The sequence below is a fragment of the Canis lupus genome, chromosome 31 (genome assembly GCF_003254725.2).
Source record: "Canis lupus dingo isolate Sandy chromosome 31, ASM325472v2, whole genome shotgun sequence".
In the NCBI taxonomy this organism is placed as follows: Eukaryota; Metazoa; Chordata; class Mammalia; order Carnivora; family Canidae; genus Canis; species Canis lupus.
The window spans coordinates 19,344,170-19,416,258 of NC_064273.1; positions in this window are offsets into that span (position 1 = coordinate 19,344,170).

Here is a 72,089-nt window from a genome sequence, read left to right on the forward strand (position 1 = left end):
CCCAGATCTGTGTAGGGAAGAAGATTCTGTGGAATATCTTTTGACTTATATAAGGTGATGCCACCTGAGAAGCAAATTTAAATATATATATATATATATATATATATATATATATATATATATAAATAAAAAAGAAGCAAATTAATTGACTTCATATCATTCTCAAAAAAAACTGTGCCTTAAATTTTTTAATTCTAATGTAGCTTGTTAAATTTAATGTAGGAGTGCACTTTTTGTGATGTCAATAATATTTAATATTTAACTAGAAATATGCCAATATTTATCAATTTAAAACATCTTTAACAAATACCCTGTGCACTTTGAAGTGATTTATATTAATAGTATAGGCACTATTAGCTTTATTCTTCTATATTCTATGGCTCTCAATAATTATCTCAATCATCCTCAAGTAGAGTGTGAATAAACACTATGTATCAAACACAATAATCGGCTAATTATATCATTTCAAATGAATAAAATGTTACTTGATATCATTAGTAATTAGGAAAATGCAAATTAAACCACAAAATACTACCTCATATCTAGAAGGATGGCTATAATAAAAAAGACAAACAATAGCACATGTTGGTAAGTATGTGGAGAAACCAGAATCCTTATATGTTGTAATAGGAATGTAAAATGGTGTGACCATTATGAAAAATAGTTTATTGATTTCTCTAAAAGCAAAAAGCACCATATGATCTAGTAATTCCATTCCTAGGTGTCTATCAAAGATAAATGAAAACATTCCTACAAAAAGACCTAAGTGCAGCATTATTCATAACAGTGAAAAAATTATAAACATAATAGAGGAAAATTGTAAATAATTAAATGTCTATCAACTGGTTGATAGTTAGATAATACATAGTATATCCATAGCGTGAAACACTATTCAAAATAAAAAGGAAAAACTACTGACAATGTTGCCTTATGGATGAACTTCAAAACACACACGCTAAGTGAAAGAAGCAAGACACAAGATGGTATACCCTATAAATGCATTTGTAGGAACTATTCACAAAAGTTAGTAGATTAGTGGTTGCCGAAGTCCAGTGTGAGAGTGAGGATTAACTGGAAAACGGACAAGATAGGATGTTCTGAGATGGATTTATGGTGATGATATAATCATTACTCAGTAAAGTTACTATAATTTCTTGAATTCTTCACAAGAAATGGTTAATTGTATAATTTTTAAAATACATCTTAGTAAAGTTGTTCAAGAAAAGAATTAAAAAATTAATGCTTGGAATATTTTCATGTCATATTTCCTTTTCCTCTCTGATACCAGCTTACTCAAGGAGGACTCTCTGACACCAGCTTACTCAAGGAGGAAATGTTAAAATTTCAAGGAAACCTACAACCTTAGTGCTCTAGTTAACACTCATTGTTACACCTGGTAATTGTTACACCGTTTCACACCACTGTACATGCACCTAAATGGAAAAAAAAAAAAAAAAAACAAGCCCCCAAGAATACCACAATATTGCTATTGAAAATTGGTGAATTGTGTTGTATATAAATTGTATCTCTATAAAGATGGTAAAAATGCTCCCCAGAAACATCTTGACATTCATTGCCAGCTAGAATTTACAAGAAACTTTTAAAACTCAACAAGGGAGAAAAAACAAACAAAAAAAAAAACAAAAAACAAAAAACATGTAACTCAAAGGCAAATAAGCAAAAAATATGAACAGACTGGTCACAGATGGAAAAAAATTAGAACAGTTAACAAGTATATGAAGACATACTTAGCATGGCTAAAAATCAAAGAAATGCATTTAAAACAAAAATGAGATTAAAGTTTATAATTTTCAGATTGTCAAAATTAAATAAAATATATTATGGGATCATGTAGATTGTTAACAAAACTATGAGAAAGGGAGCCTTGATTATTTTAGGATGGTATACCATAACCATTATATATAAAGTAATTAAAAAGAACTTCGATAAATTATGAGGTAATATGGTAGGTATATCATTAGTCCTGAGCATGGATGTTAATCACAGTATTGTCTGTGGTTTGTGAAGAAGTGAAGCTACCGTGATAGTCTTTGAGGTAGCTTGACATGGGGCTCTATCCTTGGATCCCCGGATCACGACCTGACCCCAAGGCAGACACTCAACACAGAGCCACCCAGGTGTCCCTGTTTCTTTACTTTTAAGGGAGGCAGACAGGCAACGTATGTACAGAGGGACGGAAATAGAGCCCGCGTGCTGAGGTTTTTCCCAGCCCTTTGGACCTGGGTCAGTGCGAAAGCCAGGGGAGCAGGGCCCAGAAATGTTCAAGGCTGAGAATTCCCTTTCACGATATCCATTTCACAGATGCTTGATTGAAAGTGGTATTGTATGGCAAACGTCTTTGTCTGTTTGGGATACTAGCAAGACCCAGAGAGCTGAAGCTCCCAAACTCAGGGACTTAAAGTTGCAAATTGGATGCAGAGATAGGTAGGTAGGCAGGCAGGCAGGGCCAGAAAACTGGCTCACCTGTAAGTCCAGATGTGAGGAATATGGGATCACAGGGCGGCTGGGTCACAGCCTGCTCCAGGTCCATCTGGGTTAGTAGCGTTTCCCAACTCAGGATGGGCGTCCGAGTTTTCACAGTTTTAAAAGGGTACCTATTCCCCACAATATAAAAACGTAGTAACTGTCTCAAAATGCATACAGATTCCTTGTTAGTTTTATATTTTATTCTTTGGATATATTATAATATATAAATTTACTATTTTATAGTCAAATAAAAAATATGAGATAAGTAGTATTTAAAAACCATCTGCTTCATAAACAAATTTAATATATAATCCATAATGTTTTAATACTTCAATGGAACAGCAATCAGAGATAAAGTATTGGAATAATAAGACATGTATTGGAAACTATCAGATCTGAGCCAGATTGCTCATGTATCATTTACTCCTAGAAACAAATTATCATCTGTAGGACTTATTACCTTATCTAACAAAGAAATGGTATTAGATTTTTCAATTTAAATGAGTTACAATTATGTAAGTGGATAGTATATATTGGAAATGAAATAGTTTTCACATACATATATTATATATAAATTAATGTATATATATAAATACAAATATATATTACACACAACATATATATACACACACACACACATATGGACGTATGTATCATATATATTGTCTAACTGCATTTAAATCTATTTTATTCAAAGGATATCTAGAGCAAAAACATTGGTATGGGACCATATAAGACTGTCAAGGCAACAGACAATGGTATTAGCATACCCTACATTGGATTGCAGTGCTCTCCAAAATATTTGAAAAATGCATTAGAGACAACCTGACTAACATTTATTTATTTTTAATTTTTTTTTCTGACTAACTTTTAAATGAGCATAAAAGATCCTTTAATCTATGTTGCCTTCCTCTTTACACATATAGAAAATGATAGTGTTGGGAAACCCGGCTGGGCCAGTGGTTGAGCGTCTGCCTTTGGCTCAGGATGTGATCCCTGTTTGCAGATGGAGTCCTGTATCAGGCTTCCTGTGAGGAAACTGCTTCTCCCTCTGCCTATGTCTCTATATCTGTCTGTGTCTCTCATGAATAAATAAGTAAAATCTTAAAAAAAAAAAAAGAAGAAGAAGAAAGAAAATGCTAGTGTATTTTTTATCACTTCATATATAGCATGTGCTCTTATGCTGTGCTGTATTCTGTGCTTTTTCTGTGGACCATTCCATTCAGGAGAAAAGAATATCATGGTTCCAAACTGTGTATTTACGAACCCTTCCCTGAGGTTTGAGTATGTTGGATATTTTTTTTTCTTTTTTAATTTTTTATTTATTTATGATAGTCACACAGAGAGAAAGAGAGAGAGGCAGAGACACAGGCAGAGGGAGAAGCAGGCTCCATGCAGGGAGCCCGACGTGGGATTTGATCCCGGGTCTCCAGGATCGCGCCCTGGGCCAAAGGCAGGCACTAAACCGCTGCGCCACTCAAGGATCCCGAGTATGTTGGATATTGTGGGGTTTTAGATCACTCTCAGTGTACAGAAGAAAGAATTCAAAGTATTGATATTCTACAGTTTTGTTTGTGGAACCAGAAATTACTCCAATACAAAATAAATTACTTGACTGGGGGGACTATAACTGAAAAAAAATGTAACTGAATAAAATAAAATATAAGTACACATTTGTCCTGAACCTGGAGTCATGGTTTTGTATGTAATACAGTTAAATTCATAGTTTTTAAATTAAATTTTGTCTAATTCTGTTAGTTTTGGAAATATGTTTAAAAAATAAAATGTGGTGGTGCACCTGGGTGGCTCAGTTGGTTAAGTGTCTGCCTTCAGCTCAGGTCATAATCCCAGGGACCTGGGATAGAGTACTGCATTGGGCTCCCTGCTTAGCAGGGAGTCTGCTTCTCCCTCTCCCTCTGTTGGCTGCTCCCCCGCTTATGTTCTCTCTCTCTGTCAAATGAATAAATAAAATAATGTGTGTACTTTAAAAAAATAATGTGTGTACTTTTTCAAGAATATTTACCATTTGTCTTGATTCCCTATAACATTTCTCTAATATTTGTATAGAGCTTTTATTGTTTTTAAAACACTATGTATTATACCATTAGTAAGTTGATATGCTATTGCTTACACATACATTATGGAATCATTATAATGATAAATTGCCAAAAATGCATTTATATCACTGTATCCTTTGTTTACATATTGGAAACTCTTTTAGTATAAATATTTTTCAACATGAATTTTCTTATAAGACTCTTCCTGGAACAAGATATTTTAATCTTATGAAATTGGTATTTTACATAAAGGTATCCTTCTGATATAACCATAATTCTAGATTTATAACTTTTCATCTTTGATGTAACTTTAAAGAAGAGATCATGCTGTGACAAAAATAAAATCCTTGAAAATGCTTCATTAATTTGTTCCTTTGAGGTCATTTATATTTGCAGTTTATACAATGGGGGTTATCTTTTGAGCAGAAAGTCTGATAACACCTCCTGCAAGATTGACCTAATTCAAATCTGGAAGAAAGTTTTCTTTTAAAATGCCAAATAAGCCTTTAACCTTGATCCAGGACTGTTGCCCATTATTTTAAGTCTGACTGTTAGAGCTCAAACACAGTATTAACTTCATGTTGTGACAAGGTTTTTATGCTTCATTGAGAATGGATAAAATATTAATATGAATCCTAAGTAAAAACCAAAACCACAAACTTGGTAGTACATATCTTACTTCATAAATTATGTCATGAAACCTCTATTTCAAATAAATATCAATCACCTCTGAACTGATCAATCACCTCTGAATATTATATTACCTATCTTAGAGGGTAATTGGTGAGATTAATGAACAAATATCTATAAAGTATATAGAATAATGAGTACTCCCAAAACAACTTACTTGTATAAATATTAACTTTTATATTTATGTCAATGAATTATGGGAATAAAGCAAAATAATTGCTGTGAATCCCTCTTATATCATAGGGTCCTAATCTATGTATTTTTCATGTGATATATTAATTACAATAACCCTATAGAATATTTGTCTTATTTTACAAATTAATAAACAACAGGGATTTAACCGTGATATGCTAATAATAGCAAGTGATAATGATGTTGGTCCCCTGTCCTAGAATGTTGATTTTAGTACTCCTGCTGTGTTTCCCCAGTATTGAAAGCTATGCATAATAATATTGAAAAGTTCTTTATTTTAGGGTCTTATGAAAACAAACAAAAATTAATTGGCAATAAAGGATTTCAAAGGCAGAATGAGAACTCTACAATTGTAACTTTGAGTTTACTTAGTCAAACCAATTGCAAATCATACACAGTGACTTCCAGATCAAAGCGTTAGGCAATCAATAAATTATAATGAGATACTTATAATTAATTTAGTTTTACTTGGATATACCAATTGTATAATATATACATGTATATCATTCCCAATGGCTTTTCAATCAGATCATATAATCAGATCAATAATATGTCATAAAAAGATGAAAAATTATCGCATAAATTTGATCATATTTATTGGAAAATGCATTCTAATTAGACTTTATGTTTGAATCTTAAATTTAATAATGGTGTTATATAAAAAGATAAACTGCCAGTACAAAGAATAATTTTCACCAAATTACAAAGTCATATGCAATAGTAGAATTTATTTGTATCTCATTATTTTTTATTGTTAGCTTTTTCTGCTTCTAACCCAAGATGGCTCTTTACCAGACTATCATAAGAAACAAAACAAACAAACCAAAACTTGACTACTCAAAAAAGGAAAAATAAATGTTAGATTGCTTATGATTTCAATAATAACTAAGAAAAATATTAATTAAGATTAGTAAAAAAAAAATTAAGATTAGTTTCGGTGAGCTGATTTTGTGGTGGTGAATTTTCTCATCTTTAGTAATTCCATTCCATGCTACTCAATTAATTTGGCTCTGAAATATTCTTAAAAGCATATTTATTAACACCCCACTTTGAATACTTCAGCTTGGAATAAGAGATTTAACCAAGTAACAGGCTAAGTATGGACATGACTTAGGGACTACAGACCATGAGTATCTAATAATAAAAAGTAGGAAAAGCAAAAAGAACATCTATCTAGATATTTGGGCATAGCACATATTGTTTTGAATATATGCATCAGGGGTAATATTTTGATAGCTATTGAGCTGTCGGCATTGTTTCCTTCTACAAAATATAGTTTCTATGCATGATAAAATACTTGCTTCAAAAGTAACTGAGCCATCTCCACCCTTTTCTTCATAGTTTTTCATAGATATAAAAGGGCCAAAAAGAAACAACACACAGTTCCAATCAATGAGATTGACAAGAGGGATCAAGGAAAAACTTTTTGTGATGGACAAGAATATGTGTTGTAGGGATAAAATGGTGGTGATGGAGATGGTACATAATGGTAAATACACGATCCAGGAGGACTACTTACTTGGCAGCATGTCATCAGTTATAATCTATCAAATCATGGAAATGTTCTGACATTGCATCAGAATGGAGATAAGTGATGACAGGCAGTTGGTATAACTTCCAACATTAATTATTAAAATAAATGGAATAAATGGATCTCTTTTCTCTACTGAATATCTGGTGAGTGAATAGTTAGAAGCACCTATATAGATGGTAATGCAGATATTTTGATAATCTTTCTCCTTCAATAAAAATATATATTTTTCTAACCATGATACATCTTCATATTGGAATCATTCTATGATGATATTCATGGGAGATATTGACTGTATACTCAATTTTGAATGCTTCCTTTCCTAAAAATATTTATTTATTTTAGAGAGAGAGAGAGAGAAGACAGAGAGGGACTGAAGGAGAGGGAGACAGAGAGAATCTCAAGCAGACTCCCCGCTGACTATGGAGTCTGAGGGGGCTCCATCTCAGGACCTTAAGATCATGACCTGAGCTGAAAGCCAAGAGTCAGTCACTTAACTGACTGAGCCACCTAGGTACCCTTAATACTTCCTTTTAATTTTTTTCTGGTGCTTTAATGTCATTAATGTGTGTGTTCATAAATATATTAATGCATGCATGCTTTCACAGGTATATGACTTGTTACTCTGTTTCATATTTGGTCTGAACTCACAATAACACAAAGTAGCTACCACCTACTTAAAACTCTTATCCACAATGTCATGTTACTATGCATTTGAAGTCATTACTTTCTATTGATAAGGCCCCTGAGCATATTCTTGCACTGAGAACACCCCAGAATAATAATGCTTTCCATGGACAAGCTATTGCATTTTTCCCCTAGATTTGCTAGCTTGATTTCTCTCCCTTCATTCTTTGATGTTTGCTGGAGAGTGGGCCTCCAGGAAATGGGTGAAAGTCAAAGGACTTTTGGAACTGACTCACATTGACATAAGTCCTCCCATAATGATGCCATCCAGATTAGTTCTGTATCATTAATGATGATATTTACATGCTCATTGTGATGGATTCTGACTACACATTATTTCATAATTTTCATTGAGAGATGAGGTCTAATTTCCTTACCCATTACTCTATGCTGGCCTGAGTAATTTGCTTGACCAATCATGTGGTAAAAGTGAATTCTGGGGCTTTCAAGGGTAAGTCACACAAAAACTTGAAGCTACTGCCTAGACCCCTAAAAAAAAAAAAAAGACTCAATTTACAAGCCATGAGCAATCATGTAAATTCAACTAATTTGATGGGGAGACTCCCTTGAGAATTCCTGAGTTATCACAGACAGAGAGTGGCCTCACTGAGCCCAGACTTCCAGGTTAAACTGTCAAGGGGCTAGATAGTTGAAGGAAGTGGTTTTAGATGTTGTGGGGCATCTTTAGTTGAAGAATTTCCTAGCAATGTCCTGCCTGAATTATATGCCCAGGAACACATGAGATACAATAAAATGTTTTTAAGTTTTGCAACAGCTGCTTATACAACTATCTATGAACTAAATGGCCATAATATCCATTCTATACTTGCAGAAGTTTAACTCTTCTCCAATATTCAAATCTCTATGCCCTCTCAAATATTTGAATATTTTATCTTTTTACTGTCTTCATCCCTTAAAATTAAATATTTGACTTATTTTTCTAGTTTCATAGAGCCCACACCCTTTCTTCTCAGCCGTACACATTCTGTCAAAGAACTTGAACAAATCATCTGGGAACTGAACCAGACTCAAATATACATGTGTTCTTGGAATTAACCTAATATTTTGTATTTCTTTCTGCCTCAAAGAATTTCATTCTAAATGACAAGCTCTACTGAAAGAGCGGTGAAAGGCTTGATACTTTTTGGGGATATAGTTGTCCACTTATATATTCACTTAATGTTTTTTTCAGTGTACTTATTGAATATTATTGATCACAAATAGGGAACTCTTAGGCAAGAGTACTCCCCTGTTACTTCAGACCTCTGTTTACTTTCACCTTGTAATATTCTCATGTATGTGTGTGTATGTATTCATATACTTACACTTATGTACAATTTTTACACACTCTTCAAGGATACAAGTGATACAAATTGTATATTTAAAATTGCATGGAGAATAGGAGACATGAGAAATAACATAATGGTTAATTTCATGTGTCAGTTTGCTTAGCCATGGATGCCTGATTAAACATTATTCCTGAGTGTGTCCGTGAAGATATTGCCAAATGGGATTAGCATCTGAATCAGTGTATTCAGTACAGTAGCTGACTCTCCTCAGTGTGGTTGTAAATTATCCAATCCACTGAGGGCCTGAATAGAACAAAAGACAGGGGAAGGAGGAATCTACCCTCTTTGTTTCTTGCCTTCCTCTTGCTCTGGAACATCAATTTCCTGCTCTTGTACTAGGAATTACATCTTCCGCTCCCCTGGTTCTCAGGCCTTTGAACTCAGACTAGAATTACATCACTGTTTTCCTGGGTCTCCAACTTGGAGAAATTAGATATGAGACTAAAGTCTCCATAATCATGTGAGCCAACTCCTTATAATAAATCTTCACATATATTCTATTGATTCTCTTTCTCTAGAGAACCCTGACTGAAGCAAGTACCTCCAAATTTAAATGTACTGAGTGATACTTACATATCAGGGCTATAAAGACCAAACTTCAGAGATGAGATCAGGAAAGATAATGTATGTATTTGAGAATAAAATGGGAATAGATGGCCAGCCTGATGGCTCAGCGGTTTAGCGCTGCCTTCAGCCCAGGGTGTGATCCTGGAGACCCAGGGTCAAGTCCCCCATCGGACTCCCTGCATGGAGCCTGCTTCTCCCTCTGCCTGTGTCTCTGCCTCTCTTTCTGTGTCTCTCATGAATAAATAAATAAAATCTTAAAAAAATAAATAAAAATAAAATGGAAATAGAAACACAAATATGAAGATATTAATTTGAGATCACCACACAGAAAAGGGAATATCAGAAATTTCTATAATTTATCACGAATCACGAGCACATCTGTACACACACACACACAGTTTTATAAAAGACCAAAAAGAGAAACAAGTGAACACTGCTAGACTTGTTAAGCTATAACAGGAAGAGTAGAAGCTAAGGAGTCAGAAAAAATTCACTAGGCTCCAGGCTGTGTCCTTTAGTTGATATATAATATAGCACTTTTAATGTTACCTTTTTATATGTCTTTTTCCTTCTTTTGGAAATATAATATTTATAGCAAGTTTATTGAGGTATGAAAAGGATTAAGTATTTGTAAAATTGTCTCTTTGATTTATATTAACTAAATGTGAATTGATTAGTAATTCTTTCCATTACCTGGCTGGAGAAACAGACAGCAGGGGACCCGAAAAGCATGGTTCCTGCCTCAAAAAAAGTATAATCCATGCTTATGAGTCAAATTAATGTTGCTTTATTTTCAGTCCTAAATCCTTTTAAGTTTTTTAAAAAGATTTTATTTATTTATTCATGAGAGACACAGATTGAGAGGCAGAGACACAGGCAGAGGGAGAAGCAGGGTCCCTGGAGGGAGCCCGATGTGGAACTTGATTCTGGGACTCCACGATCATGCCCTGAGCTGAAGGCAGGTGCTTAACTGCTGAGCCACCCAAGTGTCCCATTTTAAGTGTTGTATTCAGAAAAAAATGAGGTATGCAATTAAATATCATTTATCCCTTAAAATATAAAGGATAGGATTTTATCTATTTTACAAAGTTGTTTTAAGTCAGCTAATACCTGCTATTTTACTCTTTGTAAGGTCAGATCTAGTGTATTTTCCTTACTTATGAGTCAAAGTAATTTTCAAAAGTCAAAGATATTCAAAAAGTATGTTTTGTATATATTCCTATTTAAATTTCAAAATAGGCTCTCATGACAAAGGATATCTCCTGGTATCTGAAATTTTTCCCTGCCAGATTTGATTTAGTTTATGTGACTCGATTTTATGGCTTCCCAATGTGGACTAGAAATCATTTTCAAAGTCAGAGTAACTTATTCTAACTAATTCTGTCATTCATCATAATTTTAAGTCTCTCTTGAGTAAACTGCAATTTGTAACAAATTGTACAATATGGTTTGGGGATGTCCTATAGTCTAGAGGAGGGTAAAACACAGACTGTCAAACTCTTTTCAATTAGAATTTTGTGTGGGCTATGAGTTACAATAAAACCATAAAATAAAATTCTGCAACTGACTTGAGATAGCAATAAGAATTATTGGTGCAGGAAGTTTGCCTAACATGCTGATGCTTGCATAGTTTCATACAAAAATATAAACTTCACTTGGAAATTTAATATTTTAAGTTTGTTTAATACTATAGATTTTTATGTAGGGTAAAAAGAAGAAATAATTTGATACTAGATTTAATCACTCAATTCAACGAGTTCAAAGTGCTTCGTGTATATTTTAAATTATTTTTTCTTATAGGATATATTAGAGTTAGTAGGGCATTTTAATTTTTCCTCATTTAAAAAAATTACAAATATTACATACATTAAGACTGATGCTTATAATTTTAATGAAGTAAGATTGCCTTTTCTGATTAAAATGGATTAGTTTGAGACTAAAATGTCATTACCTCCAATAACTATGACTTAGTAAATAATACAAAAAAAATCATCTGTTTTCAAACAAGAAAGTAAGCAGGACCTAGAAATGTGATGAACATAGAGACAAGGTACTCTAAAAGGTTGAATTGAGGTCCGCACATTTCCCCAGGGGCATTGCCAAATCTTTCCTTATGTTAGAGCTTGAGAATGCACCCTGGGTCTCGATGTGCTTATTGAGGGACAGAAAAACTTTAGGCAGTCTCATTAAAAAGGAGTGTCAAAACTGAACCCTACATGTGTCTAAATAATTGACCAAATACCTGCTCTATCCCTGTCTCAAGGATTGGTCAAATTCTGAAACTGCAAGGTAGGACTCTAAAAATTTCAGCACTAAAATAAGTACTAAAGGAAATTTTTCAGGCTAGAGATAAAAAGAGTCATTTTATAATGTCAAAATGAACAACCCAACAGTAACATATGACACTTCAACATCTGTATATACACAATAATAAAGTTTCAAAATACCTTTAGCCAAATTTGACACAATTCAAAAGGGATACAGGCAAATCCATAATCAGATAGGAAATCATTAACACACCTTTCTCACTAGCTAAGAAAACAAGGAGACAGAAGTATCTGTAAGTATATAGTAAATCTGACCTGATTATCAAATTGAGCACACTGATCTGTATGTATGCACATGCATATACACACATGTACACATGCTCTTGTAGATCTATATACAATAACAAAAGAATTCGATTTCTTAAAAAACATAATGGGAACACTTATCAAAACAAGTACCAAAATCTATTACATAGTGGGTCATAAACCTATAATAAATATTCTTAGTGTTTTCTCTGACCTTATTGAAATTAAGCTAGTAAACAAGACATAAAATATGCAAAATAAACAGGCTTCTATAAGCATGGTGGGCTAAATTGTGTCCTACCAAAATTCATATATTTAAGTCCAGGCCCAGAACGTGAGAATGTAACTACATTTGGATATAAAGTCTTCAAAGGAATAGTTAAGTTTAAGTGAGGTCACATGGGTAGCTCATAGGAGGATGACTGTATTTGAAAACTGGGCATTGAAAGAGGTAAGTCAGTTAAAATAAGCCTTATTGAATGGGCCCCTAATCTATTGGGCCTATATCTAAATTGACTGGGTCTTCAGAAAAAAACAACCAGCTGGCACCTTAATTTTAGACTTCTAACCTCCAGAAGTTATGAGAAAATATTTTTTGTTCATTTGACCCACCTAGACTGTGGTAATTTGTTAAGGTAGCCCTGGCAAAAGAAGACAATAAGATTCTTAATCAAAGAAGAAATAATAACAAAATTAAAACAAATAGTAACAGCACTGAAATAAGGAAATTAAAAGTAAATAATAATAATGAAGATATGATATTAAAGATAATAAGATGAAGTGGGTCTTTGAAGAAAATTCCTAACAAAATTCATTACATTTCATAAAAATATAAATTCATTTTTTAAAATATTTTTTTACATACTAATCTTAGAGAGTGAGGGGAAGGGCAGAAGGCATGACAGAGGGAAACTAACTCATAACTGAATGTGAATCCAAAAGCAGGGCTTGATCCAGCACCCCAAGATCATGACCTGACAGGAAACCTAGTCAGAGGCTTACCTGACCTCTGACCCAGGTGCCCCAGAAGTGGTATCAATAATAAAAGGCTTTTATCCAAAAACCTAGAATAAATACAGAAAATCATATGTAATAATCATAGAAAATAAGAAGCCACCAAGATAGCAGAACAAATGAGATATCTCTACATCTCTACCTATCTACCACTTATATTAAAGATTAAATAAGGTAAAAATCAGGTCTTTGGCAAACAATTGATGTATATCAGCATCAATAAGCCTTTATCATGACTGATTATGAGAAAGAAAAGAAATGAAAAAAATTACTGGTTTCAGGAACTAGAAAGTGACTTCTCAGCAGATCTGCAGACTTAAATAGCATAGTAGTGGCTTTTATGAACAATTTTAGGCCAAAAACTAGGACTCTAGACAAAGTAGATAAATTATCAAAAACAGTATTTAAAACTAAAGTCAAAAAGTAAATTGTAATAATCCAGTATCTGTTTAAGAAATGAAATCCATTTTATAAAAACCTACAAAAAGACAGCACTAGTAACAAACGACTTCCTATATACAGAAAAAAAGTAACTCTGAGATTATGCAAACATTTCAGAAGAAACAAAAATAAAGGTACTTCTTAACTATTTTTATGAGCCCAACATTATCTTAATATACAACACAGACACACAGATATGGACCTTACAAGAAAGTGGAAATCACAAACTTTTTTGTCTCTCATTAGAGTAGATTTAAATCTCAAATATTTGAAAATTGAATTTAGTGAAAAAAAAAAAAACATTTGATATGTTATGACCAAAAATAAAGATGATAGCATAAATGTTGGATTAAAATACTATATAGTACAGATGTCAATTAATGATCTCCCATTGTTTTAATGAGCTCAATAAAATTTCAGTTAAAATATAACTGAGTATAGGGGACGCCTGGGTGGCTCAGTGGTTGAGTGACTGCCTTCGGCTCATGGCGTGATCCTGGGGTCCCTGGATGGAGCCTGCTTCTCCCTCTGCCTATGTCTCTGTCTCTCTCTTTGTGTTTCTCATTAATAAATAAATAAAATCTTTAAAAAATAAAATTGAGTACAGAAATTTTCAAGCTGATTTCAAAATAGAGAAATGCAAAGCGCTGATAATAACAATGAGTTTTGAAAAAACATATAGAAGCAGAGAACTTCCATTACCAGATATAAAGTTATACTAAATGAGACTTTCTATCGATGACAATATAGACAAACTATGGGGCAGAATGTAGACCCACTATTGTTAGCTCTGCTAGTATGTCACTTGAATTAAAACCAGGATGACATTACAATATCATGAGAAAATCATTTTCTTTTTATGAGTGCCAATGTCTCAACTCGATATCCATAGAAAAAAGAGGAATTCTTGAATTTCAGCCCACACTATAGACAAAATAAAATTGTATGGAATGCAAACCTAATTATGAGATGTAAATGTTAGGACTTCAGAAAAAATATAATGGTAGGGTATCTTCACAATCCTGGGGTAGGTTATTTTTTAATGAAACTAGAAGAAATAATGTACATAGATATTTTAAATATGTTTCTCAAAGTATATAAAATAGGAATAAAATATCAAGGTATAGAATTGGGGAAAACAAGGTCTAGTTCTCAGAGAAAACAAACAAAAATTTACAAAGTGAAAAAGGAAACAGGAAAGTATAATCCTTAAACAAAATGAGCCAGTCACAAAGAGCAAATGTCATCCTGTTCCACCCTTTGAGGTACATATAGTATATAGAGGGCTCAAGTTCATAGAGATAGAAAGTAGAATGATAAATTTTAGGGGCTAGGGAGGAAGGCGATAGTGATAGTGTTCAATGGATACCCAGTTTCAGTTGCAGAAAATAAGACCATTTCAGAGCTGGAGGGTGGTGATCGTTGCACAACAATGTGAAAATACTTAATATCACTGAACTGTCCACTTGGAAAGGGTTAAAATGATACATTTTTAATTTATATATTGTAACCACAGTAAAAAAAAAATAATCAGAGCAAACAAACATTAAACACGCACAGCACACACACACACACACACACACACACACACACTCACACAAAATGACTCTCATTTGTTCTCTAATTGCAATCCAAACTCCTTTTGACATTCAAAGAAATAATATAGCTCTCTCAGATAACTTTATAATTCTGGCTTTCTCTTTCTTTTCTTTTTTTTTTTTTTTTTTTTAAGATTCCATTCATTTATTCATGAGAGACACAAAGAGTGAGGCAGAGACACAGGCAGAGAGAGACGCAGGCTCCATGCAGGAAGTCCAATGTAGGACTCCATACCAGGACCCGGGGATCACACCGTGGGCCAAAGGCAGATGCTCAGCCGCTGAGCCACCCATAAGTCTCTGGCTTTCCCTTCCTATTCTCTGTTTCTACTACTTGGGGATTTCTTTCGGTCTCAAGGCCTTGGATCATTGTTTTCTCTTTCTCAAACGTGTTTTTTTCTGGATTTTCTTTTATTTGCCTTATTCTCAATCTCTAGTGCAAGCTAAAAATACCATTTATACAGGGAGACCACCCTGATCGATGCCTTCTCCTACTTCCACAAATGCACACTATTCTCACACTTCATATAAAACAAACAAACAAACAAAAAACAAAAACAAAAGCAAAAAAAGTCCAGGAAGTTCGGTATTGCCTAGTGTGTTTTCTCTATAGTGTTTAGCATAATGCAAACTGGTGTTCGTTCATTTCCTTCTTACTGATTTTTTTCTTCTCTAATCTAAATAATATCACTGAGCCCTGGAATCTTGTTGATCTCCTTTAATACAATACCCTTATACTTAAAATTAGTCTGTCACCTAATTTCAGAAAATATGTGTTGCATAAATGACATTATTTGCTATGAGTTTTTATTATGTATTGAACTTACATGTGTTTTAGTTATTTATGTATTTATTTATTCATGATAGACATAGAGAGAGGCAGAGACACAGGAGGAGGGAGAAGCAGGCTCCATGCCAAGAGCCCAACATGGGACTCGATCCCAGGACTCCAGGATCACGCCCTTGGCCAAAGGCAGACGCTAAACCACTGAGCCACCCAGGGATCCCCTTACATTTGTTCTAGAACAAGCATATTCATTTCTTTGTTCTTGACACTGAAAAGCAATCCAATTAATTTGTGTTTCTGTGTGTCAGCAATTATTTTTAGCTGACAAAATTTCAGTCATATATTTAAACAAAACTTTGATCTAACTAGCATTAATCTATTAATAACAATAGTGAAGCCTTAAAATTAATGCTAGATTATATTTTAGAGAAATTTTGATTTAATGCACATATCTCTTCATAATAATCTACAAAGGTATTGAATGCTCAGAATATACATACATATTTAATTTTACTTAGTGTATGCTTTTAAAATCATGCAAAAATTGTTGTTTTCTGTTTTTGTATATATACAATGTTCATAAGACTACTTTTTCAGGAAAAAAAGGTAAAAGAATGTCTTTGCAGAAAGGAAAGATACTATGCAACCACATTCCATGTTTGGCATTTTGAAATGTAACCAATTTGGCAACTCTGATATCAAGATTGTGGTTACAAACTCATGTCCCTTTAGGAATCATGTATATTTCTTAAATCTATGCATGTATAGTTGACCAAATCAAGGCAAGTAGTGATTTAATTGTGGAGAACTGAGGAGTATATAATTTACCTAAAGTTATTTGTTTATTACAAATATTTTGCTGAGTAAAACATGTCTATAATACATTCTATTACATCTGTAAACATATATGTATATAGATTACCAGAAAAATTAACAGATCTTGCTATATAGCTGCCACATGGTGAATGTACTGCATAGCCTGTCATATGGTAAATTGTAGGTATCAGTTATTATTATAAATTGTAAAACTCCCATCAGAAGGGTAAATACACTTCAAATTTGTTTTAAGCATATATTTAACTCATAATACATAAATGTAGAACTAAATAAAACATGAAGTTTTATTAGACCTGACATTCTTTTTTTTTTAAAGATTTTATTTATTTATTCATGAGAGACACAGAGAGAGAGGCAGAGACAAGGCAGAGGGAGAAGCAGGCTCCATGCAGGGAGCCTGATGCGGGACATGATCTTGGGACTCCATGATCACGCTCTAGGCCAAAGACAGGTGCTAAACCACTAAGCCATCCAGGGATCCCCTAGACCTGACATTATAATAAGAAGTTGCCCAAATTGATACTAATTATTCCAACATAATAACTACTTAGATAGCAAATATAAGAATAAAAATGGTGACAGTAACTTATTTTACTATCTCCAGACAGCACTTGGATACTACAGTATGTTGTCATTCTTAAGACATGCTTTTATATGAAGGCTATCTTATGAGAATTTTATGAATCAATTTTACAAATTTAAGATGATTGTTAACTTATTTAATTGACACATAGCCCATTTGTTTATCTCAGAAAGTAGTTCACTTTTCTTTAATGATTCTTGATTCATTTTTCTAAAAATATTTCAAGAAAAATCGAATCTTCCCTCTTTATTCTGTCAAATTACTGAAGTTTATCCAAGTTCCAACTGCTTGTAATCAATCAAACTTCATTAAATGCTAAAAATGAGATTTTAACTCTGCTTATTTTCTCACAAAGATATTTGCTATAATAACATCACTTTAAGAAAATACCTTCTAATTTTCCTTTGTATATAAAAAGACTGTGCATAATTCTTTTTTATTGATCTATGTAAGATTTATAAAGCAATTGTCTATCATATGTGGCAGAAGAAAGTTTAAATATCTCATACTGATATATTAGAGGTTCAAGACATAATAAAGATTCATTAAGATTCTAACAAATAATCTGATTTAAAAGAAAATAATTCAAAACCATAACTAACAAGACTTGTGAATGTCTTGAGTTCTAAAAACTTATTTAATATTTAGCAAATAGCATAGAACAACAATAATTCCTATCAACTGTATCACTTTAAGTTACATTTAAAATTAAGAATAAAACATGGAAATATTAAGTAAAAGAAATTGTAATATATTCTATTATTTTATTAATATTTATGTGCCCATATATCAAGATTAACAGAAAAAATAAAGGATGCACACACATATAAAGTAAAATAGGTTTATAATATATTCTTTCTATATATAGATATAACTAGAGATATTTAGATTAGCAGAAAAATTAAAGTTACATTATGAGAAGTCATAGTGAATTGATAATTTAGATATTTAGTCTATTAAATCTGCTAAAAATAGTTATATCCTCCATGAGGATGTCATTACCCACTTTGTTCCATATCCATTGAAATGGATTTTATGAAATTACCAAGACCTTGAAATATATGCACCTTGCCATTTGGAGGACACCATGGAGTAATGCTTGTCTCATGCTTAACACAATAATAGGAGAAGTTGCTTTGGGTGGGTCTGCACACTCAGAGGATGTGAGGCAGAGTCAATAGACCATGAAAGGTAGAGAGTCAGCTCACCCATTTAAAGAGGAGTCTAAGAGAATCACAAGGAAATGGAAGGAGACTTCAAAAAGTGAGGGTTTATGTGGAGAGGAAAATGGTGATACTGAGGATGGGTGAAGTGTTCATTGATTTCATTACAATTTCTGATGGAAATCTCTGAAGAACATCTCCATGAGTCCATGAGACACTGTAGCTTTTGGGCATCTGCCAGTGCAAAGTATGAACTAGATTACACAATCACCCATCATATACAGGGAAAGAATGTTCCTACTCCCCTTTTCAAACCTTATTCAACCTTTAACACTGGCTTTGTACCAAAAAACAGGATATTTTACCCACCTTAAGTGATAAATCCTAATCTCAATTTAAGAAATAAAAATTCCAGTAAAAATTAGTAACTCAGATTTCTTTTTTTTAAAGATTTATTTATTTATTTATTTATTTATTTATTTATTTATTTATTTATTTATGATAGACATAGAGAGAGAGAGAGAGGCAGAGACACAGGAGGAGGGAGAAGCAGGCTCCATGCCGGGAGCCTGACGTGGGATTCGATCCCGGGACTCCAGGATCACCGCCTGGGCCAAAGGCAGGCGCTAAACCGCTGAGCCACCCAGGGATCCCCAGTAACTCAGATTTCAATCACTGTTCAAAAATAAGAATTCTTTCCCTCTAGATAGCCTATTAACCCCACTGCCAAAATTTGTGCTGGAATCACAATAATTTCATTGTCTGTACTTGGCTGCTTAATCCATTGTGTGGAAGACATCTTCACATCACTGCTATGACAGACAGGATAATGACCCTCCAAAGATGTCCACAGCCTAGTCGTCAGGAACCTGCTAATTTGTTACCTTATGTGGACAAAGACCTTTGGAGATGTGATGGTAAGGTTTTCCTGGATTATCTGTGTGGATCCACTGTACTCACAAGGGTCCTTATAAGAAGGAGGTGAGGGTTAGAGTCAGAAAGGAGATGTTACAATGAAAGCAGAAGTGACAGATAGATACAGATCTTGTCATATATGCATAGATAGAAAGAATGAGTAGAGAGAAGTCAGGCTTCAAAGATGCTATGCTGTTGTCTTTGAAGGTGAAGTAAGGGGATGGACATTATAAGAAATCAGGTGGCCTCTAGATGTTGACAACGCAAGGAAATGGATTCTCTCCTAGGACCTCCAGAAGGAATGCAGCCCTGTTGACCCACTCCACACTTTGGACCTCCAGAACTGTAATATAATAATTTTGCTGTTTTAAGCCACTAAGAACTGCTACAGCAGCAGTACACAACTCAGCCCCACTCACCAAATTTTAGAGTTTCAGTGGTTAGTAAGTGATGGGAGTAGAAATGAAACCTGGAGCTAAGAGGGACACTGTCTGCTACAGTCAGCTCTAAATAGCTCTTGCCTGGCTTTCTAAATGTTAGTGTCCTTGGATCAGCGTCCTGAGAAACAAAAACTCTAATTTTAGTATAGATTCCAGCACATTTCATCCATCTTCCAGTATAAATTCAAGAAACGTATCCTGAATATTTAGAGACTCCCAATGATGCCAAAAACTTGTTTCAAAAGACACAGAAAATTCAGCCAGAATCACAGAAGCCTTGCTGGTTTTTGAGTCCAAATGGCCTTGGAGGTTATTTTCCTTAGATTGTTCATTTGGCAATTCCACTTCTGGTAATCAAGTGCCTGCCATTGCTGTAACATTTTCTGAAATAATCAGAGACGTGTTGGCCTGGCTAAGATACAAATGTCTCTTCCTCTTGGGAGAGAATCGCATCTTTAAAAATAACCTTTCATCTTTTGCTTATGGCAGGTCAGCACTTTTATGTGAATCTTCCTTGCTCAGATGGATGACATGCTACCACCCTGACAGGCATGTCCAAGGCTGTGGTTCTATTTGGGACTATCCGGACTCTCATCTCCTGAAATACATTAAGTTTTTCTGGGCAGTCAACTTTGTTTTTTCTTGCCTGAGGCTTTACTGAGTGTGATACAAGCACTTAAAATTCTCATCCTTGTCTGTCTCTTCTAAGGATTCTTTTAGCACTCATAGAGGATTATAATATTGTCCCCAGAACATAACTGGCTACATTCATAAACTCTTAACTTCCTTTTGCTGGACATGCAGTGTTTGCAAACATTCTGAAGTTCCCTTTTAAAAGTGACCTCTTCACCATTCATTGAAATTCAGCAAATGAGCCGTGCTTTGGAATTTCACTCTCATGTCTGCCAACCATTTCCAGCAGTGCCATAACCATCTGTCAAAATAAACTGACTACAATTCCAGGAGTTTTAATTGGCTCATTATGCAGACCCTCCCTCGCCTGAAATTTTAGCAGACCCAGATGCAGGCTATATATTAAATGGGTAGAAATTATAGTTTACAAACTGTGGGATATGAGATGTAATGCTTGCTTGCTTGCTTGCTTTTCTTTCTTCCTTTCTTTCTTTTTCCTTCCTTCCTTCTTTCTTTCCTTCCTTCCTTTCTTATTTTCTGTTACTTGATTTAATCTTGGCTCTAAAGCAAACATGGCTTCAAATGACAGTGAACTTCAACTCTGTCATTTGAAGGGCTGTCTCTGGACTGAGTTTGGTTAATAAATTAAAATATCATATGGACACAATTATTTCTCTAAACAGAGTTTTCTATCTGTCTAAAAGTTGTTGTTTCACAGTACATTAAACTGGTCTTGCAAAAGGCTAATATCTGAACCCTGTAATAGTTCTAAACAGCTATTACTAAACCTTTCAGCTTTAGTTTAGTAATTTGTTCCAGATAAGGAAAAGCCATATATATAAACTGTGGTATTACATGCTTTGTACATTTTGGCACTTAAGATTTTATTTGAATTTAACAATTTTAAATGACAAGATTAATTTTTTCACTAATGAAATTAGGTTTTAATATTAGCATTTTGTGTGTATATTGAATCAACAGAATCCCCTTTCATTCCCATAGGGATCATACGAACTAAAATCTACCCACTATAGCATGCAATGCTACCCTGTGGTTATTGCTCTCCCCCTCATAGAAATTATCTCCCAGACTTCTACTTCTCTATTTCTACCTGTGACACCTGTGCACATTTTCTAGGCTAATGAACAAAATTTAAAAACACAATTGAGGGACACCTGGGTGGCTCAGCAGTTGAGCGTCTGCCTTCGTCTCAGGGTGTGATCCCAGGATCCTGGGATCGTGTCCTGCATCGGGCTCCCTGCATGGAGCCTGCCTCTCCCTCTGCCTATGCCTCTGCCTATCTCTCTCTGTACATCTCTCATGAATAAATAAATAAAATCTTAACACACACACACACACACACACACACACACACACAATTGTTTAAAGTATATGGAAAGCCAGTACTTCTGGCTTTCCCTTTTCCCTTGCTCTTACTTTCCAGTGATTCTATTCCCCTAACTCAGTTCTTGTCTCTGGTCTGCTTTCTAGAAACAGACTAAACTACAAGCATTTGAGAGGCTCCTGGGTGGCTCAGTTGGTTAAGCATCAGATTCTTGATTTTGGCTCAGGTCATGATCTCAGGGTCTTGGGATTGAGCCCCATGTTGGGCTCCTCACTCAGCAAGGAGTCTGCTGGAGATTTTCCCTTTCTTTCTGCCCCTCCTCACATCTGTCTCTCTTTCAAATGAATATTTAAAAAAATATATTAAAGGCAAAATTTCTTTTTTTTTAAGATTTATTTATATATTTGAGAGAGAGAGAGAGAGAAAGAGAGAGAGATTGGCAGAGACACAGGCAGAGGGAGAAGCAGGCTCCATGCAGGGAGCCTGATGTGGGACTCTATCGGGGTCTCCAGGATCAGGCCCTGTGCTGAAGGCGGCGCCAAACCGCTGAGCCACACAGGCTGCCCATTAATGGCAAAATTTCATTAGCTTAATAGTTCCTGCTATAAAAACTACCAGATATCAAAGTGTTTCCATCCTAAAAAAAATATCTCCCAGTGAGCACGTTCTAATACAATATCCCCCATATATATCCCCCCATATATTGCTATGGGGGATATTGTATTAGAACGTGCTCACTGGGCTGCTCACTCAGCGTTACACAAACACTGTGCTTTTCTATCACTGCTATGTAGCTAGGCCATTAACACTCTGTTAACATCAGATGCTACTACTTTGATCTATGCATATATGGAAAAGTGTCCTACTTCAAAAATGGCCTAGTTTCTGCCTCTAACCGGCCTTCTAAACTATTTTATGAATTACCATTAGTATATTCAATAAAAATTCCAAATAATATGGCTTTAACAAGATTAAAATGCACTTCTGTTTTACATTTACAAAGGAAATCTAGTCCAGGGTTGTAAGGAAAACTGGGAGAAGTCATCTGAAAGCCAGGACCCTTCAATCTCAATGTTCTAACATCCTCATTCTCAGCAATAAATCTTCTGTCTCATGTTCCAGAATAGCTACTTGAGTTCCAGCCATCAGAGAATATTCTAGCCAAACGGAAAGAAATGAAGAACGATACAATCGGTTTAATTCTACAATAATATTCACTGGACTTCAACTCTCTATGTGACTCTGCATGTTTTATGAGAAGTCTATTGTCTAAAATTTTGGACCTGATCTGAGAAGAGAATAGCAAACCCAGGCACTCATATCTGAATCTAAACCCACGATTCTCTCTTTTACTGGAATTGGATTCCTCATACCTGATGTAGAACAGAAATAGAGTAAGAGGTGGGTTTTAGGAGGGAGAGATATAAATAAAAGAAATAAAAAACTCTATCTCAGCAAGTACTGCTTAAGATAATTATTTTATACTGAAGCCACATATTTTTGGAAAGTTGAGATATTAATATAACATTTTTATGGCTCACATTTAATGTCAGTATGTTCAGGATGTTCAGATAAGGATCTCCCAGAATTGTCAAGGATGGGGCAAATAGGCAGTTTAGATGAAACATATTAATTTATTTTCTACCGCATGGGTTTCCTCATATATGTAACTTTATTGGGATGCTGTTGAGTTAGTATAACTGAAGTCAGGCCAAGTGTATAAGCTTTCTAAAATCTGAAGATAAAAATTCATCCAGCTCTAAATGTAATTTGTAATGTAAAAGTAAAATGTAATTTATTGGTATTTAACAAGCATTTATTTTTTATTGCTCTTGTGCATGCCTGAGCTCCACCTCCCAGAAAATTCTTTTTGATGGGAAAGTGATAGCCCTTAGGCATTCTCCATTTTGAGAAACTAAGGGAAATTCAAAGCCGTTGAAGTTAAAAACAGTACAAAACTTATGAGAACTTTTCCTGACCAGAGCTATCAAGTGAAGCTAAAGAATAAAAAGAGCAGAGATATCTGTGGGGTAAGTACTCTGATGGTCCTGAGAAAGAAGTGCAGGATTACTGGGAACTCCAGTATTGAAAAATATATTTGATCAGGAAGGCTGAGTGTGTTAACTTTTGTGTACTCATTTTGCCATTACCTCTTCAGTGTCCAACTCATACATAAAAGAATTCTACTTTTCCATGAAAGCTATGAATTAAAGGACAAGAGCATTCCTAAATGATCTTCTAGGAATCAGACATCTTCTGGCCACCTGGGTTTTCCATAGTTATGATAAATTGTTCCAGAATCCTGACACTTTTATAGTTCTCTTACCTTTGTTGGGAAAAACAAAGCTTGTCTCAATATACATGCACGCATACAATAATATACAAGCAAATGATGCAGATGACCACCCTCAGAATATCTTCTCAGTTCTCATGTTAAGGTTAAAAACAAAAACAAAAACAAAACAAAAAACAAAAACAAAACAAGAAAACCTAAACGATCTTTCACATTTCTGGTCTGAAAGCAGAGAATCTGATTATGCAAATAAGCACTCATAGCAGGAAAGTATAAGATAAATTCAATTTAGCTGAAGTTCCTCTATCTTTCCAAAGTACAAACTATACTTCAACTGGAATTATAAAATAACCTTAACATCCTGCTTATATCAGATCTAATGATTGCACCAAAGGGCTTCTCTGTAATACTTACTTGCCATGCCTTTCTGCATTCTTGCTATGGACTATTACAGGATATTGAAAACAAACAAACAACAACAACAAAAAACGACAACAACAAAACAAAGAGGCTATATATATCAGAAACTGTGAAGCAAGGTCACATAATATTTAAAAAGTACTGTTTTGACAAATTCCATAAGGCTTCTGGTGGAGGATATTGGTCTTATCACATACTTGTAAGAGATAATTAAAGATCTGATACTGCAGTTAAACTGTATCATGAAGAACAGAGACTGGGACAGATTTGAAGTTAGGTTCTGTCATTTACTAGGTGGAAAACAATTGGCAAATTTTGTCATTGTTGAATCTTAAATTATTTTCATTTGTAAAATGAACATAAGAGAAATAATACATTTAGAGTCTACATTGTAGCATTTTTTACAAAATACTTCTTTAAGAAATTGTGAATATTATTATATTGTTGGCTATTATTATTCTATTAACTTTGAATATAAGCTTTTAATTATTTTTCAGTTGATAGAAATTAGAATAGAAGATTATCTATGAGGGGGCAACTGCATGGCACGATCTGTTGAGCCTCCAACTCTTATATTCAGCTCAGATTGTGATATCAGCATAGTGAGATGAAGCTCCACATGGAGTTCTGCACTCAGCTGACTCAATTTGAGATTCTCTCTCCTTCTCCCTCTGTCGCTCATGTTTGTGCTCCTGTGCACATACTCTTTCATAAATGAATGAATGAATGAATGAATGAGTGAATGAATGAATGAATTAGTATATTTTTAAAAGCATTATCTATTAGGATAGAAGTTGGAAAATTATCTATTGGGAGATTTCTTTAAAACAGCCCTAGTGAGAGGGGGACCTGGGTGGCTTACTTTTGGTTCAGGTAAGATTCTGAAGTCCCTGGATGGAGCCCCAAGCCGACCTCCCTGCTCAGACTGGAGTCTGCTTCTCCATATTCTACTGCTCCTCCCCCACAACCCTGTTCATGTGTGCACACTCTCTCGACTCTCCAATGCATGTGCACTCTCTCTCAAATAAAGTCTAAAAAACAAAACAAAATGAAAAAAAAAAAAGACTATGGGGTAACCTTAAATCTTTCACAAATTCCAAAATAATATCAACATGACACATATTAATTTTGCAGAATAGAAATATGGTCTTCTAACTCAGAGCTTAAACATGAGTTCTGCTCTTCAAGTACCACATAACAGAAAAGAGGCAAATAATGATGAGGAATACATCATCAATTCTGTCAAACAGTGTTGAGTAGATTTGTGTCCAATATTGTATTGCTTTGAAAATACAAAACTATATAATATGTGACACTTTTCCTTAATCAGTTCATACAATTATTAAAAGAAAATTCAGAAGTGCAACCCATATCCAATGCTCTATTGCTCTCATAATATTCTGTGAGGAAAATAATTATCTTAGTTGGTCTTTAATGAAGACAAACTGATTTTATTTTATTTTTTAAGATTTCATTTCTTTATTTATTCGAGAGAGAGAGAGAGACAGAGAGTGAGGCAGAGACACAGGCAGAGGGAGGAGCAGGTTCCATGCAGGAAGCCCGATGTGGGACTCAATCCCGGGACTCCAGGATGGCGCCCTGGGCCAAAGGCAGGCGCTACCACAAAGCCACCTAGGGATCCCCTACAAGCTTATTTTAATATCTAGTATATTTATAGTTGAGAAGTATTTTATTTATGAATTCCTATGAATGACCATTCTTATCTTTTTTCTCATGTGGAATAAAATAAAATATTTGCGTTTAGTTAGAAAATAGAATTATGTTGAAAACACTTGTTTACAGCATGGTAGAAGTGTGTCCTCTTTTAATAGAGGAAAAGAGTTTCAAAGTTACATTATTTATTAGCTATTGTTAATGAGTCAGTATGATTTCCAGGCTGACCATTTTGATTTTAATACATATCAACTTGACTGTCTTAATGGAATACAGTGTGTTTTCAGTATTGGTGTGAAAGGAGAAAAACAATATAGATTTAATCTTTAAAAAATCATTTCATTCAAATGTGACCTTTGTTATATACAACTTTATGTAGAATATAGGTAGAATTTTACAAATGCCACAAGTATCATTTAAAATAAATAAATGTTAGAAAATATAATAGGTTAACTTCAATAAAATTAAATAACTATGTATAAATAACAAGGTCTTTAAAAATACAAGACTTTAATTATAGGCAAAAGATAAATTCCAAATAGATGGGGGCATATTCGATGTCCCTTGAGGGAAGTAGTAAACATTTTAAATATGTCAGTTCTCTACAAATTGAATTATAAAAACAGTAAACTCACAATCAAATCATAAAATTATTTTTGTAAAATTTGAAGAAATTATTATAAATATTATTCACAAAATTCGTGATAGATAGTACATATTGGCAGCAGGTTGGTGGGAGAGGTATTGCATTTCCAGATATTAAAATTCTTTATAAAGCTAGAGTAATTTTAAAATGTTAGCCCATGTGGCACTTGATAGATAAATAGATAGAAATACAAACAAAAAAATTCAGAGTAGATATTCATCTCTAATTTATTATGTTATACTTGGAACATCTATTATTCATGAAGTCCCACCAATACAACTCCTATACTTTTCTCCAAATTGAATGGAAATGTATTATTTATGTATAGTTAAAAAATGGACTGTGTAGAAAAACTTTGTGAATAACATGCTGGCAATTTTTTCCTGTTTTAATAAAGATGGCACTAACATGTGCAAGTTACATTTGAAACACTTAAGTGGTGTTGGAATAATTGTGTTATACTCTAAAATAAATTTTGGATAGAATTTATAATAAGTAAAAATCAAACAGTCTAATTATTAATAAAAATTATATCAAAGAAAGGGCCATAAAAAAGAAATGATTCCTGAACAAAGAGTGATACAAGGTGGCAAGAGATTTGCTTTGGGTTTTTAAATCAAATATATGTATGTGTCTTTCTTAATATAAGCAACTGCTGAATCTGTAAGCAAGTTGATGACCCTAGTGGCATCTCTTGAATGCTGCCAATACACAGGTGTATTAGACAATGAGCCTCAGTCACAGTCACGACTATAGTTTATACATGCATAAGGTAGAACCAGATAGAAAGGACAATAGTACCTGCCCTGTTATAACAAGGAGATATATGGAGATGAGAGAAAAAGTGAGGATGTGAGTTGCCTTCCAACCTCCACAGCTATTGTGATCCTGCATGCTAATATAAAATTATATCTAGTGTCTGGCCAGATAAAGATCTGTTTGAAGGATCTCCACAGGATGCACACTTTGTGAGATCCAAAGGGAATCCATGAACCCTACTCCGGATCAAAAACTTGTTCTAGATAGACCTGCCTTTATTAACAGAAGCTGGATTAATTCCCTGACTCTCACAAAATCAATCAGAAACTTTTGAAATATTTTCAAGAAGAAGAAAATGTCATGAAGATAAAAAAAAGTCAGTAGTTTAGAAAGAAATATATTCACCTTCACCAGAATTCAGTGATTATAGGACTTCAATAATAATTCAAAGTCCATTATTTCTAGTAAACAAAAATGAGAAAAAAAATATTATGGCTTTGAAGTTGAGACTATAAGATTATAAATTAATAAGGAACAGTAGGTTATGATGTTAATACTGTGGAAAATTGAATATGTTAAGTCTGTATGAACTTTCAGAACGTAGAAGTAAAAGACAAAAAGGGAAAATAAAAGATAGGGAAGATGATAGATACAGAGAAAAGGTAATATAAAGATGTGTTAATTCTAAAAGATCCCAGGATAGAATGAACAAAAGAGAAAAAAAGAAAAAAAAAATTGGGCTGTGGAGGAGATCATCAGAAGATGTAAATCTGTATGTCAGAAGGGGTTATTGCAAGCCACATGAAATTAATAGAAATAAATGAAAAGTTAGATATTTGTAGATTCAATTCTGGTATCTGAAAGATAAAAAAAAAATCTTGCAAATATACATTTTGAATTAATTCCAGCCATTCCTTGTACATATACATTGACCCCTCTTTTTTCTGTCTACTTGTTTTTCCTTTTAATTATTTCCTTCACTATCCAATATACCTATCTAGGTATATATTAACTACTACATGTCTCCACTACTGCCAGGCTCTTACCTTGCCAAACTTCTCATCCTGAGAGCTGCCAAATATCATGGGTGAGCTTTTCATGAACTCTGTAAAAGAGTCTACGTATTATGACTAGATTCTACACTTAAAATACACCAGAACAACTCAGTATACAACTAGTCAGTGACTCTCCATGTTCCTTTAGGATGAAGCTCAGGATCCTTATCAGTGCCACTTCTGACCAACCTCTAATTCCTTTGCTTGGATTTGCCCTAATGTCTTAAATGCATTTTATTGTATTATATTCTTTCTTTTTCCAGGGTTTTCCATACTCTGATCCATCTACTTAGCAGCTTTCCCTACACCATTCTTCACACATACCAAGTCAAATTCTGCTGAAGTCCTTCCCAAACGGTAAATCCTGGAGTTGGTTTCCCCTGCATGCCCTGTCATAACTTGTAACTACTTTTCAGATGTTTTTCTTTCTTAAACTATTACAAATCCACTCCTTGGTTCACAGTAGATTACAATGTATAAAGAATGATTTATATTTGTGTTGTGTTTATCTCTTTATATGTGGTTGTGCTTTTGTGTCTGTGAGAGAGACAGAGGAAGAGAGGGAGAGAGAGAGATAGAGAGAGAGAGAGGGAGGGAGATTATTGAACTACCATTTTATCTATGTGTATTTCTGGATGTTGAAATTATGTTAGGGATGCTTTTTTTTAAACTCTTCTAAATTCTTCTGTATGTTCTTTATTTCCCATAATGCTGCGTATCACATTTTATTGAAAAAAATACTAAAAGCTTTGGGAATAAAAACCCAAATGGTTTGACTCTCTCTGTTTCTTGAAGTAAGATATTAGTTTTCTATTGCTGCTGTAATAAATTTCTGAAATTTAATGGCTTAAGAAACTTATTACTGTACAATTCTGAAGGTCAGAATTCTGTCTCATTGCACTAAAACCAAGGTGTCAGCAGGTTTGTTTTCCTTTCTCTACACTTTAGGAGATGGTCTATTTCCTTGGGGTTTTGGACAGAATTCAGTTAATGCAATTAAAGGGCTGACATCCTCATTCTCTTGCTAACTGTAAACTGAAAACTACCCCCAGCTTCTAGAGTTTGCCATATTCCTTAGCTCATAGCTACCTTCCTTCATCTCCAGACCAGCAATGGCAGGTCAAGTCCATTCATAATGTGTCTTTCTGATCTTTCCATTGCCATATCTCTCTATGAAAACAGCAAGGAATGCTTCCCTGCTTTTCAGGATTGATGTGATTAAATTGTGCCCACTTGTATAACCTAGGATGTCTGTCCATTTCAAGACCCTTAACCACATGCACATCTGTAAACTCTCTTTATGCCAAATAAGGTAACCTATTTAAAGAATCTGAGGATTAAGTTATAGACATTTTTGCAAAGTGGTTAGTCTGCCCATCAAAGATGACAGGTCGGTTACTTAAACTACATTACTTGCCTTCTAAGCCTTAGTTATTGCGACTCAAATACAGCTTTTACTAAGTCTGTCATTACATTTTAACTTTAACATTTATAGTAGGTGAAATATGTATGAGATGTGATTGGAAAAAATATTGATTCTAGTTTTTAGTACCATTAAATCTTCTGAAGGCAAATTGGATCACCCATTTAACAAAGTGTCATGTGAAAGTAAAAAATGAATCCATTTTATTTTTTTTGTAAATATATTAAGGAAATATTAATTTAATACATCAATGATTTACTATTTTTTGCTATTTCACTTCTCATTTCATTTTCCTGTGATATAATTTTCTTTATTTTTGTTGATTCTGGTGAAAAATAATTATAAATGATTAGAAGAATCTTAATCCAGAACAGCTTGAAACCTTTCTTTTTCATTGCTGTTGTCTTTCTAGATCAAATCATTATTTTTTTTCTAAATCTAACTAATGTGTTTATTCAATTTTTCTATAAGAATTAATTTCTCTAAATGTCTTATATTTCATATTATGTTCATTATTTTCTCTATTTTTCATAGCTCACATATGAAAATTTAGTATCAAAGTGAGTAATATATATAATAATAAAATCAGACATCTAATATGTATTTTGCAAAGAATAATGAGATTTTATTTTGTTAGTGTTAAAGCAATTCCAAACAAAATTGTGAGTTCAAGCCATATGCAGTATAATTAGCCTTTAATACTATCTTGTCACAAATGGCCAAAGAGTAGTTTGTTGTGGATTTTGTTGTTGTTGTTGTTGTTGTTATTTTTTGTGGTGGTATGTTGGGGAAATGATGAATTATCACATAAATCAATATCTAGCTAAAAGATACTCAATTATGTTGTTGTACAACTAATAGTATGATTTATAGAAGAGAAGCAAGATGAAAAAGGACCTCGGTTTAATATTTCTCAGGTCTGTCAATTCCTAGTCATTTTCCTGTTACAGTCTCAGCTTCTTTATTAGGTAAATATTGATATTAAGTGACAGTGTCTTTTATATATGGACAGTTTCATTTCTAATAGGTTTTATTTTCCTTTGCAGTTAGATGGTGGACAACCCACTTCTTTCTCTATGCTCTCTATACTTCATAGTCTTGCCCTCAGCAGTCTCATTTGAATCTCTAACTTCAATTATATTATGCCAATAATTCTCTAATTTGTACCTCTTTCAGACTTGTGATTGTCCTGATCCATATATCCAATTGCTACCTTGTTATTACTCTACTTAGAAGTCCCAGCCATACCTTAGACTCAACAATTATGAAATATAGCCCATCTATTGTCCTTTTCCCAAAATTGTTTTCATTTAGTGATGCTAGTACTAGCCAAGGGCACCACCAGCCAACAGTACAGCATGCAGAAATTTAAGTTATTCTTGGAAAACCCTTCTCCTCTGTTTTTCTAAAAATCCATAACACATTTTCAATTGTATTTCCTAAATTTATTTGAGTGTAACCATTTTTTTAGATTTTCATTGAATCTTCATTGCCATTGCCACCACCTCTTAATCGTACTTCTGGAATATTATTTGAAATAATCTCCTTCCATTCACTCTGATCTTCTTCCATTCCTTTATCTCCTCGACTGACAGGGTTTTGGTTTTTGTTGGTGTTATTTAATAAATATTAAAATAAATAAAAACTGGATTGTGTCACCTCTCCTTCAAAACCAAGTTCATCCTCATATGTTCCTAACACGAATTCCAAGTGCCAGGCAACCTTCCAGACTCAACTTTGGCTATTTTCTTTTTCACTTTTTGAATTCTAGCCCCAGTGACCTCCGATTTTTCAGATATTGTAATATTTTGCAGCCCCCTGGATAGCAATACTATTTGTTTCAACTGTTTAATGTCATCTCTCAGCTCTTAGATAAAAAATCATTACTTCAGGGAATAAATCAAGGTCAGTAAGGTAAAGTGTTTATACCTAAACTTGCAAGGATTTAGAGTCAGAGCGAAATGTTATCAAAATGACAATAATAACATTGACTAATATACACAAACCCCTCATAACAATGCCATGTGATAGACACAAGTGTTATCATAGATATGGGAAATGGGGTTTAGAAAGTTTCTGTGGTTTTCTCAGTATCACCCAAAGAATAAAGGGTGAAGACATAATGCAAATCTAAAAAAAAATCGATGAGGGTTATATAATTAATTGTATTGCCTCAGAATCACGGTTATCTTCCATGTTAATCTATTGCAACAACTACAACAAAACATGAAGCATGACGTAGGTCATGAGAGCCTTTGGATTGTTATAAAAATGGTTATTCAGCCTGATATAAAAAACAGTCTAGATATTTCCTAAATTATCCTGTATTTCACAATGTTTTTCCCCTGATATTAACTAGAAATATTTTGTAGTACAGGTTTATCATCATTATTGTGCATCATAGTTGAAAATGTCAAACCATCTGAGAAAAGATACTCACTATTTTTTTTTATTTTATTTTAACATTTCTCATTGAGTAATGAAATGAAATAGTTTGCCTTTAACTATCATGTAGCTCTGGTGGTTTTGGCATCTTTAAATTCAATTTGCATATGAGATAATTTATGATGGGGAAAATTTTGGAACTGAAAATTTTATTATTGCTAATATTACAAGAATTATTTACTACTGAATATGGTATTATGCTAGGCTGAATTGTATACAATGATTCATCGAATAATTAATTATATATCAGCTCATAAGGATGAGAAGATTTAAATAGTGAAACATGACCTTGGAAATGGACAGCTAAGATCTAGGCTACAGTGTTTTCTATCAATATAAACAGTTCCATATAACATTAACATCAAAAGAGACACTCCATGCTCACTATGGAAATAAAAACAAGACGACTCTGTATTCACGTGAGCACACAGGAAAAAGAGAGGAATTTTATGTCTCCACAAAATAAGTAAAACGTTTCTCTGGCTAACATGCTTGACAATTGCCTCTTTACCAATGACAACTCTAGCCCTGCTTCATGTCTCTCACCTTCTAGAGTCCCAGTTCTTGAATCATCCCTGTTTTTTGGCAGCATGCAACCCAAAATAAGTGGTAGTTTCCATGAACCCTCTGAAAAATCACTAACTAATGTAAGCCCTATAGAAAAACTTCCTAATTCTCTCTTACTGACACATCCATAATTCCTTTAATGTTATCTTCTTCACTGCAACAGATTAATAAATCTAACTTGTTTTCTAACCACAATTATATTCCAGATAGTCTTTTAAAGTTGGATTTTGACAGTGCTGTGCAAGAAAATTAGACCAGTTTGTATGGAACTTCATTTTCTTTTTAAAAAAATATTTATTTAAAATTTTAAAAAAATAAAAAAATAAAATAAAATATTTATTTAATCATGAGCAACACAGAGAGAATGGCAGAAACATAGGCAGAGGGAGAAGTAGGCTCCCTGTGGGGAGACCAGTGTGGCACTCGATCCCATGACCCCGGGATCAAGCCCTGAGCCGAAGGCAGACTCTCAACCACTGAACCACCAAGGTGCCCCTGGAACTTAATTTTCAACAAAGAGTGACTTGTAGTAGCACCTGAGTGGCTCAGTTAGGTAAACATCTCCTTTCAGCTCAGGTCATGATCTTTGGATCCTGGGGTAGAGACCCCCATTCAGCCTCCTGCTCAGTGGAGAGCCTGCTTCTCCTTCTCCCTCTCCCCCTGCTTGTGGTCTCTCTGTTGAATAAATAAATAAAATATTTTTTTAAAAAAAGAATGAAAAGAATAAAAAAATAATGACATAACAATTTTGAAGAGGTTGACAGAGGGCCAGGTTATGCAAAGTCAAATGTGCCAAATTAATGTTTATTTTACTTCATTTTATATTTATTAAATGCATAAATTAGTTTAGATAGATTTAATAATTGATATCTATAGTATAAAATATGTAGTTTAAGCTTTTATTGTATATAAATATGCATATGCATGTATATATATGAATGTCAGATCTATTTTTCTTTTAACTTCATTAGGATTTGCTATGTTGTCTTAAATTAAGCCTTATATGTATTTGGTTTTGTTTCAATGACAGCTCATTGTGGCCTCATATTTGTATATCAAAGTGTTTCTGCTTTATTCTTTTAAACAAAAGCATAATAACATCTAATGTAAGAATGCTGCTTCATGAGTTTCAGATGGCATAGTTTCTGTTATCCCGGCTCCAAATCGAAAACCATGCCCTCCTGTTACCAGTGGAGCACCATGACATGACAATTGGAGATTTCAGATTATTAATCTGTAAGGAAAATAACGACTATCATCCCTAGTGTATTATAAAATTCAGCAGAAACTTTAAAAGGAAACCCACAAAAGTACTGTTTTCTTACTTCAGTTTACCTTTAAAAAAAAAGTAAAGGGAGTATAAATTTTTACCGTCATCAATATCATTAAGGGGAATATTTTGGAAATTGCTTTTCAGCAGAAAATTATTTTGGGTGTTTCTTTTCAAGAGAAAACAGTTTCATAGATTCTTGCTGACTGTCTATAAGGCATTAATATATAAAGGTTAGGTGATTTTTAGTGATCTAGCTAAAGAGAGACTATTATTTCATACTATGAGTTGTGTCAAGGTCATTAAATAATCCATATTATAATTGAGCTCTTTCTTCTATTGCTCTAGTACTGGGTTTGGAAAATGAAAGCACTAAATAGATAATTTTAAGACAGATTTATAGAAAAGAAAGAAAACAACAGGGAGATTAGTTGGTCTTTACTTCCAAGATATTTAGGACAACCATAACTGTTAGTACATTTTTTTTTTTAAATGAAGAAAACCTCATCTTGCTGTTAAGCCATCAGTCTCTAAGAAACCCAAATCTCTGGGAAATCAACTATGACTCACAGTAGCTGAGTATGCAGCCAAAATGACATAATTATGCCTCCACTGGTTATTCTAATTTCCAAAGAAAGAAAATAATCAGATTTGAGATGGTCCCTCACTGTTACATCAATGTAACAGGGTATGGATACCTGAGGGGAGAGCCAAAAATCTATCTCTGCTACCACATCAATCTACAAATTCCCTATTTTTCTCTCAATATGACTATCTGAAATAAACTTTGCCCATGCTTTCAGAATCTAAAACCAGTCCCACATCAGGTTCCGTGCAGGGAGCCTGCTTCTCCCTCTGCCTGTGTCTCTGCCTCTCTCTGTGTCTCTCATTAATAAGTAAATAAAATCTTAAAAAAAAAATACTACAGAGTATCCTTTCCCCCTCGAATGCATGCTCTCCCTTACCAAATAAACTCTTCACAGAGATAGAGCCCCTATCCTTCCAGAACTGGTTCTAGGAACCAAACTTCATCTGGATTAGAACTCTTTCAAAATGGATAATCAACTATGTTATGGATGCTTCTCTCTAGAAGTTAAAAGGCTCCTGAAACTTTTTTTAAGTGTTGACCTAAACCTGAAATGTCATATACCTTTTCTCTGATAATAATCATAATGTAATCTTTTCTTTTTTTCTCTTATTGTCTACTCTACTTTTATCCACATCTCCGCCTCCAGTGCTGCTTTTCATTTCACTATCTAAACCCAACTTTGAATTCCTCCTTACTAAATTCAAATTCACCATTGCAACTCTGGAATCCATTGTAGGTAGGAGGAATATCTTATTCAGTGGTTCACTACAAAATGGAATAGCCCCATGACAGGGAAAATGGGTTTAAGCAATCTAGAGACATGAATGTTCAGAGGATGACTAAGAAACAGTCAGACAACAAGGGGTCCTACAAAGGGGTTTGAATTTGATTTTTTTTCAATGCTGGCACACACACACACACACACACACACACAAATCTGAGTTAAGACAAAATTACAAATTTTATTTTATCCAGATTATTAGATCAAAACCTACTATGAGTTCAGTTAATCTAAATCAGTTGCCAATTCTAAATTCTATAATAATTTTCTATTATCCTGAAGTCATATATTAATGTGTTAGAATAAATCTTATAATGCTAAAAAGTTAAGAGAAAACAAAACAATATTTATCTATTAAAGTAGGGATTGTACTCTACAGTTTATGAGCAAAATCCAACTTGTTGTGCTTATTTTGTTTCTATTTTTAAATAAATCTATTGAAACATATCTATGTCCATTGATTGATATATTCTTTATGGTTACTTTCACACTATCATAGCAGACTTTACTAATCCTGACAAAGATCACCTGGTTGACAAAGGCTAAAATATTTGCTACTTGGATCTTTACTGAAAAAAATATTTCTAATCCCTGAATGAAAGGAATATTTTAATAGAATCTCAAGTCCAAAGTATTTTAAATAACACGCCAACATTTTAGTTATAGAGAGGGCTTTTCATGTTTGTGGGATTTAATGCATTATAATAATTATATCATGACTCAAGTAGTTGTAGTGTGAAAAATAAAGACATATATTTGGGGCAGTAATGATCCCACTTCAAATAATTATTAGTATAGTTTTCATGATTTTATATCAACATAAAATATGTTCATTTCATATAACTTCCCACCAGCCTAGGGTTACAAACAGGAAGAAAAGCTCCATTAAATCTCTTAAGGTTTATAGTCCACTAATAATTTTTCCCATTGTTTTCAAATCCCTTCATGAATAGTAATAGTTGCTGTCAAATGTCTGTATAATTGTGTTTATAATTGTCTTCTTATCTTTCATTCCTCTCAAAATAGCTGGTCTTTTGTGCTTGTCTTAGCTGTCTCTGCTTTGCCAGAGTGTTGAAACTTTGGGAAAAGGAAATAATATTTTTGGAGCTGTTTCTGATAATCCTTCACCTTTATAACCACATACACTGGATTCTGCAGCCTGGAATACCACAGCTTCAGAGATCCCTGCTGATCCATAACATGTTTTAACTAATTGGATTCAGTTCATTGGAGCTCTGTTATAAACTGAATATTTGTCTTCCCTCAAATTCATATGTTGAAATCTAATCCCCATTTTGATGGTATTTGGAGATAGGGGCCTTTGGGGGATGATTAGGTCATGAATGGATTCATAATCCCTTATGAATGGGGTTAGTGCTTTTATGAGAAAGACCTTAGAGAACTCTTTGGCCTTTTCCATGTGAGAACACAATAAAAAGAGGGCGATCTATGAAGCAGGAAGTAGGCTGTCATCAGACAAGTAATCTGCTAGCACCTTGTACTTGGACTTCCCAGTCTCCAGGAATGTGAGAAATAAATTTCTGTTGTTAATAACCCGCAGTCTATAGTATTTCTGTTACAGCAGTCCAAAGTGAGTAAAACAAGTTGCAATGTGTAGAATTTGCCCTGATTTCAGTACTTAACAGGGAAAACCTTAATTTCCCTTCTTTATGTGAATATTCCATTGTTCTCAAATCAATCTTATATATCATAAATTGAATATGCTGAATACAAATTCAATAGTCATAGTCAATGCTGAATAGTCATATTCAATAGTCATGCTGAATGAACTCTAAATATTTCATAGATATTTCAGATTTTGTACCCACTTCTACTTCTAACTCTAGCACTTAAATATAAGTCCATTGGAGTTGATCTTTGAGATAATACCAATAACAGACACACTGGCAAATTCTAATAAGCTTCCCTCCTCTGTTTTTTGAGCCAATGTTGTTATACCAAGTGGACTTACCTAATTCACTTTTATCTTAAGATAAGCTAATTCTCAGATTTTTCCTTTTGAGAATTGGAATTCCAATAACCTGTTATCACTAAATCGCCAGTAATTCTCAGAGTTTTGATTATCAGTGATAAGCTTAAATTAGGTTCAAGTAAAATTCCTGCCATACAGTCTGTAGGAAGGCAAGGTTATTGACATTTAAATCATGGGGTTAGACAACTGTAAAACATACAAAGTTGCCAAACTCTGGGGGAAGATAAAATTCAAGGAGTTTTACAAAATAGTAAAAAAAAATTATGAGTCACAACATATCTTCTGAATACAGTATAATATTGACATGTGAAATTAGTTCAATAGTTACTAACATTAATAGTTTCTCTTGTTCACAGTTGGATGCAATTCAATTTAATCAATAAATATTTGTGGAATATTATTTTTACAATGTTTTGCAAGTTATTTTTTAAGAAAAAAATCCGACTTTACTTTCAAGGCATCTAATCTCTCTTGAAATTATTATAGTATATAGTGTAAGAAAGCAGAAGAGTATTACAGGAGATCCAAATGAGATTATATCTGTTTGAGGATCCTGAGAATAACTTCCTGTGGAAATTTATATTTGAACTGTGATGTGAAAAATACACAGTAATGTGTATTCACACAATGCTGTACTTCACCACAATGTGAAAACCAATCTTAGGAAAAAAAATAGAGAGGCTTTAAAGACACTGATCCACGTAGACAAAGGTTTGGTATTTGAGATCACAGGATGAGTTTAAAATGAGTAAGTAGTTCAGTTTGACTAAAATATCCAGAAATGAAGAGATAAAAAGCAAAAATGCACAACATAGAATGCCTTGAATACCAAAAGATTGTTTTTTTCTTAGTGTGTAGTGAAATATGGAGCCACTAAAGCCTTTTTAGACAAAAAGTGACATAATCAGAAGTTTTAAACTTGTCATACTTGTCTTTAGATTGTGCTGATTGTGGGGAGAGGTTAATGTTTTGAAATTATTATAAAGGAACTCTAGATCAGTAAAGTGAGGAAAAATGTATGTTGGGGCTAGCTCTACTTCAAAAATATTATACACTATGATATATTTATACAATGGAATAAATAGCAGCACCTTTTGTGCTCCATAAATGGGTCTATGCTTCTGCACTTCATAAATTGGTTCATATCTCCATGCCATAACCAACCAAATGACATATTTCATGGAATTGTTCTTCTAAGAAGAAAATAAAAGTAATAGTGGAAGCAATTGGGTAGAGAACAGGATTTAAGACTTCAAACATGTTTAAGGCTCAAATAAATTTATTCATTTTTAGTCTACTGATGGTGGTATAAACTATTTTAACCATTAAATTCAGAAGTTGGACAGATGTCTTATAACACTAAGCTATGAAAGATTTTTATTTTAATATAAATTGTATACAATGTAAACATGGAATTCTGCAACTCTTATTTACATGCAGCTCTAAAATTTATCTTTTTCAGCATATTTTTCTTCCTATATGTTAGATTAGAGACATGTAGTGAATCATTTTACAGCTTTTACTTCTTTGCAGAAAACAGGATTTCTCATTTATTGCATTACAAACCTATGATTTACTAGTTTCCTAATGGAAAATATGACTTCCAAGTATCTCTTTAGATGAATGGATAAAGAAGATGTGGTTTATGTATACAATGGAATATTACTCAGCCATTAGAAACGACAAATACCCATCATTTGCTTCCACATGGATGGAACTGGAGGGTATTATGCTGAGTGAAATAAGTCAATCGGAGAAGGACAAACATTATATGGTCTCATTCATTTGGGGAATATAAAAAACAGTGAAAGAGAATAAAGGGGAAATGAGATAAAATGAGTGGGAAATATCAGAAAGGGAGACAGAACATGAGAGACTCGTAACTCTGGGAAATGAACTGGGGGGGGTGGAAGGGGAGGTGGGTGGGGGTGGGGGTGATTGGGTGACAGGCACTGAGGAGGGCACTTGATGGGATGAGCACTGGGTGTTATTCTATATGTTGGCAAATTGAACACCAATAAAAAATAAATTTATATACAAATATTAAAATTTCAATTAGTGTTGAAAGTTCTTAAGTGTGTAGTCAACAGAATCAAATGCCACCTTTTGAAGAAGAATATGTGTGTGAGTGTGTGTGTAAGGAAAACATGCTTTATATTGAGTATTGTAGAGATAAAATGATCATTTTGGATGATATATTGGAATAACTTTGTGCTCAGATCTTCTGCCACTTTTTTTCCTTTAGTTGTTTTTCTTCTTTCCTGCTGGAGTCTTTGCTCGCTGGCACTCTTTCTTTCTTTTAAACCTGGATTATTGGGGATTACCTTTAATGGTCAGCCAAAGATTGTTCAAAAGTTCAGATAATTTTCCCAGAGGATTTGAGCCAGTAAGTCTTCAGTACTTTTCCATATATACAGACTATCTATCTATACCAACTAGTTCACACATATATCAGAGCTTTACTTCCTGCTTGTGTAGGGCTTCAATGTTAGTAAAGTTGAGTAGTTGATGCATTCTTAGGTCTTTTCTGGGTATGCAGCAGTCTTCTACATCCTTTGGAATACGTCAGAGCTTTTCAAAATCTTCTATCAACAACTTCTTCAACATATCTTCCTTTTAAATTTTGGGCCTGGATTTTGTTTGTCCACATTCATATTACAGCCTCAGATTGCTTCCAAAGTTCACAGTTGCTTCTGATTATTTTTGACAAACACGCTGAAGATAGGGCTATTCCCAGGGAGAAAGCTCTGAGTCAGATCAAAATGGGACATTGTCCTGCAAAATGCAGCTTTTCTAGGGAGCTTCGGAACAAGTCAAATAGTGTCAATATTACCAGAGTAATGGGGCTTAAAAAAAATATTTATTTAAGAGAAGGAGAAAGTAGGGGAGGGGCAAAGGAAGGGGGAGAGAGAGATCTCAAGTAGACTCTGTGTTGAGTGGACAGCACAACGCAGGGTTTGATCTCACAACCTATGTAATCATGACTTGATCCAAAATCAAGAGTCAGATTTTTAACTGACTAAACCACCCAGGTATCACCAGGATGGGACATTTTGAAAAGCTCGACACTAGATCTGTTTCCCTCTAGCGGCTGCATGTCTGATTGTAGCTACTGTGATTGTGAGTCTGCTGATTCCAAGGCTACCAGAAAGCCTGGAAATGGAAGTAATTTAAGTTACAATGCTAGAAATCCTGTCATTGTTATCAAGGTCAGGCTATTTATCTTGAATATACAATCTTGTTTAGTGGTATTATAAAAATGATTATAAAACAATACTCATCATAAAGTTGACAACAAAAGTATTAAATAACTTAAATCAGAAAATTGGATTCAGGAAAGGGAAAGGTAAACCATTAGAGAAAGGAAATCAGAGGTAGTAGAACACAATAAACAGTAGATTTTTTTAACTACTGAAAATTTTAGATTTGTTTCTGTTGCATAATATAGCTTATTTTGACAGGCACAAAGATCAAAAACAAAATGTTAATTACAGGAGATGTAAAAAAGAGATAAAAAATACACATAACCCAGGAGAAAGGAAACAAACATAGCAACCGTAGGGAACATGCATGTAAAAAACACTTAAGAAAAGTATACTGCAGTGAGAAATTAAAAAATGGGAATTGGTACACATATCAAAATGGCTAGGACAATTGGATCCATTGTGTCAAATTGAAATATATTTTTAGAAAGTCATTTAACTTAAAAAATGAATTTTTGGAAGAACAGGAAGAAAAAGGCAAAACATAACATATATCACTTCTAAAGATTGAAATATATATATTGGTCAATTTCAGAAATATAAAAATATGTCTCCTATTACTGATATTTTTTTCTCTGAGGACATTGAAATGGTTTGGACTTCCTCCATACCACTGAGAAGGAAAACTTAAAAATGAATTTCTCTTCACTTCAGAAGACACACCCAGAACCTGATCAGACACTCTGATAATGTTAGGCTAAGTTTACTAATAATATCTGATTTTGGATTCCTCTTGGGATGGGAAATGAAGCAGGGCAATATCATCAGTTTAGGATGGTCAGTCGAACTGGGAAGCTGCTAGAATTACTAATGGAGGGAAGAGGAGAAGAAAGCAAAAGCCACAAAACCGGGATTTTAGAACACGTCTACATTTTGGGGTAGGGAAGAGGAAGAACAGTCAATTGCAGAGGCAAAAGGGGACATTAGAAAGTAGGAAACGATGATAATAAGAAGGAGATCAAGAACGATATGGTTAGGTACTGTAATGAACATTAAGAGAGTTGAAGGCCTCACAGAATGTTTGATTGTTTTTATTTTCTTTTAAGTGATTTAATATATTGCTAGGGACTGAATGTAGCCAAAGAACACAATCAAGGAAATTGAAGGAGGAAAAGAAGGGAAAGTAGAAGGCAGTAGTCAGAAAAAATAGAATTGCAAGGATTTTAATGCTATTTCCATTTCTATTACAAAATGCCCCTGGGCTAATATTCTTTTGAAACTAAATTACTACTAGTTAACATGAGAAAATATTTCAAGTAAAAATAATGGAACAAGGTTTTTGTTTTTTGTTTGTTGGGTGTTTTTTTCACCTGATTTTAAGAATGCATTGCACTCTTCAAATTTGCTAAACTATTTGAAGAATTTACTTTGTTTCCCCTCACCCCCCAAAATTTCACATATAATGGCTGAATAAAATTAGGTTGTGCTATGCATTGAAAAAACTATAAAACACTTTTCTCATTGAAGTTGCTTCATACATGACAGCTGTTTTGACAACCACACTTACTATCTCTGTGTATTATTCTCTGTCCTTCCCCTTGCTAACATGTACTGACAGTCAGTGATCATTGTTAGCAAACAGTTCCTCTGCTGCTGAGCATCTGGCCAGCAAGCCTCCTGCAATCACAGGCAAAACAAAAATCCTTTGCTGCAGAGCTGAGTAATTAATTAGACATTGGTAAGCCATTCCACTGTTCTTACTGAAATTGAAAGGACAATTTCTTAACCAGTAATAATATGCCAGAACAAACAAGGACCACATATAAATGAACATTAATGTTAAGGTGCAATATGTTCTGCTTGCCTGCTAGCAAAGTGCTGATGCTATTGTGGGGGAAGAAAAGCATTGCCCTTAGAATTTTTATCATTGTCATGTAGGATTTATTAAACACTGATATAGTTTTATTGAGCTAGATCCTTTCCAAGCAAGTTTTACAAGGCCTGACATTTAAGAACTAGGATTTTAAACCAACCAATGTTGATAAAGTCGATTGTAAAATGCTGGTACTTAAAAAAGAGAAATTAAAAAAAAAAATGGATGTGGTAAGAGAAGTTAACACTGAGGGCAGAACAGTTTAAAAAAAAAAAAAAAAAACAACACTGTGGTTTATCTCTATGAGAGATAAAGCTGGGTTAAAACAAGAACTTTGAGTCCAAAAAATGTCTATGCCTGGAAATGTACTCTTATTTGCTAGGAAATAAAAAGCAATTAAAATAGTTTGTAGGAAAAGATGATGAATTCAGGTTAGGATGAAGGAAGGTATGTGAATTACAGCTGTTCTCTGGTGTAAGGTCATTGAGTGAAGCAGTAAAATTGTGTAGCTCTTTGTATGTGGAAATAAATTGCAGGAAAATCCTAAGACTTACCTGGAATTGTTCTCCTTTGATCAGCCCTTAGAGATAATTATTTTAATTAAGGTATCAACATATTTTTTCTTTCATAGGCATCCAAACACTTCTATCTATTAGCAGATAATCTTCATGAATGGCATGATAGAGTAGAACGAGTAAGATCGAATGAGTCAAAGAGGAATACTCCTTTCTTTTTCCTTACTCAGTGACTTCTATTCCCACTACTGTCCCACTGAAACTGAAGTGCCTTAAGTGATTCTTGAAAATATTCTTTTAAAAAGTTTGTATAACCTTATATCTTTTCACTGAAGCTCAACCAGTATCAACATTTCCATGTCAAATCTCCTATAGGAATGAGTATGTGATAATCTCTTATAAAAATGAAACATTTAGGGATCCCTGGGTGGCGCAGCAGTTTGGCGCCTGCCTTTGGCCCAGGGCGCGATCCTGGAGACCCAGGATTGAATCCCACATCAGGCTCCCGGTGCATGGAGCCTGCTTCTCCCTCTGCCTATGTTTCTGCCTCTCTCTTTCTCTCTGTGAGACTATCATAAATAAATAAAAATTTTTTAAAAAATGAAACATTTAGAAGATAATTTATTTGGCTTTCACTAATTGTACTAAGCTTCAGAGCTACTTTTGAAATACAGCCTGAAATTTGCAGGCATTAAAAATAGTTTTTTTCTGATATTTTATTTATTTATTTGAGAGACAGAGAGACAGAGAACACAAGCCAGAAGAAGAGGCAGAGGGAGAGGGAGAAGCAGGCTCCCTGCTGAGTAGAGAGCCCCATGTGGGGCTCAATCCCAGGACCCTGGAATCATGACCTGAGCCAAAGCAGACACTTAACCAACTGAGCTACCCACGCATCCTGGCATTAAACATTTGAAGGAGTTGTGAGATAGGATTGTTTTTACTTGAAGAAGCTTTGCCAAATTGTTTCAGGAAACCTTGTGGAGTTTTAAAAACTATTTAAATGAAGCCACTACTATCCATGGATCCAACAGTTAATTTCCCAGGTATGGTAGTCAGAGGGGGTCACTTTTTAAAAGTTTTATTTATTTATTCATGAGAGACAGAGAAAGGCAGAGACTAGGCTCCCGGTGGGGAGGCCGATGCTGGACTCGATCCCAAACCCTGGGATCATGCCCTGAGCTGAGGGCAGATGCTCAACCACTGAGCCACCCAGGTGTTCCAGAGAGGGTCACTCCTATAGGCAGTAGCTCATATCACCAAAACTCATAGTCTGATTAAAAAGCCAAATTTTTAATTTTTAAAATAATCAATGCAAATATCATGAGAACAAATCATGCTTAATTACAAGCATTTTTTTTCCCACTCTAAGATCTATTTTGAAATATAAATTTTAGTAAGCAAGTTGTTGGTAAGTATGGACTTTGAAAGAGGTGGGGAGTGGAATTCATTTCTATTATGCATATTTCAGTGACATCTAGCTGCTGATGGTGCAGAATATATAGAGTGAGAATATATACCTGCTAAGTAGTTCCCCTCTTTGGTCTATTGAAGAGGACATTTTTCCTTTGGATATTTGTAAAATTGAAATGGGAAAGCTGATTTTGCTTCTAATACTTCTGTCCTTTCTTTTCAAGTTGGATATATCTCTTCCTTAAATATTCTATTAGAAATAGATTAGCCTGCCTTTAAATCCTTTGCCTCTTGCCAAATTACTCTTAACTATATATATTAATAGGAACATATTTTGATTTGGTCAACTTACTGTAAGGGTTAACTCATTCACACTGTGAAGAGGAAAACTAGATTAGAAATGGCAGTAGAGGGCAGTCCCAGTGGCTCAGCGGTTTAGCACCGCCTTTGGCCCAGGGCATGATCCTAGAGTCCCTGAATCGAGTAGCATGTCAGGCTCCCTGCATGGAGCCTGCTTTTCCCTCTGCCTGTATCTCCTGTCTCTGTGTGTGTGTCTGTGTGTGTCTCATGGATAAATAAATAAAATCTTAAAAAAAAAAAAAAGAAATGGCAGTAGAATTATTGATACTTGTTCTTCCATTCTACCTCATTAAGATTAAGAATTTATCACAGAATCCCCTAGGTTGAAAGACTTAAAAGACAAAATCTTCAAGATCTTAGCCTATTTTGATTTCTAATTCCATATATAAATTCAAATATATTTACATATTTAAGCTTTCTACATGAGCAAACTCTTCAGATCAAGCTTAGTAATTAGGACCCATTGGTGAAACAGGAAATGTAATTTCCTTTCTTTTTCCATTTCAACCTTTCATCAGAAGTATGTACAAAGCTAGGACTCGGCCTGAAGTTTTATTTGATGATCCCTCTGCTTTACCTGATTGAGCAAGATGCATCTTTCTCCCAAGCAGGACAGGTCATCTAAGTCTGACAGTTGTGTACTTCCAATTTTATTTTTTTTTAACTAATGGGAGAATATGGAAATAAACAATGAGCCTTAATGAGTAGTAGAGTTAGAAGAGTCATTGTAAGGCCCAGAGACAGTATGTGAGAAAGATCGTCAAGCCTGGGCTTCTAATTGCTGACTAAAGAGAATGAGTTGTCAACACTGAACCAACAAGTGTTCAAGATAATTTGACTAGAAGAAAAGGTCATCAAATGTTGATCATGATTGCCATATTCAACTTTATTATGGGCACTACCACCTTCCTTCCCTCTATATGTGATAGTTGAGAGAAGAGAGACACTTGAGATTTTTCTGTGAATCTTAAAGGAATGCAGTTTAATATTCTCTTAAATTTGGTAATTGGAAAGGCCTGAGGAGTTTGGTGATATCAGGACTTAAATGTTTAGTTCATATGCATATATTATTAAGTTCCGTAACTTATAGGAAGATGGCAAGCATACTATACTCAAATTGAAAATTATTATTCTTTCAGCCACACTATCAACACTTTTATGTTTACATCAAACAATGAGAGGGATATAATAAAAATTAAAGATGATGTGGCTTCTTAAAGAGGAGGCCAATAGGGATGCCTAGTGGCTCAGTGGTTAAGTGTCTGTCTTCAGCTGAGGGTGTGATCCTGGAGTCTCTGGATTGAGTCCCACGTGGGGGTTCTGGCATGGAGCCTGCTTCTCCTTCTGACTATGTCTCTGACTCTCTGTGTCTGTCATGAATAAATAAATAAAATCTTTTTAAAAAAGGGATCCAAAAGAGATAAAACCTTAAATAAACTTCTAATAACAAAGATATTTAGTGCAAAATTAAACAAATACACTTAAATATATTGAATTGGGGGAAGTAAATTAAAATGTTGAATTATTCAGCAGCTTAAACAAGTTATCAATTACTCAAATGTATTTTAAGTTTTTTTAAAATAGATTACCAGATAATTTTAAATTAAAAAAATTAGATGACTTGGTCAGTTAAGTATGTCACTCTTGACTTCAGCTTACATCATGATCTCAGGGTCATGAGAATGAGCCCTGCATAGGGATTCACACTCAGCACAGAGTTTGCTTGAGATTCTCTCTCCCCTCTCTCTCTGCCCCTTCCCCTGCTCACACACTCTCTCTCTAAAATAAATAAATAAATAACATCTTTATAAAATATACATGCATGTTTTTCCATAAGTAAAATTTTGTTATAGTTATCTTGCTACAAATGTAATTGGCTTGGTAAAACATCACAAATTTTTTTTAGGTAGTAAAACTATAGCATTTTAACCCACAATAAAACATTTTGATAGATATCTAGGAATATAAATAGAAATCTCTGTATTTTCATATTTCATAATGGGAGAAAGCCCAAAAATTATTTTCAAATTTTAGAGAGGAAATTTAAATAGGATTTCAGCATGTAATAGTAGAAATGTGTTTGTAAAGCTAATATAGTCGATAATATTGTTCTCTCCGTTCTCAGGTGCTCTCATTTACAGCATTTTGGAAAGCTGGTGTCAGAATATCACTTTAAAGATTAAGTACATGAAAGAGGAAGTTATCTGTCTTTCAGAGTTACATGTAGAAAAATTTTTAGAAGAAAAATTCAGCTACATTGGACATGGCGTTTTATTGACTGATAGCTTTAGAGTTAAGATATGTCATCATTCCTTCAGAGCTTTTGTTTTCTTCCTGTAACTATTGATGGATATGTATTTGACTATCTATCTTCTACCTTAACAGGTTCCAACTGAAATCAATCAAACATTTTAACAAAAGGAAAAATTCCTAAACCCATTTGAACACCAAGGAAGACAAATTTAAGAAGTAAAACATGAAATTTGTTACTACTCTAAATCAGTTTGAATTTGAGTAAAGAAAGATTCCACTCAGCTCCAATACTGGGATTTTGTTTGGGATTGCATTGACTCTATAGATCAAGTTGGGAAGAACTGACATCTTGACAGTACACTTACTCGAAACACCCACTAAGGTATAGAAGCTGAGGCATAGTGTAATAAAATGACTTGGCCAGGATCACAGAATTAACTAGACTGAAATATTCTTATTCCTATTTCCAAATATTTTCCCAACCTTCACTGTATAATAAAAGCCAATTTTCAAAAAGTATAATGAGTAATAGTTATTATTTCCTTTACTCCTAACCTAGAGTATAATAGTTGAAAAGCACATGGAAACCATCTCTCCCATTTTCATAAATCAAAGGTGGTAAAGGTTCACCTCAACCCCCATGACATAAATTACAATTTTTGCCCAGTAGCTTTTTATATTTTATTTCTCTTCTTTTAGTCTCACCCTGTCCCTTCATTCTTCACAAATCTTTGAGATATTTCTTTTCTTTTTTTTTATTATATTGGCTGCAGCCTGTCAGGAAATTTTGCTGAAGAAATCCTTATAATTTGAGTGTATAGATTTATTTTCTCCCATTTGGGATGTTTTCCTTCCTGTTTAAGAAGCAGACATATTACTATCATTAATCTCTAAACACTCCATATGTGCGTTTGCAAAATTTTTCTTTAAGTCCCTACAACTTCTAGTGTAATAGATATACTAGTATAATAGATATTTTTTCTCTCCAGGTATCAAAAGAATTTGCTTGTGTTTATAAAACTATTATGTTTTCACTCATAAAGGACATTTTATTGCTTTAGAATTTAATAATTCCCATCACCTCTACATCACATGAATATAAGTTGTGAATGAAAACTACTGATGCTAGAATGTTCCATAGAGGTTCTGGTCTACATGGCTACTTTTCTGATCCTTGACAATCATTCTCCTATCCTAGTATCTATGAATATTTGGCTAAGCCTAGAAGGTGACAGTAACTTTTTTAATCCATTCAAAATGCTAGAAAAAAGGATTATCCTATTGAAGTTAGCACAAGCTGGTTTTCATAGAAAGAGAAAAACAGTAGGGGTGCCTGGGTGGCTAGTTGGTCAAGCATCCAACTCTTGATTTCAGTTCAGGTAATGATCTCAGGGTTGTGAGACTGAGCCCCCAGTTAAGCTCTGCACTGACCATAGAGCCTGTTTAATAAGACTCTCTCTCTGACTCCTACCCCTACTCTCCCGCTCACATGCTCTGTCTAAAAAAAAAAAGGACAACAAAAGTATACTTCTAAAATGAATACACACTCTTAATAAATGTTATTGCAAATAATTAAACATATGCTTGGGAAAAATGCTTTTTTTTTAGTTTTCATGCATTTTCTTTTGACATCTATATTATTTACTTTTGCATAAGTTATGTGAATAATTTGGATTTTTACATTTTGAAGGAAAAGCCACATTACTTATTTTCAAGTAATATCAAACATATGGAAATATGATGAATTCGTTAGTTCTGTTATGCCTCCAAATGTTCAAATTCAGACATTTACATTTATTTCTATAGAAAGATATTGTCTTATTTTAACATGTGACTCAGTTCAACCATCTTCTCTCCAGGGACTCCAAGTATGTCCCACTTCTCTGCTTCCATAATGGCATGGTTACTTGTTATTCATTTCATCTATAACATATTAATAAATGATCATATTCATATCTATCTGTCAAACTATGCAACACTTGCTGTTTATTAGTTTTTGAAAATATGTGCTCTATCACAATAGATATAGTCACTGTTAGATAAATCTTTGTTGATCCAATGAATAGATGTTATCTTTGGACTAAGGATAAGGGGAAATATTTAGTTAAAAATGATATGTGTTGAATACATCTTATAATAATTATAAATTGTGAAACCTTGGGAAAAATACTTAATGTTTTCAAATTTACTTTTTCCTACTGACAGATTATGATAATTACATTCTCTGTGGCATACACTGTTAGGTGTTTACTCTCTTCAATGAATCCAAATGTTTATGGGAATAATATCTGTATTCATCCCTAGAAGGGGTTAATCTTATTTGAGTTATCCCAATGAGTTAAATTCCATTTTCTTTGCCAGACCTATACAAGAACATTTTGCTTCCTTCAGTCAATTAAGATACCAGTGGAAATCTGTTTGTGACTAAGGGACAGTGATTTTGAGAAAAATTTTCAAAGCCTCTGTATGTTGAGTGTAAAATGGGTTAACTGGAGCTGCCACAGTGTGCCTAACCAGGTGTCTTGAATCTAGAAACAATCAAACATCCAGTGATATGGTTTAAGAATCATAGAGAATGACTAAAAGAAGGCAAATTCACCTTCTTCACTAAAGGAATACAAAATAAGCATGTTTTCTGGTGCTGTAGTATGCATACTGTCCAAAATATTAAAATGTGTATGCAAAGCAGGAAATGATAGTATATTCCTAAAATCTCTGTATCTGGCCATTCATAAAAGTCAGAAGACACATGAAAAAATCATCATTATACAAAAGATGACAGCGTTGTTTACATTTATTTCACACTGTGAAAAAGTACCATTTTTAAAATTCTTCCAAGAATACTTTAATATCCTTAACCCAAACTGATAGGATACTGAGCTAAGAGAGTTTTCTTTTAGTATGGTAGACATGAGCAAACAAACCATTAAATAATATTTGGATATCAAATATATGCCACACGTGTATCTAATATATAGAAATATCAAATATATGTATTATTTGAATTTCAGGATGTTGGATGAATTATTTTTGTAGTTGGACTGAATTCTAATGGAATTGATTGTCTCATGCTTTGAGTGTTCTAGATTTTTATTTTTTATCCTCTATAGTCTCATAAAGAGGTTTCAACACATGTTTCTTTATGTAATAAATTAATGACAATTACTTTGTTTCTGAATTGTATTACTTTCTCTTTGCTTATCTTTTGTTTAGAAGTTAACATCAAGCTGTATTTTTAGAAAACATTCTTTGACATCCATTACTACCTTTAAAAAATACTATGTTTTTCTAGATGCTTAATTTTCCTACCAGTTCCATTTTTCTGTAAAACTTCTCAACTGGAAAAAAATGTGAAGGCAAAAGAACCGTGCTGGTGAGACATGTTTGGGGTTTACAGCCAATTCTTAGATTCAAGATAGAGAATGCAGGGTGGTTCAGCGGTTTGGCGCCTGCCTTCAGCCCAGGGCGTGATCCTGGAGTTCCCGGATTGAGTCCCACCTCGGGCTCCCTGCATGGAGCCTGCTTCTCCCTCTGCCTGTGTCTCTGCCTCTCTCTCTCTCTGTGTCTCTCATGAATAAATTAAATCTTTAAGAAAAAAAAAAAAAAGAGAATGCATGCATACTATAGGGCAACCTATAGTAAACTTTATAAAAAGGAAGAAAGAAGTCCTCTTAGATCACTCTAAAGCTAGACAATGTGTATAGCTTATCTTTATGGGCCATGATTTCCAAGAAAAACTCAGGCTGATTTAATGGACCAGGGGCAGGGTGAAAACTAACAAAAAACATTCATATTATGAAGACTGTAGAATGTGCATTTTCCACCACCACCATGAATTACTTTTAATAGCATTTGTTTAGCTTTATATTGCACCTAATTTATCAATGTACTCCCACTTCCAGCAATGACTAGTATAAGAATTTCTTCTTGTTAAAACTTAATTTAACTAAATTCTTATTCTCAAAAACCTAATAGATCAGTAATAATTGAAAACAAATTAGACAAATAAAAACAATAGTAAGATACTGAAAGGTGAATGAAGAGGTTGATTTTTAATAAAAATCTCTCCTCTGGTTGCTGAAGGAATGAAAAGGCTTCTAATAGCAAAAGTAATTTTGTATTCCTGAGCAACTGACAAGGTCAGAACTGTGCTGCTTATTTTTACTAACATTTGTTCTACTATCATAAAGCAATTGGGATCACAAGCAATATATAAGCCATCTATCCACATTTAGTGAGGTAAATTTCACTGTAGGTAAGCCGAAGAAAAGCAAGTCCCATTTTTGTAGGTTTCAGGAAGTTTGATCCATAAAACCAGCGGTGAGGAGCAATCAAATAACATGACTGGGACCTAGTGTTAGTAAATGTAGGTGCCATAAACTTACAATTTATTGTGGCATATTGAAATTAGCTTTGCCTTCCTAGAATTTTTTGAGCAAGATGTGAGGAATCATGATGTTTGCATGCATCAATCAGCCAAAACTATTGTAATATAAGGTTTTTTTTTATCATGAATATAATGCAGTGAGGTGAAATGAGAAGAAAGTAAACATTTTTAAAAAATCTACTTAACATGAGGAACTTTATTGTTATTATTACTAGTTTGGTAAATTTTCCTTAGTCTAAGCAGTAATTGTGATCCTTTTTTTTTTTAAGATTTTTAAAAATTATTTATTCATGACAGACACAGAGAGACAAAGGCAGAGAAGACACAGGCAGAGGGAAAAGCAGACTCCATGCAGAGAGCCCAATGTGGGACTCAATCCCGGGACTCCAGGATCATGCCCTGGGCCGAAGGCAAGCACTAAACCACTGAGCCACCCAAGGATCCCCAGTAATAGTGATTCTTAAAAATTATATTCTGTATGGAGTGTTTTTTTCACTACATGATGCTTCACAAATGTTAATCTTTCTTATAAAAAAGGTAGGTGTTTTCATTGACATATCACCCTCTACTTCTTATGAAAATAATCACATCATAGTCATCTTCTCTAATGTCCTTTATGTCTGTCCTTTCTTCTCTCCTATTATTTATCCTGTATTAGCCTACACTTTCAAATTTTTCTGAGGCAGATTGGTACATTGGATTTTCAATGATCACCTGTATTACTGGTTTTTGCCTTTCACACTAAAGGATAAATCTTCTTTAAAATTTAGGGTTTCCTATCATGTCAACACTACAGTTTCAAATGTTCACTGATTTTAATAAAAGACATTGCTGAGGTCTGAATTTTCGGTCTGCATTGTGCGGTCTTTGACAGTTTTTATCACTCTTTTCACCAAACTCTATCCCTCCCTAATTTTTTGACAGGTAGTCCTAAGTTATAAAGAACCACTTTCAGAGGAGTTACTTCTTGGAACACATAACATACAATGGCTTTCCATATTTTCTCAACTTCATTTCACTTCCTGCTGCTTGAGATCCTCTGTTATTATCCCCCTGCCAACTATCTCATCAATTACAGCTGAACTCAGAGTCAAGCTTCCTTACAAAGTATACATGAAATCTTTATTCTACAAAATCTTTACAGTAGCTCATGTCAGCATCACTCATTTGAATAGTTTATTGTGTGTTTCTTGCACTCCCAGTGTGATGTTGGGTACAAAGGCCAAATCTGGAGTAAGAGAGAGGACTGGGGTACATTTATTTCCCCAAGCTCCCCTCATAGAATCCGTGCTAGTGCAGAAAACATATTCTGTGCTCTGTTTTTTATTTGTTTGAAATAGTAGGATGTTTTGGATAAATGCAATTTAAAGAAGATTATGGAGGGAATAAACCATGTCTACTCCATCATATTTGAGCTGTAACCACTCATTGCCTGTCTGCACAATATCTGATGGCATGAATCATATCTCCTCCTCGAGGACTACAAGCAAGGAGCAGTTCTGTTTGTAGCCTAATGCAACTGCTCTGAAATGTGATCTTATTAGAGCTAATGTCAGTGAACCTGTCAGATTGAACATCAAGTTCTGTCATTGTCTCAGGAGCAATGAGGTATTACTTTGATTGATCTGCATAGTTGCCAACTGCTTGGCATCACTCAGCTTTTCCCTGGGTTTTGAATAAGTTCATGGCTATCAATCAACTTATATATATGAAATTATTTATCTGGAAAATCTAGGCCATTAATATTACTGAATCCCTTGTGATTTGAGCCAAATGTATGAGCTTAAAATGTATCATCTATGTAATTGCAAGGGATATTTGCACTTTAAGTTATATCTCAACATCATGCAGAAGCACAGTATACTAGCTCATGATTTAAGTAACAGAATTTTAAATAACTATTTTCACAGCATGCTATAAAAATGTTGAAATTTGCTTTTAACGCATAAAAAGAAAAGTGACAATTATATAATCATGACAACATAAAACGTCTTACTGATAACATATAGTATATAAAATTAGTGATTCTATATGCAAGTGATTTTGGAATGTCTTAGTTATTTGTAACTTGACTTCAGAATGACTTTTTGTGAGAAAAAAAATTAACTTCCTGTCTTGAAGGAAGCTACTTCACTTGATTTTATTGTCTTTTTTAAAAAATAAGCATAAATAATCATTCAAATCATTTAATTATTTTATATTAAATTTCTTTCAAATCTTACATTTAAGCCATTCTAAAACACGTTAGTTTATGCATCACAAGTGAAGGAAAAATATACAGCTTCCAACTGAACCAAGAAAATATTTTATAGCATTCTGAAAATTGTGAACTTGTTAAAATACTCATTTCAGTCCTAATTAGTGAAAATTTTAATATATATTACCCCTGAGATGACCAAAAAGGAAATGATGTGTAAAATTAATTAAGGTATTCCTTGAGTTCTTTATATTGGTAGTTAAACTCTTCCAAATCGCTTTTTGATTCAGAGTTATTAATATTTATATTTTCCATGTAATACCATCCTCTGTGCCTTAAAGTGTTACTGATGTGAAAAACTTGAAAGAGGACTTATTGTCTCTAACATTTCTTATCAACATTTACACTGCTTTTACAAGTTTTTGTGCATGTGAGCAGGATAGGACAATTACAAAATCCCTAACAGCCAACTGTGATCATAAGATGAATTCTGATCTCATAGATGTTGAAATGTGACAAAATGTGTGTCTTTCAACTAATGAAATAATGCACATTGCGTTTTCCTTCCTCTTACAAAAAATGCTAATGAAATCATTCAAAGCCCTGCTACTTTGTAAAAGTACATTTGTTAAGATATTGTTTGTAACTTGACTTCAGAATGACTTTTTGTGAGAAAAAAAATTAACTTTTTTTTAAAAATGACTCATCATTTTTAAATGAAATGACTCATCACTGTTATCTTTCTTAATCTTCACTGAAGAAGCATTCATTCTCACAAATTATTCCATAAAATTTTTGTAAAGATGTTTTTGTTTTGAATATCCATTGCAATTAGCTTGAAGTCATATAACTAGTTCTAGCCGATGGATTGTAGGCAACGAGAAGGTATATCACTCTGGGTTAAAACTGTTAAGATGCAGTGTGTCTTGTATTTCTTTCTTTTTCAGAGACTGTGAAATTTTTATGAGAAGTCAAATAATACAAATTGAGGGAGATTGGATTCCTAAATTGCAAGATGATTGAAAACCTCCTTAGTGATAAACTTGTTTTGCTAAACTATTGAAATTTTTTCTTCTTTGTTTAGTCTAATTCAGGTAATGACCCCAGTACCTGATTTTTTGGTAAATTGAGCCCAGTGGATTACAATTTCTGAATGACATCATTTAATAATGAGAGTTAACATGGACTTTTAAGAATTCCTGTTCTTATAGATGATTTAAACTAATTTAGGAGCTAAAAACATTTCAGTTGTGAAGGAAGAGAAATTATCACCTGATTTTAGGATCCAAGAATGGTTAATTACCTCATAGCTGCTATAAATACAACACCTATTGATTCTTCTAAGTCAACAAATGAAGGCATAAAATAATAAATAATATTATTTTGAAAACAAAATACAAAATGTTGCACTTTGGATAAGGTGATGAAACACTCATAAAAATGTTTTAAAAAGTTTTTGTTTGCTTGTCTATTTATCCTAAACCTCAAAAGGTAACAAATATAGAATATAATGGAATTTTAGAACATTCCATTTGTTTTCTTAAGAGATATAAATTATATTTTTATTTTCCTATAATAACTTCATAGTTCATGGTGTTATAGGTAGAATATATCTAAAAAGGACTATGACTATAATCCATCTAGCAGAATGTCCTTAGGCCTTAGCCCTTCTGCTCCTGCTCCAGGCAAACTTTCATGGTTTAGAAAACCAGAAAATATAAGCAGATAAATACAAAATCATGCCAAGAGTTGAGTGGTTATTATTGCTTTTAAGTCATTCCTTCATTGTCAATCAAAAATAAATATATACTTAAAACGTACACACAGACACACACACAAAGCCTAAGTAAATATTTAGATTTTAAATGGATCTTTCATATATTATTTAACATTGGCCTACAGAATTTTTATTTAAAGATTTTATTTATTTATTCATGAGACACACACACACACACACACACACACACACACAGAGGCAGAGATACAGGCAGAGGGAGAAGCAGGCTCCATTCAAGGAGCCTGATGTGGGATTGATCCCAGGTCCCCAGGGTAACGCCCTGGGCCGAAGGTGGTGCTAAACCACTGAGCCACCCGGGCTGCCCCCACTTACAGAATTTGAATTTGAAACCACTTTTAAGTAATAGGAGTTTCACTAATAAATTGGAAACACTCATTATGTGTTCCAAGGACAGTAGCCCATAAGATTTAAAGTTTTAAAACCTTGGGACACCTGGGTGGCTAGAGTCTGCCTTGGCCCAGGGCATCATCCTGGAGTCTCAGGATTGAGTCCTGCATCAGGCTCCCTGCATGGAGCCTGCTTCTCTCTCTGCCTATGTCTCTGCCTCCCTCTTTCTGTCTCTCATGAGTAAATAAATAAAATCTTTAAAAAATTATAAAGTTTTAAAATCTTTAGATTTATGTCAGTGAATCACTTATTGTACATAGATCATTTATTATTGATTTAATGGACTGTGAGAATTTTGGGATACACCTAAAGTTGATAATAGATTCAGAGTATGATTTATGAAGCAGTCCTTCCAATATTAACTATGCTGTACTATGTAGAAATTTGACTTGGCAACAACTTTTACAAATATGAATGATTGTTAAATGTAGATAGCATAGTACTCATCTTAAGAATGTTACAAGTTTGGGGCCATTTCTGATTTTCCTAATAATATAATTTTGTATGAAAAAAATCTAAGATTAAACATCCCCAACCCATTGGAACCCATTAATTTTATAGTGGGGAGTTTAATTCTCCTTTACTTCAGTTTGCAAGATATAATATCAGGAATAAGTTGCAATTATTATTTCAAACTCAGGTTAAATAAAAAGGCTACTCTTTCATGATGTGTAGTACTAATTAAGTATAAAATATAGAGAAAAATTTCCTTGAATCACATCAAAATGTCTTTATGATAAGGTATATCAATATCTTAAAAAACTCTGTATTTTTCATAGGGACCTCAAAAATCACATTAAAATGACACTTTAATATCTTAATCATAGATTATAAATTATTTATTGAAGGAAATTCTGAGTTGTAGTAAAATTAATTATTAATTGAGCTAATGATACTTTTCTTAGAATAAAGAGTTTGAAAATGGAACATATTAATTTTCCATATGGTTTAAATTTTTTTCCATATGTTAGCCTTAAGCTTTTCACCAAATCCTAGAAACTTAAAACAATTTTTAGAGATATCCTATAATTTGTGAAAATATTTTTAAGTTCTTCAAACTATCAAAAAAATTTTTTCATATAGTCTTTTATTTATTATTTGGGAGCAAAAATCTATAACTATCTGAACATAGACTGAATACATTAATAATATCTGGTTGATTAGTTACTTAATCACTCATTTATCTATAGAAAGATTACTTGCTATTATCTAAATCATTCATGATAAATATGAAAGTATATCACATACATGTATAATCCTCTCATATATGACAAATGTTTAAAGAATGTTATACTAAAAGTCAGATTTTTAAATGATAACAAACTCATCCAGGTTGTGGTAAAAGATTGAATATTAACAGGATGCTGCCAAATGATTTCAGTTTAAGAGCTGGCTGTGATCTATAAATATTTGTCAAATTCACAAAATTAAGTTTTACTTGCCTTTCTAATCACCTGATGCACACCTGCATTCCCTGCTAGCAAAAAAAAAAAAAAATCCAATCATTGTATAATGATTTTTTTGTGCTTTCATCTGTCCATTTTTCCTAATTCTTTATTCCTATAGTCACCATTTTTTCCAGGGACACTGACCCATGCCAGACTTAGATTTCTAGCTCTGGTGTGTCTAAATCCTCCATTACTTATTTCTTTGATTTACAATAGACTCTGAGTGCTTCCTGTACCCAGTACAATTTTATACAGCCTTTTTTTTTAGTGGAAAGAATCAATGTGTGTCAATTATAAAAAGCTTAGCATATATATATATAGGTAAGACAACTAAAATTATCCATTGCCTTTGAACAATGATCCAGGTGTTGCTATACTTCCTGGTGTTTGTTTCTCCTCTTGTGCTCTTGATTTTTAAATCTACCTCACCTCTAGATGACAAAATGCAACCTTGTAATGTTCATCTATTCAATTCATGTAATCTAAGTCTAAAAGGTTAAATTGTGTTCCATTTTATAGATATTTACACAATATTTAGTAAACTCTAGTTGTGAGCTCTTAGATTCTTTCTGAATGTCAACTATAAAAAAATGATGTAATGAATTTGCATCTTCCTGATTTTTTTCTGCTCAACTCTGAAAATTCTGTATTAAAGGATATGGATATTTTTGAAGCATTTTTATTTATTTTATTTTTAAAAATATTTTTTAAATTTATTCATGAGAGAGAGAGAGCAAGGGCGAGAGAGAGAGAGAGAGAGAGAGAGAGAGAGGCTAAGACAAAGGTAGAGGGAGAAGCAGGCTCCTTGCAGAGAGCCCGATGTGGGACGATCCTAGGACTCCAGGATCATGCCCTGAGGCAAAGGCAGATGCTCAACTGCTGAGCCACCCAGGCATCCCCTGAAGCATTTTTTAAAACTACAATTTAGATAGGTATAATGCTGAAAACATAACAAAATAGACACAGGAAAGCTCAATGACGGGGAAAATTACCTAGTCACATTTCCTAAGGATATTTATTTTCTACCTCTTTTTCTGAGTCTTTTCATCTTCTTTCCTATCCCATTTGCATGTTCATGCGACAAGTGTTGTCATAGTCCATGTGTGTTTATGTGCCATTTCGTTACTGATTTTTCACATTGCAACACTTTAGTGTACACTCAGATGCCAGTCAGTATTTCTTACAATTATGTTTAACTGCATAATATTATATCATATTGAGATAACAAATGTATCTATAGCCGTCAACTTAACATTGTAATTAATATGCTAATACTTTTCAAACATTTATGACTAAACCATAAAGGTATAATAATAATAAATGTTGTTGTTATCCAAATGCTGTAACACAATTAGCATTATGTACTGGATGTATATTTTCTGGGTCAATGTTTAGCATATATTTAAATATCCTAATAAGTACTCAGAAAAGTATATTAAAATTTATAATTTATGTACCTACTGGCAGATGGTTTTCCTGCTTTATCAGCAGCACTGGCTGGCATGCAATGTTTAAATATGTGTAGCACCTAAAGGTGGGATAATCCATAATAAATTAACTTGCTATATATGAATATTTGATTACCAGTTTTATTTTTAATGTGTTACTTCATTTGCCGATTAATTCTTATTAGTATCCTCGACAAAAAAAGAGGATGTCCCCTAAATGGAAAATTGAAAGAAATTTAATAAAGGAGAACTTTACACAAGTACAGGCACCCTAGAGGAGAATTACATGGATGGGACAGAACCATGGACTAGGGTCAGCGGGGAAGCCATTGCCAGCTCAAGCCTGAAGTGACAAGGACAGAATTGTCACCAGAACCCAGAGACACAGAGCTCTGGGAAGAAGACCACTGTGGCCTTATGCTCAGCGGTGACCTGAAGAGAAAGAGAGAGAGTCCCCACCCCCAACCATTGTTTTCAACCTGACATCTCCTTCTAGGATTCTTAATTATAAGGCAGTGGGTAAGAAAGCCCAGAGAATGGAGTGCAGCTGTCTGAGTGCAAATTCTGAGTTAAACAGAAGTCCCACAGCACACTAACCTTCCTTCACTCTCATAATGATGGTTTTTTCCTGTTTTTAGTATAGGTATTTATACATCGAATATAATGGCCTTTTCCAATATGTAATGGGAGTAACATTTTCCATGTAACGTTTCCAGTAATGTTTTCCAAATGTTACCTTTTAGTTTTGTTGCTCTGTCAGAGGCAGAAGTTACTCATATTTATTTATTTATTTTAACGACTTTATTTATTCATGAGAGACAGAGAGAGAGAGAGAGAGAGAGGCAGGCAGAGACACAGGCAGAGGAAGAAGTAGGCTCTATGCAGAGAGCCCGATGTAGGACTTGATTCCAGGTCTCCAGGATCAGGTCCTGGGCTGTAGGTGGCACTAAACTGCTGAGCCACCGAGGCTGCCCTCTTATTTATGTCATCAAGTAGATCTCTTTTTTTCTGATGCCTTTATTTGATAACAATAATAAATAAAAATAAACACATGCACACAAATGTCCACCACCATCCCACACACTTACATATACACAAGTGCTACTCCATTGCCAATCTAGTTTTTATATATAAATACTTAATTATTCCAAAATACATATGGTGTATGTTCTGAGGTAGATTTACTCCCAAATGTACCATTTCTTTATTTTCTAAAATTCTTTATTTAAATTCAATTTATTTGACCTATACTGTATTATTAGTTTCAGGGGTAGAATGTAGTGATTCATCAGTTGCATATAACACACAGTGCTCATTACATCAAATGCCCTCCTTAATGCCGATTATACTAGTTATCCCTTTCCCCCACCCACTTCCCCTCCAACAACCCTTAGTTTGTTTCCTAGAGTTCAGCATCTCTTATGGTTTGCCTCCCTCTCTATTTTCATCTTTATTTTTCCTTCCCTTCCCCTATGTTCACCTGTTTTGTTTCTAAATTCCACATATGAGTGAGATCATATGGTATTTTTCATTCTCTGACTGATTTATTTCACTAAGCGTAATACCTTCTGGCTCCACCCATGTCATTGCAAATGGCAAGATTTTACGCCTTTTGTTGGCTGAGTGATATTCCACTGTGTGTGGAATATATATATATACCACATCATCTATATGCATTCATCTGTCGATGGACATCTGGGATTTTTCCACATTTCGGTTACTGTGGACATTGCTTCTTTAAACATTGGAGTGCATGCCCAATTAAAGATATGTGTATCTCTAACTGTATCTAAAACTAAATCTTTATGTAATCTACTTATCTTTAGCTATCTATCAGTTTATAGGTACATATTTTTTCCTCTCTCTTTTCCTTTCTTCACATCAACCATGATCTCTCTATTAGCCTAAGATATACCGTATTGCTATTACTCTTACTTCCAGTGATAGATCTAAGTGTTTTTCCATCATCAGTGAAGTCAGATTTTTCCACAATAGGATGTTTTTAACTGATTTCAATATGGATCTCAATATTTTATTACTTTAATTTTCATTTTCCCTGTAGCAGTTGTGGGTTTATTTACCTTCACCTCCCACCTTATTTATTTTCATTGCAAACATTGCCTTTTAATCTCATCTGTCCACTTATATTAGCTTTCTGCTATTAGTTTTGAAATGTCATATTTTCATTTTTGGTTCAATTGTTTATTTATGTTGCATTGTAAATTTCAAAGAATTTTCTATTTTATCTTTATTCCCCCATCAAAATAATTATTAAAATATTCTTACTGCAATACTCATGCGTGTTTAGCATCTTTTTTTTCTATTGGGAGGAAATAATAAAAGTTGTTATGGAATATTTCATGCGCAAGATGTATAAAGGATACTATATTGAGCATAAATTTACCATGACTCAGCTTAAGGAGGAAAACAATACAGATGAAGTCTAAATCCTTCTTGCTGTTTTATTGCTGATAAATCATTTTTAGAAATGTTTTACTCCTCATGTTTTACTCCTTCACATTTTACTTGTTTTTGAGTGATCTGTGATTATTTGTTCCTTACACACTGTGTTTTCAAATGATCAAACATGATTTTCTCTTTTATCTTCTTCCTTCCATTTAGCCTATTGACAGAAATACCTTCTTAGGTCTGCCTGTATACAGATTAGGGCAAACACTAGTTCAAATTCTGTTCTGTGCTTATTATTTATCTAAAGCACAGATGTTTGTCTTCATTCACAATAAAATGCATTCTTCAGACCACACTCTTTATTAGTTTTTGTCTTTTTATTTGTTTCTAAAAGTGTGAATAGATTTAGAATGAGAATGGATGTGGCCTAGTTTCCCATGTTCTCTGGCAATCTCAGGAAACATAAACTTCACAGCAGAGGGAAAAATCTCCAACTCAGATTAGAAACTCGTGATCTTGAATACAGGTCTCTACTGAAATGTGAACCGTATTCTTGACTGTTTCCAGGGATTGTTTATCTGAAAGGTAACATCAGGACAATATATGTTGTTAAATCTAGAGAGTTTTCTAACCCCTGCTACCTTTTGGAGCAAAGTTGGGAAATAGTCTAGAAAGGCAATATTTTAATGTATCTGAAGGAATTTTTTGTTTTGAACATGCAAAACAAATTTTAAATTAAATAATTTCAAAATACATGTAAAAGCTGTAAAATATGCAATAGTAATATTTTTAGATATCATCCTTGCACAATCACCTGTAGGTAAAGAACTATGACCACATGGATAAATTCCTCACAATATTTAATAGTATGATTTCTAAAGCTGAATTGCTGACTCATTAGAACCTATTTACCCTGTTACTGCAAGATGTGGTAACAGCCTTCTGATCCAATATTCATTAATTAGAAATGATTGGGCCAATTTTATAGTCTACCAAAAGATGCTATAAATCAAATTATTTTTGTGGTGCTACTTTTTTTTAACTGCTAATCTAATTTGTACTTCTATTACAGCTCTTTAGTCAATGTTTTGATGTTAGCATTTATCAGTGATAATTTATCTTCAAATTGTCTTTCCCCAAAACTATCTTACTAATTATTGCTATGTCAAATTTAAAATTACCAGACTAGGTTTTTGTTAGTAATTATTCACACTTACTTTGACCTTAATAGTCAATATCATTAAATAGCAAATAGTCAATATCATTAAAACTGTACATATATTAAGTAATTTAATCTTCTTAGCAATCTGTTGAGTATGGCACTTATGGTCTTTACATGCAAGGAAATCGAAGTCCCAAGAACTCAAGCGACTTACCTAAAGGCAATGGACCACCAATTGATAGTCTCTGAATGGAAAACTGTTCCTAGTTCCTATTTTTTTCTCAAAATGCTATATTCTTATTCCAACAAAAGTCTTCTTCTAAGTATAATCATTGGTATGTGGTATTTTCCTTACTTCTATGTTATTATGCTCTTTTATCCAAATGGGGCATTCCTCCCTTGCTCCTCCATCAATGCCTATTAGCCATGACCTCATACTAATATTCTTCAATAATCTCCTATTATTATAATCATTTTTTAAATTTCAATTTCAAAATATAGGCTAATATACATTATTTTCTACTTACACAAAACTGGCTTACTCGTTTATTCAATAGAAAGATACTGAATATCCACTATTTTTTAAATACAGCAGTAGGTACTAAAGAGGACATTCCAGGATTCAAGATAGAAATGCCTGCTTTTCGGGAGCCTATATTTTAGGATATAGGTCATAAAAATATAATTGGTTTATTTATTGCTTGTAATATTGTAAATATTATAAGATATCCATTATAGCAAATTAATTATCTCCAAGAATAATTTTATTTCTTTAGAGACTGTGAAAGCTCATTGAATTATTTTGTACCTAATAGTTTGTCAATATCTTACGAAATTTAAAATACACATGTAATTGGAATCAACAACCAAGTCTAGTTATGTTCACTCAGAACATAAGCATTTGTATGGGGTTTATTCATAATTACCACAACAAATTACATTCAACTGGTGAATGCAAAAGCAAACCATAGTATATTCATGCAATGTCAAATGACTTGGTAAGAAAAAGGAAAAACACTAAAGACAAAGGCAAGAACATGGAAGAAGCTCTAATATGTGATGCTGACAGAAGCCAAACTCAAAAGGATATGAACAGTATGGTTCCATTAAAGCAAAGCTATTGGGGAAGCTGATTTCTAAGGGTTTAGGCAAGATAAGGAAATTTCTACCTAAGGATACAATGGGACTTGAAGGTGACAAAAATGTTCTATATTCTGATAGTGATAATGGTCACAAAACTGTGGAATTGTACACAAAGAAGAGCAATTGATACTGCAATAAAAACAAAAAGTCGAGCAACTGGATGGCTCAGTATTTGAGCATCTACCTTTGGTTCATGGCGTGATGCCAGGGTCCTGGGATCTGAGTCCCATATTGGGTTCCCCGCAGGGAGCTTGCTTCTCCCTCTGCCTTGTCTCTGCCTCTCTTTGTATCTCTTATGAATAAATAAATAAAATATCTTTTTAAGAAAATCATTAAAGGAGCTAACAGAAGACTGAACATAAGAGAAGATTGGGTTAGTGAGGAAGGGACAGTCGATAGAAAATGAGCAATCTGAAATACAGAGAATATATATACCTATACCAAGAGTCTATATCTAGGTCTACACCAAATCAAACAAAACAGAATGGAAGGGTCACAAAGCACACCCAGTTACAAGTCCATGATACATAGCAATTTTAGCCCCTATTGGATAGGATAAAAAGTGGGACAGGAACTATATTTAAAGAGAAAGTGACTCAGAATCTTCCAAAGCTGATTTAAAAAAAATCAAAATAGATATTTAAGAAGCTCATCAAATACCATGCAGGAGAAAATCAGACATAGGTACATCAGAAACAAACTTATGAAAAGCAAAGAAAAAAATTACAAAGAGACAGACAAAATCTCAAATTAGCCAAATAAAAAGACAAATGCCTACTAAAAGCAATGACAAGATCATAAAGAAAAATAATTGAAATGAAAGACAATCAAGAGATATGTAAAAAGCTGAAATTAAAAAAAAATTTAATCCAGGTGTGCCTGGGTGACTTAGTTAAGTGTCTGCCTTTGGCTCAGGTTGTGATCCTTGGATCCTGGGATCAGAATCCCCTCATTGGGCTCATTGTTCAGGGGGGAGTTTGCTTCTCCCTCTCCCATTGTCCCTGCTCCACACTTGTTCTCTCTCTCTCTCTCTCTCTCTCTCTCTCAAATAAATAAATACAGTCATAAAAATAAATCCAATCCAATTCTAAAATCAGTGAAAGTATTCTTCAACAAAGAAACCAAAAATAAAGTTAATTTTGGGCATACAAAGGATGAAATAATTTATTGCCTGTGTTTTGCATTATAAAAGGGACTAAATTATATTCTTCAATCTGAAGGAAATGACCCCACATGAAATCTGGAACTCTAATAAGGAATAAAAAAATAGTGGAAAGAGTAAACCTGTGTGTAATACAAAACAATATGGACTACTTAAAACAGCAAAAGTTATATTGCCTGATAAGCCTATAGCACAAAGTATGAAATAAATTTAAATAGTTACAAGGTTCTTACATTGTTTCTCAAGTGGCAAATAATTTATTGTTGATTGCAATAAATACGACTATATAACTTTTCAGATGATCATGAGAATTAATAAAATGAATAGTAAGCAAATGGCATAGAAAATGGGGAATAAAAAATTCTCAAGTTATCTAAATGAAAATCAGAAGGAAAATAAACATTTTTCTCTTTCTATCTCCTTCCTGCCTTGTTTTGTTTGTATCATTATGGCTTTTTTTTCTGAAATAGTGTTGGAATAAGGAGTAACTGCTATACAAATAGATGCATGTTTTAATATCCAAAAACAAATGAGAAAATTAAAGAATGCATGCTAATAATATAACAAACAAGCAAACAATGGCAAAACCAATCAAGATCAACATATTATGTGCAGAATGGTCCTTCTTAGCTATTTAAAACAGAGAAATCAGTATGATGTAGTCTATGCAACTTTATGATAGAGATATATTGCTAAATCTATATATATGATAAATATACATTTGCTTATATTTTACAAACCTATGCCTTCTTGTATATTATTTATTTATCTTTAAATGTAATACAATTTGTAATCTACTGAGGCAAAATGAATTTATTAAAGATAAATAAACCTTTAAACCAGGTGTCCTATTGCCAGAAATGGTCCACTGATGTTTGACAATTCCATTTTTGTTCGTAGTTTCAAAAGCATATATGACATAAAACACTTAATATTTGTACCAAATGTTGAACTATTTAATACATTCTGTTTCTGTTTAACTCTATGTGGATGAAAAATTTATGTTTTTAATTATCTCCATTTTCAATTGATAAGAAAGACAAATTACGAAGTCATAACTGAAATCAATGTAGTTGGAAATGAAAGCAAAGCTCTGTATCTCTTGCTATTTAAGCTTCTAAGTTCTCTATCTATTTTTTATTACAGTGGCTCTTGATGTATTGCATTTCTTGGACACTTACTCAAAACAAAAACATATGAGAAAAATTAAATATTGATGTTCACAGTAGGATAGTTGCAATATTTCATGGAGTTTTACCAAATAAGCAATATTTCTACTTGCTAGGACATTCTTTGTTGATGAAAGATTATTTTTCTTTCCACTCAAAGGAAATCAGAAAAGTCATTTTAAACTATATTTAGCTGTTATGGAACTATTTACTTCTTTTTTTCAGAAGCAAATAGACATGAAATATGATAGAATTGTTGACCAAGATAGCTTTTCCCTGTGACAAATCTGATGATCTCTGTGTTTAAAACAAGGCATGTTGTACTTTAGAAACATGGCTATATTCCATTTGAAATGTTTGAAATATTTTGATTTATTTTTTTAAAAAGATTTTATTTATTTATTCATGAGAGACACACAGAGAGAGAGAGAGAGGGAGAGAGAGAGACAGAGAGAGAGAGAGAGGCAGAGACACAGGCAGAGGGAGAAGCAGGCTCCATGCAGGGAGCCTGATGTGGGACTCAATCCCAGGTCTCCAGGATCATGCCCTGGGCTGAAGGCAGTGCTAAACCGCTGAGCCACTGGGGCTGCCCAAATATTTTGATTTAAAAAATGTTGGCTTTTTAGTAATAAATTCTTCTATCCACTGTAGTGTAAAAATCTAAAATACATATACAGAAATACTCAGATCTTATCAAATTATTGAAATTGACAAGACATAAACAGATAGATAACTATATAGCTCTATACTTTACAAATATAATTTCTCAATATCTCTGATTTGGCCAGAAAATATATATCAGTTCTTTATGTATACATTTAAAATATAATTTGAAAATTTCTGTCCACATCTAAGCATATATGCGCTGGAATACATTATAGATAATGACTTAGAAACAATTCCACTAAACACTCCAACTCTCTTGTAGATTCTCTACTATGTTGAAGATCAATATGAGGTAATGGACAGATACAGCCATCATCATTTATTTTTCTCACTGATTAGCATAGTAAGTCTCAAGATATTCTCTATAGGCAAAATAATAAAAATCATAATAATACTTAATCTAGAACTAAAGATTGAAATAAGTGAAAAATTATATAAATTATTATTTTAAAATAAAAAATGTATGTCTTGAGACAAAAATTAATTGAAATTCCTCAAGGCACTTTTGATTTACAAATTGATGAAATCAGATATTTTCAGGAATACCTGGTGGAAGAAATTGATCTTTGTATTGTGAATGACAGCGTGATGCATAGGATACACCTCTGTCCTTGACCTCTGGGAGCTCCTTCACTAAGCAAGATGAGAAATACATGTTTAAAGAGATAAAATATGAATTTTCATACTATATAAATGGTTTTGTTAAAAGCAAGGTGTATAGATTTCAGGAAAGCAAACTTTCAAAAATATCAAGAGAGACACCCAAAAATGGTTTCATCTTAGGTAGTCTTTGAATAAGAATTCACATTGCCTTAAATAGCAAACTGGTGCAGCCACTCTGGAAAACAGTATGGAAGTTCCTCAAAAAGTTAAACATAGTATTATCGCATGCCCTGGTAAACACACTACTGGGTATTTCCCCCCAAAAAAACACAAAAACACTAATTCAAAGGAATATATGCACCCTTGTGTTTATTGCAGCATTATTTGCAATAGCCAAGATATGGAAGGAAATCAAGTGTTCATCAATTGGTGAATGGATAAGGAAGATATGATATGTGTATATACATTATAATATATATTTATATATTATAATGTAATATTATTCAGCCTTAAAAAAGAATGGAATCTTGCCATTTTCAACAACATGGATGGAGCTAGAGACAATAATACTAAGTGAAATAGTCAGATAAAGATTAATACCACAGGATTTCAGTCAAATGTGGAATTTAAGAAACAAAACAAATGATCATAAGTGAATAAAAGAGACAAAACCCAAGAAACACAATCTTAACTACAGAGAAAAAACTGATGGTTACCAGAGGGGAAGTAGGTGAGGGGATGGGTGAAATAGGTGATAGAGATTAAGGAATGCACTTATGATAAGCACCAGGTGTTTTATGGAAGTGTTGAATCATTAAGTTGAGCTCTGTATGTTAACTAACTGTAATTTAAATAAAAACTAAAAAAAAAATGTCACTGAAAAAAATTAAATAAATTGTTTAAGTAATTTTAGTCACCTCACTCTACAGTTTCGCATTCAATGCAGTTTTTTCAGTGACAAATTTTTATTTTTTTAATCTGTACAATATAGCACATGCTAATGTAGGCGATTTCTATTTATTATCACCCCAACATTTTAAACATCATTAAAGGCATATATTCTTATTGTTTTATTTTTAAATAAGAAAGCAGAAGCTAGGGATAAAATGACTGCCCTGAGTCATATAGTTATTATGTGATAGATCCAGATTTCAAACCCAGGCTAATATCTGAGCCTGCTTTCCAAACCACACTGCTGTATTACTTAAACCCTGCAATAGATGATAAAAAAGACAAAAAAAATATGAGCTAAAAAACATATTTTGGGTACTAAAGCTATTAACATTTATGATGGTAGAAAGAGGAAATGGAACTAGAAAAACATGCCGAGATCAGATTTTGAAGTCAGGTAATATGTACAAAAAATTTGAATTGGAAAATCTGTAGTCAGTGATAGACATCTTTTTGTAAATAAACATGTAGATATATAAATAGATAAATTGATAGCAAGTGTACCAAGGATCTCTAATATGTCACTAACGTTCATTTATCTATTTATTCATTCAATCAGTTGCTTACTAAGTTGAAAAAACTGTTTAAAGAAGGCTTATTATATGTCAGACACTATGCTACACATATGGATCCTGCTATAAATTAGAGACATTTACTGCTATAAAAAATTTACAAAAAGATTTTTAAAGTCAGGAGAAAACTAAAGTTTAATATGATAGTAACTGTTTTTGGTATGCCATCCTATGATTTATACAGATTTATGCAATATGTAAAATTATTTATATAACACAATGAAAATAGATGAGTGTATGAATGCACACACATATAAATAAGTAACCACACAATATGTAAACATATATATGATTTATTATATAATGTCAAAAATACACAGTCTACACTTAATTTTATGTAAATATGATTACTATCATGCACCTTTTACTGCAGAGTTAATATTCTTGTCATGTGGATACTCTCTTCCCTCTGTCTTATCATTATGAGACTCATCCCTAAAATACTGTAAGCCACCCTAGGTTAACAAAGTAGTTGTTATCCTTACATATTTCCTGTGAATAGTTTTTCAAATAGGTATGCTTACATTTATGTACTAGCTTTCTACAGTTGCCATAAAAAGTACCACACACTGTGTGGCTTAAACAACAGAAATTTATTCCTCATAGTTCTGAAGGCTGGAAGTTCAACATCAAGATGTTGGCAGGTTTGATTTCTCCCAAGGCCTCTCCTTGGCTTACAGATGGCTGCCTTTTAATTGTGTCCTCACAAGGACTTGTCTCTATGCAGATACACTCTTCTTGTCTCTTTCTCTTCTTAAAGTCCTGTTGGATTAGGGCTCTATCCTTATGATTTCATTCCAATTACTTCCTTAAATTACCTCCCATCTCCAAATACAGTTCTATTAGGGGAATGGTCTTCAAAACATGAATTTCATATTTTATATGAAACACACTTAAATATTCTAAGTTTCTAAATGAATCATCATGATAGTATATGTAATAATTTATTTTCAGTTATTATTCCACAAGAATGCTCATTGGTATATTTAGGATAGCACATAAGAGATATTTTCAAAACATAACAAGTTAAAAGAGAATAGAGTAATAAAAATGTTTAATTAAATCAAAATAAAGCAGATAAGCAGAAAAATTTAACAATAGAAATATAAACTAAATAGATGTAAAATGGTAAGATAGCAAATAGAAATCAAATTATATCAATAAACATAAAGATAATATACGGGATTTTTATAATGCATTTATTTAAATATCACTTATAAGAGGTCATTTGAATATATTGATACACATCTTAAAATAAAATTATGGAAAAATATACCTAGCAATATTCATTCAAAAGAAAACATAGGAGATGTAGAAATACAAAATAGTAGACTTTAAGGTAGGAGTCATCAATTTTTTTCATAAAAGGCCTCATAGTCAACATCTCAGGCAGGAAAGAAATAGGGAATCTGTCTCAATTAATCAAATCTTCCAGAAGTTACATCAAATGAATATGTACATGAACTAGTGTTGCTATGTTCTAATTCAACTTTTTTTTTTTTAAATAGTCAGCTGGTGATATATTCTAGTTTGTGGATTCTGATTTTAAGGTAAAAAGCATCAATAAGGATAAACAGAAATAGTTCTTGCTAATAAATGAGTCACTTCAATGAAAAAGAAATTACAATCCTTAACCATATGCACCAAAAAATCTACCTTTAAAATATACAAGGTAAAATATGTACACAACTAGAGAAAAGAAAATCAGAATTATAATGAGAGGCTTTAATATTCTCCTTTCAATTGGTTACAAAAGTCACAAAACAAAAATTTTAAAAAACACAAAAATATGAGCAACACATTTAACTATATTGATGTGACATATTTAGAAGAAGTACAATTCTTAATCTGTTCAAGTGCTCAAGAAACATTAGCCAGACATACAATATGTTGGGCAATAAGAATAAGGTCAATAATTTTCAAAGACTGAATTCATTTGGAGTTTATTTTGTGATCACAATAGTTTTTACATGCTTTAATTTAAATACTATAACCTATAGGCAGAAAATCTCCAATAAAGCCAATATTAAACACTACTCATAAATAATCCAGTGTCAAAGAGGAAAACGAACCTACCAAAGTAAAAGAAGGTAAATTATAGAGAACAGATATCAACAAAATAAAATAAAAGCATAAAAATACAACAAAGGCAAATTTTAGTTGTTTAAGATTTTCAAAAATGTTTTGCAATTCCTAGAAAAGAGGAAGAAATAAAAAGAAAAATTTTTGAAAGTTGAATGAAAATTTGTTATTTTTTAGATAAAAGATTATAAATGCAGGAAAACCAATGAGAAAACACTTTAAAACCAGAAAGGAGTTTAACAAGTTTACTGGCAACAAAGTCAATATAAAAATCAATTGCATTTTATATGTAACCACAAATACAAAACAAAACAAAAATATTGATACTTTTTAGGAGACACAAGATACTCACATAGAGTTTAACATAAAAGAATTTAACAAAAATAAGTCAGCAAAAATCTTTTAATAAATTTCTAAGTTCAAGTGGAGTCTCACATGAAAATATGCATCCATGGGAGCCAAAGACTCAAGGGAAGTTTGCATGCATTCGGACTCTTATTCTTGGCTCTCCACCAGGCACTCATGAGATTGAGCGCATGGTGACTGGAGAAAGCAGCCCTCAGGGGTTCACAGATGCAGAATAGCAGCTTTGCTGGGACCCCTCACCCCTATAAAAACAGAATCTTAATCACCTGAGGTGAGGGCAGCAAATATCTCCAATGCCAGCAGACAGAAGATCCATTGCATCTGGACAAGTAAGAAAAAAACTACATCCCAACAAATGGGGCAAGAAGTAGTTATCATCCAGGTCAACTAGGTCTCTTAACACTGGATCAGGAGCAGTGTAAATAAGAAAGTCCCAAACCTAAAACTGAACCAGGCCAACTGAGAAACCCACAGATTGTCACTACCAGTCAAGCAGCCACAAGCAATCAGCAAGAATATCCTAGCATTGGAGGAAAGTAAAGAGTAAAGAGAATTACACTTATGAGGTGCAGAAACAGAAGCAAGGCCAAACTCTTACAGTGGAACATGATGAAAAACCCCTGGTGGAGGTGACGTTGGGGAATGAAGACAGTTTTCTCACTAATTCTGAGGTAACACGAGAGGAATTTGTAATTTTTTTTTTTTTTAATTCAGAGAGAGA